At 38.1% G+C, this 72,089-nt stretch overlaps 3 protein-coding genes across 4 annotated transcripts; 2 read left to right on the plus strand and 1 right to left on the minus strand.

The window, feature by feature from the left end:
• The first annotated feature begins 38,790 nt into the window (after positions 1 to 38,790).
• On the plus strand, positions 38,791 to 39,858 carry LOC110910589. The gene is made up of 2 exons (XM_022155213.2): positions 38,791 to 39,189; positions 39,304 to 39,858. Exons 1-2 carry the CDS (start codon positions 39,073 to 39,075, stop codon positions 39,856 to 39,858), a joined length of 672 nt encoding a protein of 223 aa, XP_022010905.1. The 5' UTR covers positions 38,791 to 39,072.
• Positions 39,859 to 48,852: 8,994 nt separating this feature from the next.
• LOC110912635 (DNA-binding protein RHL1) lies at positions 48,853 to 55,146 on the plus strand. Of its 2 annotated transcripts, none has more exons than XM_022157402.2 (12): positions 48,853 to 49,280; positions 50,369 to 50,479; positions 50,636 to 50,722; positions 51,296 to 51,486; positions 51,568 to 51,666; positions 52,445 to 52,583; positions 52,715 to 52,754; positions 52,832 to 52,887; positions 53,134 to 53,182; positions 53,302 to 53,336; positions 53,485 to 53,529; positions 54,890 to 55,146. In XM_022157402.2, exons 1-12 carry the CDS (start codon positions 48,954 to 48,956, stop codon positions 54,917 to 54,919), a joined length of 1,209 nt encoding a protein of 402 aa, XP_022013094.1. In that variant the 5' UTR covers positions 48,853 to 48,953; the 3' UTR covers positions 54,920 to 55,146. The 2 variants fall into 2 exon arrangements, with proteins under 2 accessions (XP_022013094.1, XP_022013095.1); XM_022157403.2 differs by having other exon boundaries at positions 53,134 to 53,173; positions 54,890 to 55,135.
• A 15,974-nt stretch (positions 55,147 to 71,120) lies between these two features.
• On the minus strand, positions 71,121 to 71,789 carry LOC110914331. The gene has a single exon (XM_022159131.1). It carries the CDS (start codon positions 71,787 to 71,789, stop codon positions 71,121 to 71,123), a length of 669 nt encoding a protein of 222 aa, XP_022014823.1.
• Between the last annotated feature and the right edge of the window lie 300 nt (positions 71,790 to 72,089).

Consider the following 72,089-nt stretch of genomic DNA (forward strand, 5'->3'; position numbering starts at 1 on the left):
ACGTCAGCTATCAGCAAGAGACCGCCAGTAGGTAGAGGAGCTACGTCAGGATCCTCGTCCTCAAATGGCTCGTCCTCGTAAAGCTCGATGTCGCCGTCGGCATCGGCGTCTGGCATAAGCTCATAAGCTGGGTAAGAAGCAAGAGGAATCGGTGCCGGAATCGCAACAATAGGGAGGTACTCAGCAGGATCGCCATCAATAGGCTCATAGGCACCCTCGGGTAAAGCGAAGGGTAAAGAGTCATCAGTGTGCTCATCGGCGCCGTCAGGTAACGCGAACGGCTGGAAGTCGTCATCGTCGGTGCTAGTATAGTCTGAGGTGTGCACCTCATGCTCCGAAGACATAACATCGTCTGACACTAACGGTAGGGGTCCAGTGGTATCTGATCCACCTGTAGCTGGTGAATCCATGGGTCTGTAACATAACACAGAATAAGCACAAAATCAGTGAATCAAATAGTCACATAAGTTACCAGATAATAATCACATAATCCACATAGTCTCACTAGCCTCCCAGCCTCTCAGACTGTCCTTCCTAGTCTCACTAGCCAACACTCCTAGTCCCACTAGCCTCCCAGCCTCTCAGACTGTCCTTCCTAGTCTCACTAGCCAACACTCCTAGTCCCACTAGCCAACACTCCTAGTCCCACTAGCCAACACTCCTAGTCCCACTAGCCTGAACCTCAGCCTCCCAGACTGAGCCTAGAATAATGAATAAAATGTGCTCAACATTTGTTTGTAAAAAGTTTGTGGATCTGGACTTAAGTGGTATGCAGAAAAATGTTTTCGTGAGAGCCCTAGTGATCATAGTCTAGACTCGAGAAAGAATCCTAGTTCGCTATGATCAGAGCTCTGATACCAAGCTGTCACACCCTGGCTTTGCGGAAGCGTGGTTAATTTGTGTGACTTCTTAATACCATAGCTTAATCATAACAAAGCTATATGAATTTAAGAACCATGCAAGTCATCCATTAAGTTTTTGAAAACATCATACAATACCAGTGTTTTTATCATGCAACCATAACCTTGTTCAGTAACATTACAACTTTAATCAAAACATAAACGTGATTTAGGGATTGTGTCTTGTCCAGGTAAGAGACACAACCCTAAACCCTGATGACTTCATGACCAGTGCAGCGGAAAACGTTCCATACCGTGCCAGATCCGTTTAATTTCCTGAAATACATGTGAGTTGAAAAATCAACATTAATGTTGAGCGAGTTCATGCGTAAGTGAGTATGTAAAACCTTTGTGAGTAGAAAAAATAGTTGTGGTATGTAGCAGTGTAAGAGGACTTGTGATCATCAATGGTTTGCAAGGCCACTGACATATGTGAAGTGCAAATAGGGAGACTCAAACCTAGCAGATTTATGCCACGGCAAAGTATGTGGACAAAGTCACCCCACGGTCCGTTTCTAGTTTGGCCGGGGGCTGGGCTCGCTACACCCAGATAGATCTACCGCTCCTGTCCCTCGGTCCCTCCATGAGGACTAATGGCCCCATGTTGTTCCTATCCACTCACATGATCGTATAACACCTCCTTACGTTAAACATACCGTTGTAAAGTACTCGTAAATCATAGTAACATGTATTTCACCCCCGCAGTTAAGTAAACTGAAAACAGTTAGAGAAAAGGGGGACATGAACTCACAGTGAATGCGTATCTCTACCAAGTAATCCGAATATCCGAAGCTGTGCAACGACCTACAGGTGCTAATTCTATTAGACGGATGGCCGTGCCTTAGCTTTATAACTTATATTTTTAGGAGACGGTTAGACAACCGTTTCGTGTACATACTTGGTATTTTACTTTCCTTCCCAAGGATGGGGGATTTAAATACATGTGTATTTATACTATCTCATTAAGTCCCACTTAATATATTTTTATTTCTCATTCCAAGGTATAATTATTTTTTCTCAAAAATAATATATTTTCTCTTTACACAATACTTTCCAAAATAATACGTTGACAACATACGTGTTGGTGAATATTTCCGCGTAATGCGTAAGTTACGTTTTAATGATTAGGTGGTAATAGAAATTACCGTTGTAACTTTTATGCTTGTCGTATAAGCGTTTGTATTATTTTGGGTTTGACAAGTTAGTAAATATTATTTTTACTCTAAAAATAATATTTATACATTTTCACAAAATAATCATAAACAGTGTTGTGACAAAATATATTTACCGAATATATATTTATCACTTTTAGTTTTGTGAAAATCCCACCTCCGATTATTTATAAATAAAGTTGTGGCGAAATATATTTTTGAAAACATGTCAAAGTAGTCTAACACTTGTGAATAATTCTAAGTGTTATATTTTTAGAAAATTTCGCCAGAGTTTCCCCTGTAACTGGAGGTGGCCACGCTTTCAAGCGTATCATTTTCTTTTACAAAATCACTTCTTTTATTTCAATCAATCAATTTCCAACACTTCAAACTAGTTTCAACACTTCAAATTTGTAGACTAGTATGTAAAATCACAATATTACATGAACTTGTAGTTTTTCTAAAACTATTATGTAGAACTCGTTATATTTAGTGGATCTATGTATAAAATAGTTTATTCTTGCAAAAACCCAATTTTTGGAACAAATCACTCTTTACAACTTCCGACAATTTTTATAAAAATTGTTATTTTGTCGGATCTTTCATTTCACAAGTGTTTATACACTTGTAGATTATAAAAATCACATTTGTTAACCTGTTATACAACTTTTATAAAACATGATTTTCTCAATACCCGGTCCTACGAATATACCACTTGTACATACGTAGATCGGCTTGTTTTAAATACTATTTTTCATGTTAAAACACTTTTACACAAGTTCATGTTTCCCGTGTGGTGGAGTTTCACCTTTTAACCCTTGTACAAAAGAAACAAGTGTATGTCAAGATACGTGATCTTAACAAAGTCGGGTTAAACGATGATAAGAGCCACCACATCGTAGATCGGGTCATATTAACCAACATATTCAAATACTACGACATTTACACGCGTTATGTGCTTTTATCCAACGATCTTCACTTTTTAGAAGACTTTAAAGATTCATGAAGCGGGTTACCGATATTTAACCGATAAAAATCCTTTTAACCACTTTAGACACGACTAATAACGAGTTTTAAACAATATACCTCTAGCTTGGGGCTAGGGAAGATTCTAGTCGAAAACTGCGTGGATAAAAGCAAATGCTCGAGGTCCTTCAACTTCCGTTTGTTCCGAGCTTCGTTGTACGTGATCCTCAAGGCTTGTATGCTCTTGGAATGGATGAAGCAAAACCGAAAAACGGATGGGTGGTGGTGGGGGTTCTCGGCCGTGAGGGGGAGCACAAGGGAGAGAGGGAGTGAGTTGGGTGGTAGTGTGTGATATGTGTGAGAGAGTGTGCCTTTTATAGAGAGTTTAAGCGTTATCGTCCAACGGGTCTCGTGCTATCTAGATATTAGACAAAAGTAATAAAATAATAAAAAGAATTCGGCCTTGTCCCCCTTGGTTGGGCCGATTTGGTTAGGGTGGTGGGACCACCCGGTTTGATTCCAACTAAACAGTTAGTGTTTAGTTACGTTAAGTCGGTTACATAAAGGTCTAACCTCGTTAGTTGTTTATTGCGTTATGATACGGGTGTTAGGGTAATCAGGGACCCTAACTGGCTCAGAAAAATACTAACAATAATTCTGGCAATATTTTTATGTTCCGGGTATTGTCCGGTTGTTCGGTTGGATAGGAATCCGTTAAAGTGCTTAAGATATCCTTTAAGCGTCGTAGGTAATACTTTTAGCGACACAATTTATTCAGCAAAGTGTCGGGAATAATTCCTTGTATTTTGGCACTTTATTAATTAGCTAGAAGCTAGTGTGTAAATAAAAGTGCTGTGTTCCGTGCTTAAAGTATGTTTTAGGCACATCCAAATCTCTATATCTTATCCCTAGAGACGTAATCATACAACCCTTGTATCCTTACACACACTATGGTGTAGTAAAATAATTTTGGCTCATTCAGGCCTTTAGAGGCAGTGTCTGCCTGATGCTGGCTATATCAGCATGTTCACTGTGTATCCGTTTAGTGCTACTGTGCTTTTTGTGCATCAAGTTTGTCACTAGAGTTCAGTAAATAAATAATGTAGTGACAGGAAAAATCAAAGTATGATGCAGATATGTACAAGTACCAACAATCAAGTAGCAGTTTATCAGAAATCTCAATTAAGCACAGTAATTAGGCAACAGTTAATAGCTAATTAAGTCGTACGGATACCTGGTTTTGTGAGGGTTTTCACAGATATGATTAAGGAAGAGTATTGTCACAGGGATGACATCCACAAGCTCGAAAATGAGTACTTTGAGCTCAAGATGGTTGGATCAGAGATCGAGACATACACCAAACAGTCCAACGACTATGCTGCTCTTTGCCCAAACATGTCTCGACCTATGTATCGAAGGATCGAATTGTACATCAAGGGTTTGGCCCCAGAAATTCGGAGCCATCTCATTCTTAAAGGCCCAGAAGTGTTTATGAAAAGGGCACACCGCCATCTTAGCACTTGTCACCGACACACAGGAAAAGGAAAAGAGGATTGAAGATTTTCCAGTGGTATGTGACTACCCTGAGGTATTTCCTGAAGAACTACCTGGACTCCCTCCCCACCGTCAGGTCGAATTCCAAATCGAGCTAGCTCCCGGAGCAGCACCTATAGCTCGTGCGCCTTATCGACTAGCCCCCGCAGAACTGAAGGAACTCTCCACGCAACTACAGGAACTATTGGATAAAGGATTTATCCATCCTAGTTCGTCACCCTGGGGAGCACCAGTGCTCTTTGTCAAGAAGAAGGATGGCACATTCCGAATGTGCATCGACTATCGTGAGCTGAACAAGGTAACCATCAAGAATCGTTACCCTCTCCCACGCATCGACGGTTTATTCGACCAGTTGCAAGGATCGAGTTACTACTCTAAGATTGACCTGCGATCAGGCTATCATCAGCTGAGAGTCCGTGACGAAGACATCTCCAAAACTGCATTCAGAACTCGTTATGGTCATTACGAATTCCTCGTTATGCCCTTTGGAATGACTAACGCGCCTGCGGTTTTTGTGACAACTCGAATTTCCAAGATTTCCTACTTAGCATTTATTGCACGTTCATTTATTATTTAGTTGTTTACTTGCACAATCGATTGCTTTGGAATTGTATACGTTTTGATGCAATGAATCGTATTGTGTGATTGTGCATGGTTGTTTGTTAATTGTGAAAGAGTTGGTAAATATATGAACTTGGTGGTGAAACTATGAAATTGTTATGAGATGGTGTGCATGTGTAAAATATGATACTTAGGGAGGTAGAGGGTAATTAGTGAAATCTTAGAGATACTTAACCCTAATCCCTTTTTCCACTAATCATTCTCACAAAAATCAAAAGCACGTACCTCACATTCTCTAGCAATCATCACTATCATCATTGGCAAGACATTCATCACTTTTGTTCCCACATTCTCTCTAGAATCATTCAAGGTAATTGTTAATGGTTATTGTGATACTTGTAAACCCTAATTGATTGGTTGATCACATCAATTCTTGATTATGTGTTCATGAAAACCCTAGCTCTTGTTTGATACTTCTGTGGTTTTGATTGAGTCTGAATTATTATGAAAGGATGTTGATCATTGTGTAATCATTGCTTGATGATTAAGATACTTGATTTGTGGAATGATTGATTAAGAAATTGGATTTACCGCTATACAGATGCATAAGAATATTAGGGTTTTGGATTGTATGAATACTAAAACGTAACTGATGTTCACGTGAATGATGTTCTGCTCTCGATGATTGATTTTACTTGTGGTCTGAGTTTTGTGAATGATGCAAGTCCGAATTCTTGTGCAAAGTCATACCTTGTCCGACTTTTGTGAAACACTAGGAGTCCGATCTTTGTAATGTAGATTGTCTGAGTTTTTGTGTGCATGATACTGTCCGAATTATGTGATGATCACTCAAAGGTCCGAGTTTTTAAGGGAGTTCAGTCCGAGCTTTGCATGCTTTAGTGATATCCGAGTTTTAGCCCCACATCCTTGTCCGAATTTTACAAGCAAACACCTTGTCCGAGTTTTAGGGGGAGCCACCCCTAGTCCGACTTTGGTACATGATTGTGGAGGTCCGACCTTTTAAGGGGGGAGCCTCATGGTCCGAGTTTTACCCCCCTCACCCTTGTCCGACCTTTAATCATAATAGGGGTCCGAGTTTTGTGAAGGGGACTCCCCTGCTCGACCTTGTGAACCCTTGTTCTCTTGTCCGAGTTTGAAATGAAGTCATGTCCGAGTTCTATTGTATATTGTATGACTGACTTGTGTATAACTTAAGGGAACCCGACCTTTTGTGTTAATCTCTTGTCCGAACTTTGGTGAATCACAACATGATCTGAACATTAGTAAAGATACATGCCCTGTGTCCTGTAAATGTGTGAAAAGACTGAGTTTATCTTGATGCCAAGTTCAGAACTCTGTGTGAAAGAACAACATACTACTGCATGCTACTATCTATTACTGTATGCGATTATGTGATACTTTCTGGTATGATGCTACATGTTACTGAATGATACTGCATGCTACTGCGTAATAGAATACTGTAAGTTACTGTTTGAACATCAAGAACCTGTAAACCCTAAATGAACGTCAACACTTATTTTGGATTTATGTGCCATATACCTTAGGTTGTGAGTTACGGACTTAAACATTTATAAACCCTAGAAGCAATAACATACCGAGCAAACCAAGGTGAGTTCACACCCTTACTAAGGCATGGGATTCCCAGGGTTTGGGAATGGGATTGAAGGAATAAGGTTGAATAGATTCATACTGACATTACCACTAGACTACCATACCAGTGTCCTCGGTTGTGCAGGACACATACGTAAACCTACGTATGCTTATACTACTTACTGTCCTCGGTTGTGCAGGACACATGCGTAAAGATCACATATGCATATGCTACTTACTGTCCTCGGTTGTGCAGGACCCCTACGTAAAATCTACGTATACTTATACTTACTACTATCCTCGGTTGTGTAGGATACTCACGTAAAACCTACGTGTATTTATACTTACTACTATCCTCGGTTGTGAAGGATACTTACGTAAACCTACGTAAAGCTTGTACGTACTACTGTTCTTGGTTGTGAAGAACACTTATGGTTACGAATAGTCTAGTGGTTATACAACATGGGAAGCCCCACCAATAGAACATACTATCGGCCCAGTAGAGCCACATAGTACAAACAAACTACTATTGCACATTTACTTTCTGTGAACTCACTCAACTAGTTGTTGATCCTCTGTTACATGCCTTGTAGGTCGTTAGATACATGGAGCTTGCACAGGGAGGAGCTGGTCGTTGTGGGCTTGGATCGTGATTGTTTTTTAAACACTTTATGACATTACATACTTATTTTTGATGGGTTTTATTTATACGCTTCCGCTAAACAGTGATAACATACTTATGTTTTGGAACACCTTTCATATTGGTTATTGAATGGCATTTACTTTTATATATTAATTACATGTTCAATATGATTGGTGGCTTGATCCTGGTCAGTCACGCTCCCAAGCGGTGATACTCCGCAGGTGGATTTTGGGGGTGTGACAGATTGGTATCAGAGCCATTGGTTATAGAGAACTTGGTTTTAATATGGGAAAACGTTTTTATTAAAACCAGACTATAACCAGAACAGTGCTCTCAACGATCCACAACGACGCTTCGCTCCACGTGCAAGACTCGACATCCTAGGTAATAAGGTTTATGTTTATTGCCTACAAGCTAGAATTGCATAGAACTTTGCTCGTAGTATGCTTACATTACTTTGCTCACTACTTGTTATTGCTTGAGAACACTCATGTGTGCTTACACTCTTCTGTCATCGCACTACTCGCGAACCATTCTCACTTATTTTACCTTTACTATGAAGATCATGTCCGGACGTGTGAACATGACTCAAGCCCAGTTGGCGGCTCTCATTCAAGAACAAGTTGTTGCGGCACTTGCAGCGGCAAACGCAGGAGGTATACCCTGCAGCCGTAACTCCTCCTAGGATCTTTAGATCCTACATTCCTAATCAACTCTTATGTTTAACCTCATTCTGTTCTTACACATTAGGTCAACACGTTCAGCAACCTGTGTATACCTTCAAGAACTTCATGGATTGTCGTCCTAGCACGTTCAGTGGCACGGAGGGAGCGGTTGGACTCCTCCACTGGTTTGAAAAGCTCGAGTCTGTGTTCGAGATGTGTGAATGCCCTGAGGCTCGCAGGGTGAAATATGCCACTGGTACCTTAGAGGGGATTGCGTTAACTTGGTGGAACGCACAAGTGCAGATCCTAGGGTTGGCAGCTGCTAACGCCACCCCTTGGAATGACTTCAAGGAACTGATCAAAAGGGAATACTGCACTCGGGAAGACATTCATAAGTTGGAAGACGAGTTGTATCATTTGAAAATGGTTGGGTCAGAGATCGAAGCTTATACTAAACGGTCGAATGAGCTGGCCGTGCTATGCCCAACTATGGTGGACCCTCCAGTTAAGCGTATTGAGTTGTATCTCAAGGGTTTGGCGCCAGAAATTCAGAGCCATGTGACATCGGCTAATCTTGACAACATCCAGGCTATTCAACGCCTCGCTCATCGCATCACAGATCAGGCAGTGGATCAGAATAGGCTGCCTAAACGTATCAGCGCTACTGCTACCGCTACCACTACTACTACACTTGCTACTCCCAGTGACAACAAGAGAAAATGGGATGGGGATTCTAGCAAGGGATCAGCTTCAGTTCAGTCACAAGTTCAGCAGCGAAAGACTGACAGTTATCAGAGTCCCAGTCAGCACTCCTCAGGTAGCCACAGGCAGGGTGGATATCGAGGGAACCTCCCAAAGTGTAACAACTGCAACAGACACCACAGTGGCCAGTGTAACAAGGGTCGCTGTCAAAGATGCCTCAAGATGGGTCATGAGGCCAAAGATTGTAGAAGCCCTCGGCCTGCGAACCGGAATCAGCAGCAGCCACAAGCACAGCAGAATCAGCAAGAGGGCAACAAGGGGTGTTTTCATTGCGGTGCTGAAGGTCACTTCAAAAGGCACTGCCCTCAGCTAAACAGGAACCAGAACAACAACAACAACAACAATAACAACAATCAGGGAAATGGCAACAACAACAACAATGGTGGGAACAACAACGGCAATGAAGCAAGGGGTCGTGCATTTGTGTTGGGGCAGGGTGATGCCAGGAATGATCCCAACGTCGTTATGGGTAAGTTTCTTCTCGACGATATTCATGTTACTGTTTTGTTTGATTCGGGTGCGGATACAAGTTACATGTCTTTGAAAATGGGTAAATTGTTAAAACGTACACCAACACCCCTAAACACCAAACATGTCGTAGAACTATCAAATGGTAAGAGTGTAGAAGCCACGCATATAGTCAAGGGTTGTAACATCGTTCTAGCGGGTCAGGCCTTCTCGATTGATCTTATTCCAATAGTTCTGGGTAGTTTTGACATCGTCATCGGCATGGATTGGTTATCCAAGCAGCAGGCAGAGATTCTATGCAAGGAGAAGATCATTCGTATTCCTCGTACGGGAAAGGAACCTCTCGAAGTTCAAGGCGACAAGAGTGGTGCCGTGGTTGGCATCATCTCTTTCTTGAAGGCTCGGAAATGTTTATGAAAGGGGCATACTGCCATTTTGGCACTTGTTACTGATGCAGCGACGAAAGAGAAAAGAATAGAGGATATTCCAGTTGTACGCGAATTTCCTCAAGTGTTTCCTGAAGATTTACCTGGTCTACCGCCTCATCGTCAGGTCGAATTTCAAGTCGAGCTAGCTCCAGGAGCAGCACCTATAGCCCGCGCACCGTATCGTTTAGCTCCAACTGAACTGGAGGAACTGTCTAAGCAACTGCAAGAGCTCTTGGATAAGGGCTTTATTCGTCCAAGCTCTTCGCCTTGGGGAGCTCCAGTATTATTTGTGAAAAAGAAGGATGGCACTTTCAGGATGTGCATAGACTACCGCGAACTGAACAAGGTCACAGTGAAGAACCGCTATCCTCTTCCTCGTATTGACGACTTATTCGACCAGTTGCAAGGGTCGAGCTACTACTCCAAGATTGATCTAAGGTCAGGGTATCATCAGCTGAGAGTCCGGGATGAGGATGTCTCCAAGACAGCATTCAGAACTCGCTACGGCCATTACGAGTTCCTAGTCATGCCATTTGGGCTTACGAACGCGCCTGTAGTCTTCATGGATCTTATGAACAGGGTGTGCAAACCCTATCTTCACAAGTTTGTAATTGTCTTCATCGACGACATTCTGATCTACTCCAAGAGTCAGGAGGAACACGAGCAGCACTTACGTCTTATCTTGGAACTTCTTCGAAAGGAACAACTGTACGCCAAGTTTTCAAAATGCGACTTCTGGCTTCGAGAAGTCCACTTCTTAGGCCATGTGGTGAACAGGGATGGGATTCATGTCGATCCATCCAAGGTAGATTCGATCAGGAACTGGCCTGCACCGCGTACACCAACGGAAATACGCCAATTCTTGGGTTTGGCGGGGTATTACAGACGATTTATTAAAGACTTCTCCAAGATCGCACAGCCGCTCACTATGTTGACACAGAAAGGTGTTACCTATCGTTGGGGTAATACACAAGAAACTGCTTTTCAGTACCTAAAGGATAGACTATGCAGCGCACCTATTCTCTCATTGCCAGAGGGCACGGATGATTTTGTGGTCTATTGTGACGCATCGATACAGGGGCTTGGTTGTGTATTGATGCAGCGTGATAAAGTTATTGCTTATGCTTCTCGTCAACTCAAAGTTCATGAACGGAACTACACGACGCACGATTTAGAGCTGGGAGCTGTTGTTTTCGCTCTCAAGATATGGCGACACTACCTGTACAGTACCAAGTGCACAATTTACACCGATCACAGGAGTCTCGAGCATATCTTCAAGCAGAAGGAATTGAATATGCGTCAACGACGATGGGACGAGCTACTTAATGATTACGAATGCGCCATCAAGTACCATCCAGGCAAAGCCAATGTTGTGGCTGACGCTCTCAGTCGAAAAGACACCTTACCTAGGCGTGTACGAGCTTTACAGCTCACCATTCAGTCTGATCTTCCTGCACAAATACGAGATGCTCAGGTGGAAGCATTGAAACCAGAAAACGTAAAGGCTGAAGCTTTGCGTGGCTCAAGGCAACGAATGGAACAAAAGGAAGACGGCGCCTACTATGTAACAGGACGTATCTGGGTTCCACTATATGGAGGTTTACGAGAACTTGTGATGGATGAAGCTCATAAGTCTCGCTACTCGGTACATCCAGGTTCGGATAAAATGTACCACGATCTCAGAACTACTTACTGGTGGCCTAGCATGAAGGCCCACATTGCAACTTACGTCGGCAAATGTTTGACTTGTGCGAGAGTCAAGACAGAGTACCAGAAACCCTCAGGCCTACTACAACAGCCCAGGATACCACAGTGGAAATGGGAAGAAATTTCCATGGATTTTGTTACTGGCCTGCCTAGATCTCAGCGTGGGAATGATACTATATGGGTGATCGTGGACCGACTCACCAAGTCTGCACACTTCCTGGCTATTAAGGAAACGGATAAGTTCTCCACCCTCGCAGACGTTTATCTTAAAGAAGTTGTTTCGAGGCACGGGGTGCCCACCTCCATCATTTCGGATCGGGATGCACGATTCACCTCAGAACTTTGGCAAGCGATGCACAAAGCGTTTGGCTCTCGTTTAGACATGAGTACAGCTTATCACCCTCAGACTGATGGGCAGTCTGAGCGCACGATTCAAACTCTAGAAGACATGCTTCGGGCGTGTGTTATCGATTTCGGCAACAGCTGGGAAAAACACCTCCCTTTATTGGAGTTTTCGTACAATAACTGTTACCACACCAGCATACAAGCCGCTCCATTCGAGGCATTGTACGGACGTAAATGCCGGTCACCTCTCTGTTGGGCAGAGGTGGGGGATAGTCAGATTACAGGTCCAGAAATGGTAGTTGACGCTACTGAACGAATAGCACAGATACGACAACGCATGGCGGCAGCTCGTGATCGCCAGAAAAGCTACGCTGATTTGCGCAGAAAACCGCTCGAGTTCCAAGTTGGGGATCGAGTGCTACTCAAAGTCTCACCCTGGAAGGGTGTGGTTCGATTTGGTAAACGAGGCAAGCTCAATCCACGGTATGTTGGACCGTTCGAAGTCACTGAAAGAATAGGCAAAGCATCATCTCATTCTTAAAGGCCCAGAAGTGTTTACGAAAAGGGCACACCGCCATCTTAGCACTTGTCACCGACACACAGGAAAAGGAAAAGAGGATTGAAGATTTTCCAGTGGTACGTGACTACCCTGAGGTATTTCCTGAAGAACTACCTGGACTCCCTCCCCACCGTCAGGTCGAATTCCAAATCGAGCTAGCTCCCGGAGCAGCACCTATAGCTCGTGCGCCTTATCGACTAGCCCCCGCAGAACTGAAGGAGCTCTCCACGCAACTACAGGAACTATTGGATAAAGGATTTATCCATCCTAGTTCGTCACCCTGGGGAGCACCAGTGCTCTTTGTCAAGAAGAAGGATGGCACATTCTGAATGTGCATCGACTATCGTGAGCTGAACAAGGTAACCATCGAGAATCGTTACCCTCTCCCACGCATCGACGATTTATTCGACCAGTTGCAAGGATCGAGTTACTACTCTAAGATTGACCTGCGATCAGGCTATCATCAGCTGAGAGTCCGTGACGAAGACATCTCCAAAACTGCATTCAGAACTCGTTATGGTCATTACGAATTCCTCGTTATGCCCTTTGGAATGACTAACGCGCCTGCGATTTTTGTGACAACTCGAATCTCCAAGATTTCCTATTTAGCATTTATTGCACGTTCATTTATTATTTAGTTGTTTACTTGCACAATCGATTGCTTTGGAATTGTATACGTTTTGATGCAATGAATCGTATTGTGTGATTGTGCATGGTTGTTTGTTAATTGTGAAAGACTTGGTAAATATATGAACTTGGTGGTGAAACTATGAAATTGTTATGAGATGGTGTGCATGTGTAAAATATGATACTTAGGGAGGTAGAGGGTAATTAGTGAAATCTTAGAGATACTTAACCCTAATCCCTTTTTCCACTAATCATTCTCACAAAAATCAAAAGCACGTACGTCACATTCTCTAGCAATCATCACTATCATCATTGGCAAGACATTCATCACTTTTGTTCCCACATTCTCTCGAGAATCATTCAAGGTAATTGTTAATGGTTATTGTGATACTTGTAAACCCTAATTGATTTGTTGATCACATCAATTCTTGATTATGTGTTCATGAAAACCCTAGCTCTTGTTTGATACTTCTGTGGTTTTGATTGAGTCTGAATTATTATGAAAGGATGTTGATCATTGTGTAATCATTGCTTGATGATTAAGATACTTGATTTGTGGAATGATTGATAAAGAAATTGGATTTACCGCTATACAGATGCATAAGAATATTAGGGTTTTGGATTGTATGAATACTAAAACGTAACTGATGTTCACGTGAATGATGTTCTGCTCTCGATGATTGATTTTACTTGTGGTCTGAGTTTTGTGACTGATGCAAGTCCGAATTCTTGTGCAAAGTCATACCTTGTCCGACTTTTGTGAAACACTAGGAGTCCGATCTTTGTAATGTAGATTGTCTGAGTTTTTGTGTGCATGATACTGTCCGAATTATGTGATGATCACTCAAAGGTCCGAGTTTTTAAGGGAGTTCAGTCCGAGCTTTGCATGCTTTAGTGATATCCGAGTTTTAGCCCCACATCCTTGTCCGAATTTTACAAGCAAACACCTTGTCCGAGTTTTAGGGGGAGCCACCCCTAGTCCGACTTTGGTACATGATTGTGGAGGTCCGACCTTTTAAGGGGGGGAGCCTCATGGTCCGAGTTTTACCCCCCTCACCCTTGTCCGACCTTTAATCATAATAGGGGTCCGAGTTTTGTGAAGGGGACTCCCCTGCTCGACCTTGTGAACCCTTGTTCTCTTGTCCGAGTTTGAAATGAAGTCATGTCCGAGTTCTATTGTATATTGTATGACTGACTTGTGTATAACTTAAGGGAATCCGACCTTTTGTGTTAATCTCTTGTCCGAACTTTGGTGAATCACAACATGATCTGAACATTAGTAAAGATACATGCCCTGTGTCCTGTAAATGTGTGAAAAGACTGAGTTTATCTTGATGCCAAGTTCAGAACTCTGTGTGAAAGAACAACATACTACTGCATGCTACTGTCTATTACTGTATGCGATTATGTGATACTGTCTGGTATGATGCTACATGTTACTGAATGATATTGCATGCTACTGCGTAATAGAATACTGTAAGTTACTGTTTGAACATCAAGGACCTGTAAACCCTAAATGAACGTCAACACTTATTTTGGATTTATGTGCCATATACCTTAGGTTGTGAGTTACGGACTTAAACATTTATAAACCCTAGAAGCAATAACATACCGAGCAAACCAAGGTGAGTTCACACCCTTACTAAGGCATGGGATTCCCAGGGTTTGGGAATGGGATTGAAGGAATAAGGTTGAATAGATTCATACTGACACTACCACTAGACTAGCATACCAGTGTCCTCGGTTGTGCAGGACACATACGTAAACCTACGTATGCTTATACTACTTACTGTCCTCGGTTGTGCAGGACACATGCGTAAAGATCACATATGCATATGCTACTTACTGTCCTCGGTTGTGCAGGACCCCTACGTAAAATCTACGTATACTTATACTTACTACTATCCTCGGTTGTGTAGGATACTCACGTAAAACCTACGTGTATTTATACTTACTACTATCCTCGGTTGTGAAGGATACTTACGTAAACCTACGTAAAGCTTGTACGTACTACTGTTCTCGGTTGTGAAGAACACTTATCGTTACGAATAGTCTAGTGGTTATACAACATGGGAAGCCCCCACCAATAGAACATACTATCGGCCCAGTAGAGCCACATAGTACAAACAAACTACTATTGCACATTTACTTTCTGTGAACTCGCTCAACTAGTTGTTGATCCTCTGTTACATGCCTTGCAGGACGTTAGATACAGGGAGCTTCCACAGGGAGGAGCTGGTCGTTGTGGGCTTGGATCGTGATTGTTTGTTAAACACTTTATGACATTACATACTTATTTTTGATGGGTTTTATTTATACGCTTCCGCTAAACAGTGATAACATACTTATGTTTTGGAACACCTTTCATATTGGTGATTGAATGGCATTTACTTTTATATATTAATTACATGTTCAATATGATTGGTGGCTTGATCCTGGTCAGTCACGCTCCCAAGCGGTGATACTCCGCAGGTGGATTTTGGGGGTGTGACAGTTTTCATGGATCTCATGAACGGAGTGTGCAAGCCTTACCTCGACAAGTTCGTAATTGTGTTTATCGACGACATCCTGATCTACTCGAAAAGTCAAGAGGAGCATGAACAACACCTGCGTCTTATTCTCGAACTCCTTCGCAATGAGCAACTATACGCCAAATTCTCGAAATGTGACTTCTGGCTTCGAGACGTCCACTTCCTTGGGCACGTGGTCAATATGGACGGAATTCATGTCGATCCAACTAAGATCGACTCTATAAAGAATTGGCCTACGCCTAAAACTCCGACCGAAGTCCGCCAATTCTTGGGATTCGCAGGATATTATCGCAGATTCATCAAGGGATTTTCGAAGATTGCACAACCCCTCACGACTCTCACTCAGAAGGGTATTGCTTACAAATGGAATGAGGCTCAGGAGTCCGCTTTTCGGAAGCTAAAGGATAACCTCTGTAGTGCTCCTATTCTCTCGTTACCTGAAGGTACCGACGACTTGGTGGTTTACTGCGATGCGTCTATTCATGGGCTCGGTTGCGTGTTAATGCAACGCGAGAAAGTTATTGCTTACGCTTCTCGACAACTTAAGACTCACGAAAGGAACTACACTACGCACGACTTGGAACTGGGAGCAGTGGTTTTTGCTCTTAAGATATGGAGACATTACCTATACGGTACGAGGTGCACCATTTACACTGATCACAGGAGTCTCGAGCATATCTTCAAGCAAAAGGAATTAAACATGCGACAACGTCGATGGGTCAAACTCTTGAATGATTACGAATGCGCCATCAAGTACCATCCGAGCATAGCCAATGTCGTAGCAGACGCCCTCAGCCGAAAGGACACTGCACCTAAGCGCGTGCGAGCGCTACAACTTACCATCCAGTCTAACCTCCCTACTCAGATTCGAAATGCTCAGGGTGAAGCATTGAAATCAGAGAAAATCAGGGCTGAGTCCCTACGAGGATCGAGGCAGCGGTTAGAACAAAAAGAAGACGGCGCTTACTATGTAACAGGGCGCATATGGGTCCCCCTTTATGGAAAGTTACGCGAGCTCGTGATGGACGAAGCCCATAAGTCCCGTTACTCAGTACATCCTGGATCGGATAAGATGTACCACGACTTAAAGACTACATATTGGTGGCCTGGCATGAAAGCCCACATAGCAGCATTTGTCAGCAAATGTTTGACTTGCGCGAGAGTCAAGACTGAGTATCAGAAACCAACGGGCCTGCTCCAACAACCAGAGGTCCTGAAATGAAAATGGGAGCAAATTTCCATGGATTTCGTTACTGGCCTACCTAGATCTCAACGCGGAAACGACACCATTTGGGTGATAGTGGATCAATTGACCAAGTCCGCACACTTTTTGGCTATTAAAGAAACAGACAAGTTCTCTACCTTGGCAGACATTTACTTAAAGGAAGTGGTTTCGAGGCACGGAGTGCCAACCTCCATTATTTCCGATCGAGACGCACGTTTTACTTCTGAGTTGTGGCAAACTATGCACAAATCCTTTGGCTCATGCTTGGACATGAGCACCGCTTATCATCCACAGACGGATGGGCAGTCTGAACGCACCATCCAAACCCTGGAAGACATGCTTAGGGCATGTGTGATCGATTTTGGCAAGAGTTGGGAGAAGCATCTACCTTTGGTGGAATTCTCGTATAATAACAGCTACCACACCAGCATTCAGGCAGCACCCTTTGAGGCATTGTACGGTCGTAAATGCCGATCACCTCTTTGTTGGGCGGAAGTTGGTGACAGCCAGATCACAGGCCCAGAACTGGTGATGGACACCACAGAGAAGATTGCCCAGATCAGACAACGCATGGCGGCAGCTCGTGACCGTCAGAAAAGTTACGCTAATAAGCGTAGGAAACCACTAGAATTCCAGGTCGGTGACCGGGTTCTACTTAAAGTCTCACCTTGGAAGGGTGTGGTTCGTTTTGGTAAACGGGGCAAGCTTAATCCGCGATATGTCGGACCATTTGAAAATACCAAGAAAATCGGTAAGGTTGCTTACAGATTGAATCTGCCTGAAGAGCTGAGTGCGGTGCACAACGTATTTCACGTGTCTAATCTGAAAAAGTGTCTGTCAGACGAAACACTCGTAATTCCTTACAAGGAACTCACCTTTGACGAACGGCTACACTTTACTGAGGAACCGGTTGAGATCACTGATCGAGAAATCAAAACCCTCAAACGTAGCCAGATACCTCTCGTGCGAGTTCGTCAGAACTCGCAGCGTGGCCCAGAGTTTACCTGGGAGCGGGAAGACCAGATGAAGCGCAAGTATCCCTAGTTGTTCCCAAACGAAACCCCCAGCACTGTAGCTACAACCGAATTTCGGGACGAAATTCCAAACTAACGTGGGGATGATGTGACACCCCGTTGAAACGTTCTCACCTATACTAGCTTGACAGTGGCTGCCTTAACTTTCGGGACGAAAGTTCTTAAAACTTGGGGATAATGTGACACTCAAGGTTTTCCCGAGTAACCCTCTTGTATTAGCAGTAAGTATGAATAAACTATTAAATGAAAGGTGTGAATTATCTTGATGTGCTATGTGTTGATAATGTGTACGTAAAATGTATATATATATATATATATATATATATATATATATGTGTGTGTGTGTGTGTATGTATGTGGTGAGCCGAGACCATGAACCCGACTCGAGACCACTCGGTCTCGGGTAAACAGTAAACAGTTGGGCCGGTTGGGGGCATGCACAGCCGGGCCGGTTGGGCCGCAACCTTCCTTAGCCCACTCGGAACCCATTAGGGTGCACCAACTTGGAACAAGTATAAAACTCATGCTCCTAGCCAACCTTGCCAATTTTGGGCAACCAACATTCCCTCACACTCTCCTACACACACACACACACTCTCTCTCTCTCTCACTAAAACCCTAAAACACCACCATAATCCTCCTTCCCCACCTCCCGGACCCAAATGGCAGCGGCAAAGCTCTCGGATCAGCTTGTGTTCTTCTCTCGAGGATTATCGGACAACAAACCTACTCACTTCTACACTCAAAATCCTTAGCCGGTTAGTGTTTCTTTGCAATCACATGATAAAGGTGTTGATTGTGTGATAATGTGCATTGTGGCTATTGTTTATGTATGATGAAAGTGTTTTCTTGATCTAATGGATTCTTGTTTGTTAATGATACATGCTTGGTTCCAATATCTAAGATGAACATGACTTTTGTAGGATAATATTTTGTTAAGATGTTTTGAATGGCAAAAGAATGATAGTTTAGGATTGTTATGACCATTCGAATTATGTTAGATGTTATAAAGCAAATGTTTGTTCGATGATGGGTTGCAAGATGATCTTGGTATCTAGATTATGTGTTATGATTCTTGTCCAAAAAAAATGCATAGTTATGTAGGATGAACATGTTTGATTTAATATGAAAACTTAAAAGATGAACTACTTGAAGATCATGAAAAAAACATTGAAAAATGCTTGTTTGATCCGTTTTGTTTGAGAATTAGACAACAAAACATGTTTGTGCATTTTCATTGGATAGTATGTAGGATCATGAAATGGGAATTCTATTGGATAGTACGATTTGGGCAGACATTCTAGAAACAGCAGGTGTTGGAGTTGAAACCCTTGGTCTCGACTCAAAACCATTGAGTTACAACTCGAGACCGTAGTGATTGCGACTCGACACCTTGACCAAACAACTCAAAATGGACTTCAGGGACTCGAGACCATCAAGGCCTCGACTCGAGATCGTATAGTCTCGACTCGAGACGGGACTCGAGACCTCTGTGGTTGCGAGTTAAGCCTGCACTACTTGAGACCAGAAGTCCATGACTCGAGACCTCGTGGTTGCGACTCGAGACCTCGTGGTTGCGACTCGAGACCGCATGATCTCGAGTCGAGACCACCTTGTCTAGACCGAGTTGCTTACTTTAGTTATTGGGCCACAATGTGTTTTGTTTGGGCTGCCTGTTTAACTGAACTATGTGTTATCTGTAACTGTTTAACTGGTAGGATAGGCCCGATAACGTGATATGTATGCTATGCGTTAGTTATGTGTAAAACCTACGTGACTTAACTGTATCCGAGCCTAACCTATACTGGTAACCATGCTAGGACATGGTGACCAACGTGTTTGACCAAGTAAACTAATCTACCGAGCAACCCAAGGTGAGTTCACAACTTTCAAAGCATGCGTTCCCAGTGGTTTGGGAAAACGGAACTTAAAACAACGCTATCCCTTGTAAGGGATACAAACTTATTTCCTCCCCTTGTGTGGGACTCTTAGTTAATTACTGTTTATACGGAATGCAACGAGCAACACTAAACGAAACTCTATCACTCAAGTCCCTACTACATAATACCGATTAGTCGCCGGGGCCTGGCGAACGGGTTATTAGTTGATAGCGCTATTTAGGTCTAACCAGCCTCACACCGACCCTTGTTACTGGGAACGGGAGTAAACTAATAGACTCTGGCAAACGTCAATGATGATAGAACATTGACAAACGGGGCACTGCGGAAACGTACGGTTAAGTAAGTATTCGGTATTGGAAAAACAGTTTAGTCGCTTAATTATGGGGTAGCTCCCCATGGCATGTATAAACGAACAAATTAACTGGTGAAACAAGTTTTTGGTAATTAAAAACTGGACAACTCGTGAACTCGCCAACATTTTTGTTGATACCCTATTGCATGCTTTGCAGGTACCCAGTGACTCGGGAGCTTGCTACTTGGGGATGTGTAGTGGTCGTCTACCCCTGTGTTGGGTGCTAAAAAACTTGAACTATGAACCTTGTTTTAAAACTGTTTTGTCTATGCTTCTGCTACTTACCTAAACTACTATTTGAACTTAAAACTTTTGAACTTGATTATGATATTTGCTAACCTTGTGGTTGGTGGATATCACTTATGTTATTAATTAAATTGCTCAGTATAATTGGTGGCTGGATCCTGGTCAGTCATGCCCCCAAGCGGTGGTACTCCGCATGTGGAATTTGGGGGTGTGACAAAGGTGATGAGTTCTGGTACAGTACAGTCTGGAAATGTTAAGTTTGAAAATGTCAATCTGATAGACAATCTAAAATTCAACCTCCTTAGTGTCTCACAAATGAGTGATAAGGGTTATGGCTCATTCTTCACTAAGGATTGTTGTAGGATTGTTAGACCAGAAATGGTCAAAAAGAATGATGAAATAATAAAAAATGGAAAAACTCAACTTGTTGCTCAAAGGAGTAGTAGTCGATTTGTCAAAAGAGAGCCCTAGGACTGATGCCTGTCTCTTCTCAGCTGCCTTTAACAAAGAGACAGAACTTTGGCACAGGAGATTGGGGCACACAAATCTCAAGACAATCACTGCTTTGTCAAAACAGGGATTAGTAAGAGGTCTTCCTCAAAAACTATTCACCTGTCCTGAGCATTATATTTCTTGCCTAAAAGGAAAACAACATAAAAGCTCATTTAAGTCCATTGAAGAGTCCAAAACAACCAAGTGCTTGCAAATGCTGCACATGTATCTGTTTGGCCCAGTAAAAATCATGAGTCTTAAAAAGAAAAGATATTCTTTAGTAATTGTAGATGTCAGGAACGGGAGTTGTCAATTCCTATGGTATCATTACCTACTAATGAGCGGCGTAGCTAATGTTAATGAATGTATATTGTCCCACTTAAACAAACCAAATGTTATACCTAAAATGTAAGCATGTGATGAAATGAAGATGTACTAAGTATGATGAACATACATAGCATGAAAATGTCATGTAAAACGATGTACTAAGTATGCACACAATGGGCATACATAGCAAAAACATAATGAAATCATGTACTAATAGTGTACTAATGAACATAGCAAGTATATGATGTAAAAACATGGAAAACATGAAAGTAACAAGTAGGCACATGTGTTTCACCCCAAAACGTTTGAAAAACAGTAAAAGAGGGGACTATGTACTCACTTGAGGGTGCTTAGAAGTCTTGAACAACAACAACCAAGCAAAGCTAGAGGGATCACGGAATCAAACGGCACCCTATATAGATAACTACATAAATAACCGGACCTAAATCGGGGGATCGGATAGTATGAGGTTTCATAAACCAAATGAGTATTGGAACTCATATGATATGGTCTAGCAAAGCCTACATACTAAAATGAAACCTAACCTAAGTGCTTACGACCCATTACGACCCGTTTAGGTAGCTTACGCTACTTTAACGCGTCGTTCACGTAAAACGCGTTCGGAACGCCTAACTAGTCCTATGACAAGTAATGTATGCCTTAACATGTCTAATATTATTGTCTAATCAGTTTAGATGTCAAAACTTAGGTTACATATGCTTAAAATCAATTTATGCGTAAAAAGGGCATTTTGGTAATTTTCCTAAGGCATAAGAATTACTTATCATACAACTACTTAAACGACGTGACCATAAGGTATAACCTTAAAAGGTTATTTTATATACAACTATGGTCACCTAAAGTGTTTGGTCGGATCCTAATGATCGACCAAATGGGTCGGGTTCGAAAGTATAAGCGATTAATTAGATCGCTTACCTTTACGACCCTAAACAAGCACAAATCTAAAAGCGACGAGCTAAACATGATAGAACATGTTTAGTAAGGTTAGAAAACAGGTTTGGTATCAAAACAAACGGTTTTGATACCCTAGAGTAGTTTGGTTACAAAATACGCGAGGAAACGCATTTTGGCCGAAACTACGACTCGTCACTGAGCCTAGATAACGTGGAAATCAGTAGGTATAGTCACTAGGGACTATAACCATCGTGATTACGCTCACGTTATGAAGTTCAAACGAACTTTGCATTAACCATAAGCTGGTCAATGCAGAAAGTCAAACGCAGTTTGACTTTAACGCTAAAACGAATGAAAAACGCGAAAGAATACTTACAGAAGGTCCCCGCAAGATTTAACCCGATTCGCTTTCAGGTAGGAAGTATATACTTCCACTTAGAAAGCTTTGAATCAGATTAAATGTGGGAAATGAATGAAGTTGGGTTGGGTATTTATAGATTTCCTTGAACCGTTAAGATCGTTCGTCGAAAAACGTGATTTAATCTCAACCGTACACATGTGCCCATGGTTTTGTAATACCATGGGCACCCCTAGAATGGCCCATAGTATTTTATAAACCATTAAATACCAGCCCATGGTATTTTACAACCATAGGTTCAAACCATCATATCTCAAAAATGGACCAGGTTCAATGTATCTGCCAGAAATTTCAAAAATGGTCCCTTCACTTATAAAACTTGATTTTTTGCACTTTTAAGCCCCGTTAACCCAATTTCAAGGCTCTAAAATAAAGTTAAAGTATAGGGAACTTAAAATATGCTCAAAAACGTCTCGGATGTCGGTTTATTTGGTCGTACGGTTGCGGTGTTTGGTTAATTACGACGGAAATCGTAATGAACGCAAAAACGATCCAAATTACGCGACGAATGGAATTTTATTATGCCAATCACTAAAATAAAATATTTTAATGATTACATAAATTTTTGGATGTCCGGATAAATTCAGGATGAAAGATATGCGCGAAAATGCGAACTTATGCACTTTTGACGCTTTTAGTCTCTATTGATCAAATAAGTTTATTTTAGCATACCGAACCTCTCAAAGCCTATTTCTAAGCTATGTAAAGGATATTTAGGGTATGTGTAACTTATGATCAAGTTCTGAAATGTCTGTTACAGTACAAATTGACATACTTTCGCAGTTTGTCGAATTTAGTCCCTGTAAGCGAATAAACTTGATTTCGGCATACCAAACCATCCAAAACTTATTTCTAAGTTATGTGGAGGTTATTTGAGGTATGTTAAGCCTATGTCACTATTCCGGAGTGTTTGTTGCATTAAACTGGTTATATTTACGCATTAGTGCGCATATAACCTTCCAGAAAGCGATTTAGGGCCCGAAATCGAACAAGAATTGATATGTGCAAAAGATACACATGTTTATACAAATCCCAAGTATGAAATACAATATTTCATTGGTTTGGTATTTGTTTGATGGCTGAAGTGACACAGGTGTCACATTCTTGGCCTTTGCTGTCAACCACAACATCAAGGTGTTTCAAATGAACATCAAATGTGCATTCCTCTATGGTAAGATTCAAGAAGAGGTATATGTTTGTCAACCTCTTGGCTTTGAGGATCCTTTTTATCCAAATCATGTCTACAAGCTAAATAAGGCTTTGTATGGCTTGAAACAAGTACCTAGAGCCTGGTATGAAACTCTTTCCACCTTTCTTCTTTCCATTGGTTTCACAAGAGGTAAAATTGATAAAACATTGTTTGTAAAATGGAGAGGGAAAGATTTGATGATTGTCCAGATTTATGTGGATGACATCATTTTTGGAAGCACATGTTCTAAAATGTGTGAAGAGTTCAGACAACTCATGACAGCTGAGTTTGAGATGAGTGCAATGGGTGAACTACAGTGCTTTCTTGGTCTCCAAGTAAAGCAACTGCAAAATGGTACTTTCATTCATCAAGGCAAATATGCCAAAGAACTTTTAACAAAATTTGATATGAATGACTGTAACTCATGTAGTACACCCATAGCAACCACTAAGCTAGTCATGTCTGATGAAAAGGATGATTTGGTTGATCAAATTCTTTATAGAAGCATGATTGGGTCTTTATTGTACCTAACTACATCTAGGCAGACATCATGTTTGCAACATGTGTTTATGCAAGATCCCAATCAGCCCCTAGAAAGTCAAACCTTATTGCTGTAAAAAGGATATTCAGATACCTCAAAGGTGCTCCCACACTTGGTATCTGGTATCCAGCTGATGGAAATATCAAGCTTTCAGGTTTCTCAGATAGTGACTTTGTTGGATGTAATACAACAAGGAAGTCCACTTCAGGAGGGTGCCAATTCCTAGGCAATTGCTTAGTGTCTTGGCAAAGCAAAAAGCAAGCAGCTGTTTCAACATCCATTGCTGAGGCAGAGTATATTGCTGCTGCAAGCTATACAGCCCAACTGCTATGGCTTCAAAATCAATTGCTGGATTTTGGTATCACTGCCTTAAAGACACCTCTCATGTTGGATAGTCAGGCAGCAGAAAATATCATCAAAAATCCAGTTTCACACTCTACCCCCAAGCACATTGATATCAGACATCACTATGTGAGGGATTGCTATGAAAAAGGTTTGATTTCTCTGCACCATGTTCCAACTAAAGATCAGCTGGCAGATGTGTTAACAAAGGCTTTAGACACATCCACCTTTGAAAGCTTGATCTCTAGGATTGGCATGCTGAACATGGAATAACAGGCAAAATCCATGTTTTTCTATGAATAAAAGCATTAAAATGTTTTTCAGAAAATCAAAAATTCATCCTTAAAAATAGCTAAAAATGAAAATTTTCAATAATCCTTAAACGTCTGCCATAACCACTGTTTTGTTTCAAACATCTGTTCTTCTAAATGTTGTCCACTGCTGAAAGTCAACCTTTATTCTATCATTCCCTTTGTTAATCACTGTTGTTAAACCTTGGTGTTTTAATCCACTGCTAGGCTATCCACTGATAGTTAAAAGTCAGCCACTGTTTCATTTTAAACCGTTGTAAACCAACTGATATTGCTCCATCAGTGGTTTCCTAAAACAACTGTCTTCCATTACTCATCAGAGGTTGGCACGTGGACAGTACTAAGCGGTCAGAACTTTTGTAACCACTACCACGTCAGCATACACTTTTTCCACCTATAAACCCTGATCAAAACCCAAACAGGGTTTTCACTGTCGAATCGAATTCAAAATTCCTTAAAAGGTAGTTTCTCTCAAATTCTCTCAACTCACTCATCTTCTACATTTGTTCTTAACCACCTTCATTTCATCATGGCTCTTCCATTCAAAACCCCTCATAACTACCTGTGTACGCTTGCAAAAACAAGTTAAAACATAGAATTTCACTCCGTAATTGATGCACTTTCGTCTTCAAAGTACAAAACTTTGTTGATTTGCAATGAAACCATCTACTTGGATACCCAAAGAGAGTTCTGGAAAAATGCAAAACTGGAAACTAAGGACAAAAAGCCCTTAGCCATTACTTCATCAATAAGGGGGATTCCAGTTACCATCACACCTCAATCCACTTCAGAGGTATTTGAAATCAATGATGTTACAGGTAAAAGCTCTTTTCCGAAAACAGAGTATCAAACTGATTTCATTGAGAGAGGGTATGAAGAAAAAATGAAAAGGGACACTGTACAAAAAGGCAGTTTTCCACCTGCCATGAGGTTTTTATTCCATACCCTCCTCATGTGTGTCTCAAATAAAACAACACCCATTGAAAATCCAATACCTGGGTTATGCTATCATGAATGAAGAAAATTTCAACTACTCCCAGGGGATTTTCAATGATCTTGTTGAAAATGTTAATAAAAAATCCTTTTTATTGTTTCCAAGATTTCTAAGTTTTTACTTACAAAAGAAATTTTCAAAGGATAATGCACATGTGCTTATCCAAGGAAACCCTCTTCAAATAAACAGCCTATCATCTGAAACATTTACAAGGCTGTCAAAACCTTCAAAAACACAAACAGAGATTCCTGAGCAGAATTTAGCAGCAACCACTGCTCCTCAGGCTCTTGCTGTTGAGCCCACTACTCAAGGTGATCACAGCAGCACAACCACTGTTGTGAAACCCACACCTAAAATCACCAAAAGGCCTAAAAAGAAAAATATCCAAAAGCCCCCCAAACCCACTAAAAAGGTAACTCTGGAAGATGAGATCCCAGAGATTATACCTGTGACAACACAAAAGTCACCAATAACCACTGCTGCTACTTCCTCACAGCAGATGGAAGAAAGATCTCAACCTGAGCCTCAAACTCCTCCTGCATCCTCTCAAAAGGATCAGGTTGTATCAACAGGGACACCACAATATGAAACATTAGATTCACTTGAGTTTATTTTCAACAGCCCAGCTCCCGGAGAAAATTCTCTTTCTACCCTTATCCTCACTGCACAAATTCCACCATCAATAATACCTCTATTGGATGCACTTGATATAGCCCAGACACAAATCCGTTCTTCTCAATCACCTGTCAATGAGAATATACCACAACAAGTGACTGAGTCTGGTGTCTCTATCTCTGCTAACCCACCAATAGTTGAGGAGGCTACACTGCAGGAATTACAAGTAATTCCTGTCAGTAGTTCAAGTGGAGCAGCTACTACAGGTGTTGAACCCACTGGTTTATACCTGGACAGTAGTTTCATTAGTCAGACTCCCTTGAAGACAATTTCTTCTTTGGGAACCATCATGTCTACTGGTGTATATCCTTTATACACTGGTTCACTTAAAATGGTAACCCCTACTTGTGACAACTGCCAAATTTGCATGCATCCGTACAATTAATTAATCTTGATTAATGTTTAATGACTGTGCTGAATTACAATTAATGACTTGAACTGCTTTCTAATTATTGCTTTATACACACATGTGCATCACATATTGCAAATGACATATCATTGACTGCATGCAAACCTTATTTATTCAAAAGATGCACGAATACAGTTAGTACAGTTATCCGACAAATCAGAAAAATGCTGACAAAGTTCAGTAGATATACAGACATCGTATTGAGACTCATAATGAGCCAGAAACCAAGTATGACACTAGTATAGTGTGTAGAAAAGTAAGGGTCATAAAATTGCCTTCCTAGAGATAGTTTAAGTGCCGGAAAGTGCCTAAAACTCAATTAAAGTGCTGAATTCAGCATAATTCAGCAAAATTCAGCTATTTAACACTCTTATATCATGCAGAAAAATGATTAACTGGCCTAGAATGCTTTCCTAAGTGTCGGAAATTAAAAGTGTCACAAAAGGGTACATAAAGAACACTAAACGGTATAGTTTAGCACTTTAACGAACCGGTAGCTAACCGAACAACCAGACACTACCCGAAACATTAAATATTCACTAAAAGCATTGTTTTAACATTACCAAGCTAGTTATGGTCCCCAAACATCATAACACCATAAAAATATCTAATAACTAATACATATGACAAACACTTGGAAATGAACTAGATGATAACCAACTAGTTAAAACCTATGCTAGACCCCCCCCCCCCTAGTCTACAGCCAACACATGGTCTATTTAATAGATTTTATTCCAATATTAAATAAGATCTTGTGTCCTACTACATGAAATATTACACAATGTATAAAAGGATTAAATGGGTTATAAGTATACTTGGAAGATTAGAGCTCATTTGTGCACACACTTAAACACACACTTGATCATCTTCCTCTCCCCTTGGGAGCTTTCGACCGTAACCCCATCACCACACACCACCATCATTCAACCTTCATCCATCCATTCCATTACTATACAAAGGTGTAAGGAGCTAAATTAGGGAGCTTGGAGCTTTCGGAAGTTGAAGGACCTTCACCGTTTGCTTTTATCCACTTCATTTCTTCACTTGATCATCCCTAGCCTTGAGCTAGTAGTAAGATCTTCTACTCTTCATTTTACATCTATTTCAAGTGGTTAAAGAATGATACATGTTGAAAATCATGAAGAACACTAAGAAACTTGAAGATGAAACATGAACATAAGCATAAAACTATAAGAAATCTTAAAGAAATCATGTTGTTTAGTGTTGTTATGATGCTTGATGATTGTTGGTTTGTGTAAATGATGTAGATCATTATATGATCTTGCTAGATCATGATTAAAAACATAATCTAGCAAGATGAGAGGATGAAAATGTTAGATATTTATAAACCATCCTCATGCAAGACATGAACTTGAAAGAATATAATGTTTCTTGAAAAATAATGATTAATGTGAGTAATAATACTTATAGATCTAAAGATTTATGGAGGATTTCTAAAGAAACCAAGCTAAAAATTATAAGTTTTGCTAAAACTTGGTTCTTACATAAACAAATCTTATTTTTAGTGGTTAAACAAGTGTAGAACACTTGTGTAACAAGAAGGTTATATAAAGAAGCATTTTTAGAAAATGTGTTTTGAAGTTGTAAACACCCAACTTCTTTAAGAACCAACTGGGGTGTCCCAGTTGGCCAGTCCCACCTCTACTCTTCACAGAGACCCGGGTTCGAGTCCAGGCAGGGGGTATTCTGCCACCTTCTTCCCAGCGGGAAACGGACTAAGCTCGGGATGGGGTATTCACCGCCAGGCAGCATTGGGACGTTGCTAGCTTGTGGAGTGGGATCACTCCAGCGGCCGGGAGGTCCGTGCAATAACCCCCCCCCCCCCACCCAACTTCTTTAAGAATGAAGTTTCTAAAGAAGTGAATACACTTTAAAGGGTAACTAAACCTACTAAACACACTACCAAGTTACTACAAATTGTTACAAACTTTCAAGTTCATGAAGTAGTAGAATATGCATGATTTTGGCAAGATTGGTAAGTGAATGTTGTTTGTTGATGATTGTAAATTGTTTGTGATGATTTTTACAAAAGAAAATGATATGCTTGAAAGCATGGAAACCTCCATTTTTAGGGGAAACTATGGCAAAATTTTCTAAAAATGTAAACACTTAGAAAAATATTTTCAAACAAATATTTACAAGAGTATTTTAACCATGAGTTTTCCATATAAACTTTGCCATAATTTTTGTTACAAAAATACAAATATTGGAGGTTGTTTTTTTTTATAAATAAAAGTGGCTAAATATATATTTAGAATATATATACATTGAAGACACACATGTGTGATTATTTGTATATTATGTGTATTAGTTATATTATTTTAGGATTTGAAATAATATAACTTATCAAACGCCAAGAAATTACGATCCAAAATATTACCAAAAATCTCCAGGAATAAAAATACAAGTTACACACATAATATTGTAAAACTGAACAAAAGAATGTAACTTACGATATATTCCGGAAAATACCCTTATAAATATGTTTTTGGTAAATAATATTTTGGACGCAGAAAAATGAAAATATGATTTTTACAATTATTACAAGGTTATATCATATTTTTGACAAGGAGAAAATATATTATTTTTGGGAAATAAAAAAATATATTTTCTTGGAATTTTTAGAAGATATATAATTTTTGGGAAAGATATATATTTTCTAGAGTACACTTGAAATACATTATTTTTTTTTGGATAAAAATAAGTTTATATATATTTTCTAAGTGAGACTTGAAAATATATTGTTATTGGAACTTATATGACAATACGAATATTTTTGCCAAAGGAAAAATTATAAATAATTTTTCTAGGTAATATTCCTTAGAATATATATTTTGAAAATGTATAGGAATTTTTATTAGAAATAATATTCCGGAAGATTAATACGAAATAAAGTATAAGAATACTTAATGAATACGATAAAATACGTATTCTCATACGTATAAACACACACCGGAGTACGACCCCGAAACATGGCAAAAGTACACAAGATACCCCATCCTTGGGAAGGAAATACAAGTATCAATACTTGGGAAGTATTAAGTTAATATATATTGTTTAACAATTATTCCAAGATTTAATAAATATAATTTAAGTTAAAATATTGTTTTGACAATAATTATATACCTGGAATATTAATGAAGAAACTTTGAAACGTAACTCAAAGACACTAATCAATACCAAGTCAAGGCACGACCCACGCGTTTAATAAGACCATAGTACATTGTAGGTAGTCGTGTACGCCAGAGGAAACTTCAAGTTACATCGGATACAAGGAACGCAAAACTGTGAGTTCATGTCCCCTTTTTCTTTAAACTATTTTGTTTATTAACTTCGGGGGTGAAATGCATGTTACATACTGCTTACAAACAATTACAAATGGTATGATTAGCTAAGGAAGGTACTGCTAGATCATGTGAATGGGTAGGCGATTAACTTAAGACCATTAATCCTTGTATAAGGACCGAGGGGCATGAGTGATAGATCTATTGGGTGTTGCGAGCCCCACCCATGGGCCTACGAGTTGGCCGCATGTGGTGACTATGTCGTTCCGCCGGAAGGGCCGGTACGAAATACGCTTACAGGGTTGAGTGCTTCCTATACCATGTCACTTATATTAATGTATTAGCTACACATTAATTGATCTGTTTTTACTTGTTGCTTCATACCAGTTTACAAGTACATACATACATACTTACAAAGGTTTTCAAGGGTTATTCGTGCACACCTGCTAAACACATGAATTCGCTCAACTTTTGTTGATGTTTTCAAACTACATGTATTTCAGGAAATTAAGTATGGATCTGGCGGGCGTTGGAGTTTCAAGTCATGTTGAGAATAAAAGATGTCATCCGTGTCTTAAGGTTTGGTTAGTGTGTCTTATCCTGGACGAGACTCATCTTTCAAAACCTGGTTTTAGCTAAAGTCTTTTGATGAGTCCTTATGGAACTCTAAACAATATGTATGGTTTGTAACTCGGATTCTAAGTCTATGTTTCAAGACAATAATGATGTAATGTTTTTTTTAAACTTAATCAAAGGATGAACATCTTGGATTTATCATATAGTTGTTTGTTATGGTTGAATGCAATGATATTAAGCAAGTCACACGAAATCACGCTTCCGCAAAAGTCAGGGTGTGACACTACTGAAGAAAGAAGTCCCCAGTACCAAGAAAAAGGGGGCATCAGTGGATGATTTTTGGGAATCTTTTCCTAAGTCAACCACTGATACAACCACCACTGGTGGGAAATCAGATGATCCCATTAACTAGGGTGATGGTTTAAAATACAAAGAATTGATGGAGAGGGTTGATAAACTTGACACATCTGTTGCTGAAATCAAATCTATGTTGCAACAGTTGTTACAAGCTCAAAAGGCTACACCCACTGCTATAACCTCTGCAACATCTGCTCCATCATTTGCTCCTACTCCCACTGAGCTTTGGGAAATGTTTCAACCTTTGCTTCACAAACAGAGACAATATGCTGATCAGTAACATGAAGTTCAGATTCAAATGATCAGAAATGTCATGGAAGCTAGGTACAAGGATACACAAGCAGATATCAAGGCAATTAAGGCCCATTTGCTTCAAACCACTGGCACTGCTCCTCCATCAATCATCTATGTTGAAAATCCTGATGATGCCAAAAAGGGGGAGAAAGTAAAGAAAGGAGGACAAGAAAAGCTACAAATGCCACCAGATCGAATGTCTAAACAGGTGGTAGAAATTCCAAGGCCAGATGGTTCCAAAAAGGTTGATGTGGCTCAAAATGTAATTGCTGGTCTAAAAGCAAACATGAAAGAGACAATGGAAATAAAAGGGTCAAAAAGATTTGAGGAAGAGAAGAAAGTCTTGATGGAAAAGGAAGAGCGGGGTACTTCTAAGCCAAAAAGAAGATAGCCTACTAGAAAAGTAAGCCAACCTAAAACCACACCTTCCGAAACCACCAAACAAACTCCTCAAATCCCCAAAAGTTCCTTACATCAAACCTCCAAACCAATAGATGTTAAGACACCTGTTGTATCAACAGTTGTTGGTACTTCAGTGGTTTCAACAGATGTTACCCCAACAACTGCCATCACTACTACATCAATACACACTCAATCCACTGCCATATCAAAACCAATATCACCACCACAAAAACCACCTGCAAAAAAGCAGAAGACAACAGTTGACACATCAACTGTTGTAGTGACAATAGTGGTTGAAACACCAGTTGTTTCAACAACTATTAGTCAGACACCTACCACTTCAATCACCACCACTAAACTCACAAACACTCCACCAACTTCTCCAAAACACAAAAGGAGAAGAGTAACAAACATTGTACGGAAGATGACACTTCCCCAACTCCAACATCTACACAACCATTGTCCCTTGTCCCCATTCCAAACCATGTTCCATTATCTTCAGCTCAAGTTCTGAATTCAAACACTGCTATTGTTCCTGTGGGATTACAATATCCATTGGATCTTCCAGCAGTTAGGGAGGAGATAAAATCATTTTACTCTGAAAATGACCCTGCAAAAAGGATACTCCCATCCATTCAAGGTTATCCTTTCCCAAGAAATATAGAAGAGTATCTCAAGATAAAGGCCCAACAAGCAGAGGATATATCTAAAAGAGATACAGAGGGAAAGTCTGACAAAGAGATTCAGAGAAATCTGCAATACCTGCTCACCAAGGTCAGAACTTTAGAACATTTCTCAAAAGATCTTTGCTAAAAATTGTCTGAAAAATATGATGAAAGCATGAGGCAAGACTACCTTGAATACATCATGGCATACATTAAGTACAAAGTAGAAAAGCATCAATACAAAGAATGGACTATCACTGAACTACAAGAAGAGATAGCCAGAATTCAAAAGATGCTTAAAGAAAAGGTAAAACAAAATCCTCCAATCTGGGCCAAGTACAAGAAAAATGTACCTGAAAGGGCCTTAAAGCTGAAAAGAATGAAAGAAGAGTTGATTGCTGCGGATTATGGGTCAAGGAACCAGGTCACAAGGTGGTCAGAGGATAAAGTGTTAGCCACTTACAAAAAGTTGGAAGAGTTGAGGAAAAGAGATCCCATTGTTCCTCAAAAGCGCGATTATCCAGAGGCAGTGGTTCCAGTTAGACAACAAAAGTTACCAATCAGGAAATACATTGTTCCAACTACTACCTTCCTTTATCAAAGAAGGAAACAAAAGCAGATGGATACACTAACAAAAAAAGACAAGGTACAAGAAGAATACATCATGAAAATGGTTCTTCAGACACTTACGGCAGAGAAACAAGGATTAACACAATCTCAAGATCCTGCCAAAGTTGTCATGACCAGGCCTCAATCTCCAAACTCATCAGCAATAAAAACTCTCCCAAGAAACCCATTGGATTCAAAGATACTAAAGTGGAAGTCTGATCAAAAGACCCACGTATTGACTCTGCTCAAATCCAATGGTGAAGTGAAGCATATATCAAGGGAAGAAGCACTTGGCCTGGGTGTTGAAGATCTGCAGGATCTCCTTGAACTTCCACTGTGTAGGGATGAGGATGATACAGATTCCATGGACTTTGAATTTCAATTCAAAGGACAAGTCAGGGAATTATTGATGAGGCAATAAAAATCCAGAATAATAAAGAGTTTTGGCATCATCTGTTCCAGGGGGAGATTGTTGGGATTGAACCCTACCAAAGGAACAATTGATAAAGCCAAAACTAGATCAGATCAGTGGATTCACAATAAGTGAGCAATGTAATCTAAGCATACTACGAGCAAAGTTCTATGCAATTCTAGCATGTAGGCAATAAACATAAACCTTATTACCTAGGAGGTTGAGTCTTGCACGTGGAGCGAAGCGTCGTTGTGGATCGTTGAGAGCACTGTTCTGGTTATAGTCTGGTTTTAATAAAAACGTTTTTCCCATACTAAAACCAAGTTCTCTATAACCAATGGCTCTGATACCAATCTGTCACACCCCTAAAATCCACACGCGGAGTACTACCGCTTGGAGGCGTGACATGACCAGGATCAAGCCACCAATCATATAGAACAATGTATAAAGTAAAAGTAAATGCAATTAAACCAAACCAATCCATATGAAAGGTGTTCCAAAACATAAGTATGTTATCACTGTTTAGCGGAAGCGTATAAGTAAAACCTAACACAATAAAGTATGAAATGTCATAAAGTGTTTAACGAAACATCACGATCCAAGCCCACAACGACCAGCTCCTCCCTGTGCAAGCTCAATATATCTAACGACCTGCAAGGCATGTAACAGAGGAGCAACAACTAGTTGAGCGAGTTCACAGTTTATAGTTCAGTAATTGTAATAGTACAGTAAGCCTTGTGTTCGTTCATTATGTCATGTATCGTATTAGTTCGTATCGCCGCCCTCTAGGCATGTATGCGAAGATTAGGGAAAGTTTCCAAGTATTCTAGACTAGGTATATTTGTATCGCGGCCACCCGGCACCTGTGCGAAGTTTTGTGTATAGTTCGCAGCCTTCCTAGGCATGTGTGCGAAGATTAGTCATATTATCGCAGCCAACCCCGGCGTGTATGCGAAGATCAGTTCTATTAGTATCACTAGTCTAGTAGTATCTTATCAATAACCTTCCTCACCCGAGGATCATATCACCAATTTCCATTATCTAGGTAAGTACAAGTAAATAATCAAATCCCATTCCTACCCTGGGAACCCCATGCCTTGGCTGTGTGAACTCACCTTGGTTTGCTCGGTATGTTATTGCTTCTAGGGTTTATTAAATGTCTAAGTCCGTTACACACGACCTAGGATACATTGCACATAAACTCGATGTAGGTATTTATACTCAATTAGGGTTTGCAAGTCTTTGATATCCAAGCAATTGGGTTATGTGCGTTCATTGTGTACGGAATGATATGATAAAGGTTGTTCGTGCATACGGTATCATTCAGTAAAGTACAGTATCATATAATCACATACAGGTAAGGTATAGTAGCATGTTGTTTCTCATACTGGTTTCTGAACTTGACATCACAAACACACAGTCTTTTCAAGTATAAACAGAACTCAGAGCATGTAACATCACTATAATTCAGATCAGACATTCAAACATGTATAAGCATAAGTATTCAGAAAATCGGACATGTGCAAGCATTTAAGAACTCATACATGTATAAGCATTCAAGGTCGGACCCTATACTAACCACAAAGGTCGGACTTCACATGCTCAAAAGAACTCAGACCTCACTCAACAAGCATAAACTCAGATGGCAGCAATTTACATAAAATTCGGATATGATGATACACCTAAAAGTCGGACCTTTGATCCTTTATGAAATTCGGACAGGATCCATTCTCATAAAACTCGGATCTTTTACTCATGCTAGTGAAACTCGGACAAGAAGTGGGGGGGTTCCCTGTTCAAAAAAAGTCGGACAATGGGTTGGGATCACAAAACTCGGACCCCTTTCAAATGTTTAAAGATAGGACACATTAATCAAGTGAAAGTCGGACATACATCCCCTTTAAAAAAATTCGGACAAGGCACTATAACACAAAAGTTGGACTATCTAATACAATTTAAAAGTCGGACCCTTGTTGTTTATCTAAGAAAATTCGGACATCATATGTATCTTTCAAAAGTCTGACTAGGTTACAAAGCTTAAAACTCTGACAAACATTTATACAAACTACGGACCTTGTATATCATTCTAAAACCCAGACAACAATCAATCATACATACGAACATTCCATTTCATTGCGATTGTATCAGTTACGTTTTCATGTTATCACAACTAAGAACCCTAATTACATTGCATCTGTCTAGCAACAATTCCAATTATCAAATCAATCATGTATCTTAATCATCGGGCTATCGATTAAACGACTATTCAACATCATTATCACCATAATCGGAATCCAATCAATAATCACAGAGAATATCATATGAAGAACTAGGGTTTTAACAAGAATCAAGAATTGATATAATCAAGCAAACAATAAACAATTACCTTGGATTGATTCTAGAGAAAGTGTGGATTCAAGAGTGATGAAGAACTTGTGCCAATGATGAAGGTGATGATTGCCAGAGAAGATCAGAGAAGTGAAAGTACGTGTTTTGGTTTTTGTGTAGTGATTAGTGAAGAGATTAGGGTTAAGAATGATTAGAGTTTCACTAATTACTCTATACATTCCTAAGTATCATAATTTACAATAGTACACCATCTCAAAGTAGTTCACAGTTTCACCACCAAATTCATACATTTGACAAATCTTTCATAATCAACACATAACCATGCTCAATATACAATATACTTAACTGAATCAAAACGTTACAGTTTCACAGCAAACTAATTGTGAAAGCCAACAATTAAACAATCAATGATCGTGCAATAAATGCGAAATTGGAATCTTGGAAACTCGAGTTGTCACAATTGTAACCAAATACAATCATTCAATTCTATGTTAAACATGTTTGCTTAAAATTGTTCTCTCTTTGATTGTGTTGAAAGTTTATTCATCTAATTCCACTGCAATTATTTATCATTCATCTTCACCTAATTAAGCAAACACAATCTTATCAAACTCAGATCCTAACAATAACCAATATGCGAGAATAAGAAATTTGTTTATTCAAAGTTGAAACAACCATTGACTAAACGAGCGGTGAGTTAATTGATAGGAGAAGCATTTCCCTCTACTCACCTCACAGAAGCAAGCTATGGCGAGAGGCGGGAACCAGAAAACGCCCGATCAACAACGGCGGAGCAAGCAAGGCTTAACCAACTCGCATTTTCAAAAAAAAACTACTCTCTCGGGCTCCAGCCAAAGCTTCTTCACTCGTTCTCAATCCTTCCAAAACAATCACTAAACACCACGACAGAGTAAATTACAAGTTTTGTCCTTTATGTTTACATCAAATTACAGGTGCTGTCCTTTTGGCGAAAAGTTTACAGGCAGTGTCCTTAACCTTTCAAAATCTTGCACGTTTTGTACTTTAGGCCAAACCTGGTTAGAAATCTCAGTTAAAAACTGTCATGTGTAATACACATGAGGGTAAAATGGTAATTTCCCTCTCAACCCTTTCAATTCCTCCATTTATAACAACCACCAACCCCTCACCAACCCTCTCAACCCTTCAAAACCATTAATCAACTGTTGATCATTCTCACCACCCAACATGTTATCATCCAACCACCCAAACCACCACCTATTCTCTTCTGTTCAATTTGCAAATTCCAAATCCAATGAAATTTCTCGGGCCGATCATTGCTTAAACAACCACTTATTGTCGAGTTTCATGAAATCTTGTCTTTCATTTCTGTTTCAAGAAACATTCTCTCCGAGGAGCCCAAGTCACCACATTTAGCCTATGAACTGATCAGAGCATTTTGTAGATCACAATCTGAAAGCAAACCATTTTATACACTTAAACTATGAACAAGTTTTAAATATCCTAATCTCTTTGCAACTCTCAAAAACGCTGAAACGACAATCAAAAGAGTTAAAGAATCAATCTTGATTCCATCCTCCAACATTTGAACAAATACACTTATTGCGAGAACACCAACTTTCATTGCTAAAGCATGGACATTTACCACACTTTGAGGATCATGTCTTACTTTACAACACTCAACAAGATTAAGAACATCAAAAAACCCATTGTATAAACCTTGTGTTCTCTGAGGCATTTTGTCGAATAGTTGGCAGGTCCCATTGTAAAATCTTTGTGAAGCATGAGAGCTAAGAATAATCCGGCAAGTCCGACACAAACATTTAAATGCCAAACTTCCTAATTAGAATTCAATCATCAAATATTGAACAAAATTGCTAGGTGAGGGGTTGGGAAGGTTATAAATGGGGGAACTAAAAGGGTTAAGAGGGAAATTATTATTTTACCCTCATGTGCATTGCACATGACAATCTTTAACTGAGATTTCTAACCTGATTTGGCCTACAGGACAAAACGTGCAAGATTTTGAAAGGTTAAGGACACCGTCTATAAACTTTTGCTCAAAAGGACAACGTCTGCAATTTGATATAAACATAAAGGACAAAACTTGTAATTTACTCAAACATTAAGGGGTGTTTAGCCTAGCTTTTTTATCTAAGCTTATAGCTCATTTAGCTTATTTTTACAAAATAAGCACTAATGGGTGTTTGGTTTAGCTTTTTAAGCTTATGCTTATTAGCTTATATAAGCTAATTCCAAGAAGCTTATGGGAATATGGTTTTTTAGCTTATTTGAATAAACTTATTTGAAGAAAATGTTTTTTTACTCATTTGCCCTCAAATGGTGGATTAACTCATTTGAATCTGATACACACAATGGTATTATACCCTTCCCATAATACAAAATAACTTAACAAATAACTAAAGATTAATTATTAATTATTTTGACTCACATGATCAGCATGGGTTTTGAATAACCCACCGATTAGTCAACTTGAGTGATTTTTTTTTTCAAATAAAAGGAATATGAGTGAATTTAATATTGCATTTAATATTGCACCACTGTTTTGTATAACCCACCGATTAGTTTGTCACCACTGTTTGCATTTAATATTGCACCTACCTCATATGGATTTGTATTAAACATATAGTATAACTTCATTCCACTCAAAATTGTAGCAAACTTCTCTCGTGAAAACTGCAGCCAACTACCTCACATTCATATTTGCATTTATACAGTGTAATAAGCCACATTGAAGTTTTATTAAAAGAAGCCAGCTTCATTCTTGTGAAAACTGCAGAAAGTTAAGCAAATATGGAGAAAAGATCAACTCTTATAATCCATCTACCATCTCTCAAACCATTAACTCTTGCCTTAAAAAAATCCTATTTATCAAACGCCCATCTACCATTTATCAAGCATTCAAAAAATTTGCTTGAAGTGGAGTAATACCAACCTGTTTTCATATACTGAGGTCATTTGTTCTCTCCATTTTTTACTTATTGAATTGTTTTCTCTTTGCTTTAATTTTCAAGTCATGGACCTGAACCATGATAATGATGTTGTTGTCATGAAAACTAAGAAAAAGAAAATAAGATCATTATGGACGGATGATACTCATATGATATTTCTTGAGTTATGCTTGAATGAGGTTAGAGTTGGGAACAAGCCAACTGGTTACTTTAATAAATTTGGATATGAAAAATTGAAAAAGTACATGAAAGAGCGTACTAGGAAAACTTTCGACCACAAGCAAATTAAAAATCATTGGAAACTATGAAGAAAGAATGGAAGTTGTATGATCGTTTAATGAGACTTGAATCTGGAATTGGGTGGGATCCCGTGAGAAAGACGATTGATGCAACGGATGAATGGTGGGATGAAAAAATAAAGGTAATATTTTGTTTTTTTTAGTTTTTTTTCTATAGTTCATTAAAATCAGTTTTGGTTAAATGTAGTATATAAACTATTTTTTAGCTTACAAATTATATATTTTTATTTGTACAGGGAGATAAGGACCTTTCCAAGCTAAGAGGGCACAATTTAGAGATGTATAAGATGTATTACGAGCCTTTATTTCGAGATTGTGTTGCAGTTGGAGATAACACTAAGACTCCTTCTAATTTTATAAACATGATCGATAAAGATGAAGAGTTGATTGAAGGGAAAGGTGATAGTGACAAGATAAATGTGTCCAGCGATGACCAAGAACCTATTTTCTCCGAAAATAGTTCAACCAAAAGGAAGAAGTCTAAGAATGTTTCCTCTTCTCGTTCAACTAAGAGAAAGACTTCAATAACTTCTGCATTTGAGGACAAACTTGATAATGTTATGCAGGCACTATCATCGAGAAGCTCACAATCGTTTCCACCGCAAAACCCGTCACCTTCCACAAAAGAGTGCATGGATATTGTGTTAACCTTTCCTGGTTTTGAAGAAGGTTCAAGGAATTATTATCACGCACTAGACATTTTCTTGAAAAAGCAAGCTCGTGAAAATGTCATGGTTCCAACAAGTGATATGGCAAATATGGAGTTTTTAAAATATCTAATGGAAAAATGATTATGTGTGTTTCCTTAGTGGTTAAAATTTCTATTGGAAAAGTGACTTCTCATTTATGGTGTTTTTAGGCTTATATAGTTTTTAAAACATCTAATAGATAAATAATTATGTTTTAATCTTAGTTGTGTTTATCTATATGTGTGTTTTTTTAATAAGATGGATGCGGATAGTGACGAAACCGATTGTGATAGAGATGAAGAAAACGAGGCGAAGGAAGAGAAAATTTGGCTCGTATTATGTGGTTTAGCCATTACAGGCAATGTCTTTATTCAAGAAATACTTAATGGTCATCCAAGACGTTGTTATGAAAATTTTAGGCTTCACGTACCGGTATTAAAAATGTTATGTTTGGATCTTTCAACGCATTATGGGTTGAAACAAACACGCAATATTTTTGTTTACGAGTCAGTTGGGATTTTCTTGATGACTTTAGTACATGGACTTGGAAATAGATTGGTCCAAGAAACATTTAATCATTCGGGAGAAACTATTCGTAGGCATTTTCGTCTTGTTTTAAACGCGATACTTAAGTTAAGTAAAGACATTATAAAGCCTAGTGCAAATTACAATGAAGAAGTACCATCAAAAATTATAAATTCTCACTATTACCCGATGTTCAAGGTAGTCCATATCATATGTTACATATTTAAAGTATACCTTGAAATAATGAACCATCTATGTTTCTCTATGTAGGATTGCATTGGAGCTATCGATGGGACACATGTGAGGGCATCTGTTCGAGAACACGAGCAAACAAAATATATTGGTAGAAAAGGATACGTGACACAAAACATAATGGTGGCATGTGATTTTAACATGTGTTTTACGTTTGTAAGGGCTGAATGGGAGGGGGCAGCACATGATACTAGAATTTTCAATGAAGCATTGTGTAGGTCCGAAGTTAATTTTCCACGTCCAATAGGTGGTTAGTACCATTCCATGTTTGCTTAAACCTTATGTTTTGCTTAACTTTTTATATAAGTAATACTATTTATTTTATTCATTATAGATAAATATTACGTTGTTGATGCTGGACATCCAAATACTAGAGGTTATCTTGCTCCATATAAAGGAACCAACATTCGTTATTGTTAGTGCATGCATCTGTCGACTTCGTCTTGTATCGAGTCTTAGCTTTAAATTGTTAGATTAGGACACGTTTTACGAGAAAACTGGGAAATGTATGTGTTTAGTGATGAGGTTTCGCTCATAGGGACATTAGCTTAGGGTTTCGCTTATGTGTACAAGGGGTTTCGCCTTTATGGACATCATGTCCATATGAACGAAACCTAGTCCCTATATATACCCTAGGAGCGAAATCATTTGTAACGTGTTCTTGTTTTCCATACCGAGGTGCTGCCGGTGTGAGTTTTGGTTGTAAACGCTGTTATATCAATCAAAAGTGTGATTTAAGTGAAAATCTAGCTGTTTCTACGTTGGTTACTTGTATTCCGCACCTGTAACTGATCGAGACTCCTCTGATAGACTCGTTCGGGTCGAAACACGATCCTACAAGTGGTATCAGAGCTTTAGGAGGAGGAGTTCTACAGAGATTTGCTGGATTTCATCATAAATTCTTACTTCTACACCTTCTTTCTTCATCAGAACGAGATTTTACGGTCGAAACGTGTTCAAATTTTCACAGACTGAACGAAATTGACCATAGACAAATCCCTGAAAGTTTGAGCTTAAAATTCACACAAAAAATGGTCCAAATTACCCTTCGAACATGTTTCGCTCATACGGACAACCAGTGATTTCGCTTATAGAGTCTTTCAGGTTTCGCTCCAAAGTTCACTTAAGTGACTATTTCGCTTTTGTGACCACTCAAGAAACACTATTTCGCTTTTGTGACCATCCATAAAACCTATTTCGCTTTTGTGACCACTCAAGAAACACTATTTCGCTTTTGTGACCACCCATAAGACCTGATTTCGCTCTTAAGTACATACCAGTCACTGATTTCGCTCATACGTACCTGTGTTTGAAAAACGTGCATTGAAAAATGGATACTGAGTTCTACAACGCTTTTGCTACAACCCCGGCTAGTCCATCCGACATTACTAAGACCATGACAATGGAAAATGAAACCGGAACAATGCAAAAACCCCCGAAACTTATGGGAATTGAGGATTATCACGGATGGAAGAAACGGTTTGAGAATTGGGTTTAGGCGAATCATCTAAAATCTTGGGAGAGTATCGAAACTGAATATGAGAGGCCAAAGAATTCAGTGGGAATCGGTAAAATCATTTCAGAATTCACGGAGCAAGAAAGAGAGAGTTATAAAGCAGAAAAGATGATGATCAATTTGTTACAACAAGCTATTAAAGAAGATATATTTGTGTTGCTTCAACATGATGAAAATGCTTATTCTATCTGGGAAGCTCTTAGAAAGAAATTTGAAGGAAGTACTAAAATGCTACAAAGTAAAGCAGCTTTGTTGAAAAAGGAGTTTGAACTATTTACATGCATGCCGGGTGAAACAACAAAGACACTTATTGAAAGATATTGTCATCTTGTACGCACTATGTTACAGTTGAAGATTATAAAAACTCCAGCAGAATGGGTTGAAAAGCTTGCTGACGCGTTACCGCAAAAGGAATGGGGTACATATTTGATGATATTGAAGAATTCCGGACAGTTTAGCAGGCTATCTATTGCACATTTTATCGAGAAGCTGGAGGCACAGGATCTGGAGCAGCAGAAAATTGCTAGAATGAACAGTTCAACTCATCAACAAGATATTAAATTGTACTATAAAGGAAATGTTCAATCTGCTGAAGCTAGTCCAAAGATACAAACTGCATTTAGTGCTGGAAATCAGTCTACACCAAGCAGTCAAGGATTAGTTAACACTAGTGGGTTCTCAACGGTGAATCCTCCAAGTGTTCAAAGTACATCTGCTGGGAATGGGCATTCAATTCAGTGTAATGTAGCTCTACATCTTCAAAATGGTCAAAATTATTCTGAAGAAGTTGTAAAGCATCATATGGGATTATTGGTCACTGCATTAGAGTCTTATGAAGGGTTGATTGCCGGAAGAATTGGTAATCCGATGCTCACAAAGGAAGATTATGACCAAATCGATGCAGAGGAGCTGGAACTGATGGATATTAAATGGGCCTTAGCTAGTGTTTTGAGGAGAGCAGAAAAGTTTAGATTGATTACAGGGAGAAATGATTTCTTGGATGCAAACCTTTCTAATTTAGGATTTGATAAATCTAAAGTTTTATGTTTTCGTTGCAGGGAGAAAGGTCATTTTAAAAGAGAGTGCAAGAATCAGGAGCCGAGAGGAGCAAAGGAATCATCCGGGAAAGATGATTATTATAGGAAATCCATTTATCAGCAAATTACTCTTCAACCGCATCAACAAAAAGAACCTCAAACGGCACATGGAAGAATGATCGAAGATGCAAACAAGAAAGCTTATTATGGCATTGTTGATCAAGTTGATGAGAAATTGGCTGAAGGTTTTAGCTAGGACAAATTTATTCCAGCTGATTCAAATGTTCAAGCGTTTATTGCACATATTATTCGAAAGCCAGAAATGCTGAAGGAATGGATGGAAGTGTTATCTGATGAAGAGAAAAGTGAAGATGAAGGATCTATTTCATCTGAAAACAATTCATCAGAAACAAGTGATAGTGATGAAGAAATGGAACAGATAAATCTTGGAAAAACGCATTTATCTTCTGACACTTTTGAATTTTATTTTGCAGAAAAATTGAAGAAACTGAAAGAGAAGAAAGCTGCAAAAGAATTGAAAGAAGTCAAAGTGATTGAGAAGATTGTGGAAGTTGAAAAGATAGTTGAAGTCGAGAAGATCGTTGAAATCACAAAACCCTGTCTTACATGTTTAGAGTCTTGTAAACAATGTATAGAAAAAGATGAGAGGTTTAGTGAGTTAGAAAAGTTGAAAGAACAATTGTTGTTTGATGTAAAGAATTTGAAAAAGTCGTATGATGTATCGAACAGACATGTGAATAGTCTGGAAAAGACTAACTCTGAAAGAGAGAAAGCTTTGAAGATGATGAATGCTACCATGATGTCAAAGCAGAAAGAGATCAACTTGTACATAGAAGAATGTGCAAAGTGGAAGAAAGAGTTGGATAGTGAAGCAGCTGAGAATGAAAGAATCAGAAGATTGCTGCGAAGTTACACAAGTTGTGACTACATAATTGATAGAATTTATCCAACAGTTGAAGGATTTGAAGTGTTTAAAAGTGAAGAAACAAAGTCAAAGAAGAAAAAGGATACTGGTAAGAAACAGGGTGTCTGTTATAATAAGTGTCCGCCTCCAATTTGGGAAGGGTACTCACCTAGAAAACCTAACGAGGAAGAACTAAAACAGGCGGTCAATATTAAGCTAGAATCCGAGATAACCGATGTTTTGCCAGACAATATTGATGTCACGTTCACAACGTCCGACACAGATCATGAGTCCGAACTGATAAAACGAGTGGTCGATCAGGTGTTGGATAAGGATGAGGAGTCAGAGTCAAAGTCCGAGTCCGAAAGTTCGTGTCAGTCAGTCGGGAGTTCAAATTCGTCTGAAAAGATTTCAAAATCATCGGGAAACGGGTTTATAGTAAAGAATTTTTGTTGTCAAAATCTAATTTGAATGATGAAACGTTTGAAGTAGTATATACTTTGAATGATTCTGACAAATTATATTTTGATAAAGAGTTTCCAATAAGAGGTGTTAAACCAGAAATGATCAAAAAGGTTTTTAAACTAACGGAAATTAATATTTCTGAAATAAAAGATGAAAATCTTACAAGAAAACCAAAACCTTACACCTCAAGAGCACAACAACGTTTAAACAAGAAAAAGGGTTACAATTCTGGTTCTGGTTTTCAAAAGAAACCTAACCAAAATCGTAGCTACAAAAAGAAAGGCTTAGGTTTTATTCCACCAGAAAACAATAAAAATGAAAAATTTTCTAAAACAAATACAAAATTTGTTTCAGGACCATCTGCTGAAGAGGAAAAGAAGAGCTCATTATGGAAACAATCAAATCAAGAATTCCTTGCTGAGAAAAAACAGAATGAAGTTCAGAGAAAAGAAACCAGAACCTGTTTTAGATGCAATGAAGTTGGACACATTGCATGGAATTGTCCTAAATCAACCAAGACAAAACAGGGAGTTTCTGGAAAACTGAAAAAAGTTATTATTGATAAAACCGAATCACCAACTGAACAATTTAAAGTTTTCAAAAATTCAACATTTGAAGTTGGTGAATGTTCGAAGAGATTTTACAGGCGAAGTGTGAAACTTGATAGCCAAAAATGGGTTATTAAGAAATCTGATGTAAAATCTGGTGATGAATCTGATTCCACAAAATCAGAGGAGCCACAATTTGATGAGAGTGATGAAAACTCAGTTCCTTCAATGGATGATGAGAACTTTCCACCATTGAGGACTGAAAATTTTAAAAGGAAAGTTGAAAAGACTGAAAACTCAAATCAAGTTTATTCTGAAAAGGATAATTTTGATGTTGAAAAAGCATTTAATGGGAAAGTTAAGAAGATTTTCGGAAAAATGGTTGATGGGAAGGTGAAAGGGGTAAAAGATTTTTATGCTAAAAAGAAAGCAACTTACTCTCCAACAAAATCTGAATTGAAATCACCCAAGGCTGGTCAGGCTTGGGTGGACATTTTGTTCGCTTGAAAAACCTGACTTGCCGGAGATCCCAAGTTTGTAATAGTGGATCAAGAATCGGCATCATTCATGTTTAATAAGGTTGTTTTAAAAATGCTTGAAAATTGTTAAAATTTTACAGGTTGAATGACTACGCCGGAGCTTCCTGGTTGGTAAGTGCGAAGCAGGAATCGGCACTTTGATGGGTAAAATGTAGATGACTCATTCCTACAATTGGTATTGATTGGTTATATCTACAAGTGGTTTAGAGGTTGCTTGATTGCAAACAGTGAATCAAGGACATTAAGTTGTACTTGATTTACTACATTGGATAAAACTGACAAGATGATGAACCATATCCCCGTACTTAAACAAGTGGTAAAAACAAATTCATTTTCCGGAAAAATCATTTTGATTAAAACAAACTTAAGTGTTTTGAAATCTAAATGAGAAAGTGGTTTGTGAAAGGGGGAGTTCAGATTGTTTATGCCTAGTGAATGGCGAATTGAGGCGATTTGATATCGGTTGTCATGTTTCTGTATAGTTTATTTTGAATTTTCTTCAAGTGGGTCAAGAGCTTAGATAGTTTTCAAATTTTCTTTAATGTGTTTGCATTTTAGGGGGAGTAGAAAATTTCAGAAAATCCAAAAACATTAGAAAATTTAAAAAAGCCAAAAACATGATAAAATTCAAAAATGAGTTTCGTTGTGAAAAGAGGAAATGATAGTACATCAGTGGACTGTCACAACATGCTAAAGAATTGGAAAGTTAAAATGTGATAAACAATCTCACTGCGGATATGCCAGTAGGTTTTTACACATTTAGTAGATTGTGACGAGATATAAACCTAAAAATCAAACTTGCTTATTCTGTGGGTTAACAAAACTGCCTGAATATATAGGTAACCCCTGAAATCTTGTTTGAAAGGTCCCTTATTCTGAGATACTAAGTCTTTGTGCTCAGTGATATCTGGGGTATTATCCCGGGACTTCTGCTGTATGGAAATACTGACCTAGTCCCCGGATAATGCTTTCCGCAAATGCTTGAAACATAGCATCGCCCTCAGCATGCTGATGAAACAATAAAATTGATAGTCGCTGCTGTTGAAATCAAAAAGATCCTCTAAAGGGGACACACCGAAAAGTCGAAGCCGTCATCTCTCTGCGTATACGGAAGTATCGACCTGAGCTCTCACGGCCCTCGCATTTAACCCCTGAACAGATATCATCTGTGGTATACTCACCTGTAAGACTGAATATTGGGATCTGGATACGGGAGTATATTCAAGTAGTGGGACACACGGATAAGTTCAAGAGCTTAAAACATTAACATCGTATCTCGGATCAGTTGAAATTTGTGTGAAAATTTAAAAGGACCAGTATACTGACAAGCTAAGTGAATTGTTTAAAACTTAAGATGAAATATAGCTTAACGGTGTTGGTGACTTGTCTCAAAAACTGATATGATCCTCTTACACGAACTCACAAAAATATTGTTTGTAAATATTTCTTTACTGCATTACATTTTCTTTATTACAAAATTCAAAAAGGTTTTCAGTGTGTTTTAGCATAAAGTTTAAAAAATCCAAAAAAGATTTTTGACAACTGATATTAAAAAGCTGATTTTCAAAATTGTGAGTGCTAAACATGATGAGTATAATTTGAGGGGGAGTTAGCTTTAACACTGATTATTTTTATCAAACCTTCAAATGGTTCATCAGATTGAAAAATCATTTTGTTTGGGTTTTGAGAGTGAGTATGAGTTAGTGCATGTGTTTATTTTAATATATGTTAGTGAGAGAAATTTACTTTGAGGTAGAGTTTTTGCAGGATAAGATGAGCCAGGTTATTCGTTCCTGAGATCCGAGCTAGATGAGAGACAGGTTCCAGTACCTGAGGACTCTGATTGGAGGTAGCCAGGCAACGATCTTGGAACATAAAGAGTCAGGCTGATTGATATTGAGAAGCTATTAGATGGAAAGCCAGACAACGATCCTAAAGCTGATGATGCTGATGAACTGAGAAAATGCTAGCATGTCGCAAGGGGGAGTCTGAAGTCCTGCAAGAAAAGATTGAGAGAGTGAAGTCCAGAGACAGATCAAGACTGAAGATGTGAAGACTCGACACATAAGACTCGTCAACATCTGAGGGGGAGTCTGTTAGTGCATGCATCTGTCGACTTCGTCTTGTATCGAGTCTTAGTTTTAAATTGTTAGATTAGGGCACGTTTTACGAGAAAACTGGGAAATGTATGTGTTTAGTGATGAGGTTTCGCTCATAGGGACATTAGCTTAGGGTTTCGCTTATGTGTACAAGGGGTTTCGCCTTTATGAACATCATGTCCATATAAACGAAACCTAGTCCCTATATATACCCTAGGAGCGAAATCATTTGTAACGTGTTCTTGTTTTCCATACCGAGGTGCTGCCGGTGTGAGTTTTGGTTGTAAACGCTGTTATATCAATCAAAAGTGTGATTTAAGTGAAAATCTAGCTGTTTCTACGTTGGTTACTTGTATTCCGCACCTGTAACTGATCGAGACTCCTCTGATAGACTCGTTCGGGTCGAAACACGATCCTACAGTTATCATCTACCAGATTTTCGTCGTGGAAAAACGGTTGCTATTCGTGCTCCTAGAGGACCTAAAGAGATATTTAACTACCATCATTCATCATTGAGAAATGTCATTGAACGAACTTTTGCAGTATGGAAGGCTAGATGGCAGATATTACAACATATGCATGTCAATTACACCTACGAGACACAAGTGAAGATCGTGCTAGCATCTATGGCAATTCCTAATTATATAGAAAATAAGATACATGTGATGAAGGATTTACCAGAGCGCAACAAGAATCTTACACTCCAAATAATGGTGGAGGATCTAATGACATTAATGAAGTAAATGAAGACACAAGTACACAACGTAGAATAGATGATATATACATGAGTACAGTTAGAGATATGATTGTAGAAGATCTAACCAAACCAAGATGAATGTTTATTGAATATTAATGTATTTTTGTAGAACTTTTACGTTATCCTCGACATAAATTTATCCAAAAATGATGGTATAATTCATAAAAACAAAATAGATACATATAAAATATAAGTTATGTGATAATATGTAACCATACCCTTTTTGGTTATTTTACTAATATAAGCTAAATAAGAAAAGCTAACACAAACACTTAAAAAAGAGCTTATCAACTTGTAGAATATAAGCTAATCCAAACACTTATCAAATGAAAAAAAAGAATAATAATGAGCATAAGGGAAAAAAATAAAAGCTAGGCCAAACAACCCCTAAATATAGACTATTCATAGGTGATAACCAATATGCGAAAATAAGAAATTTGTTTATTCAAAGTTGAAACAACCATTTGACTAAACGAGCGGTGAGTCAATTGACCGGAGAAGCATTTCCCTCTACTCACCTCACAGAAGCGAGCTATGGCGAGAGGCGGGAACCAGAAAAACGCCCGATCAACAACGGCGGAGCAACCAAATCCTGAAGCAGAAGAACGCCGAAGGCTCAGCCAACTCGCATTTTCAGAAAAACTACTCTCTCAGGCTCCAGCCAAAGCTTCTTCACTCGCTCTCAACCCTTCCAAAACAGTCACCAAACACCACGGCAGAGACATACTTCGCAAATCTAACCGCAAGAACCGCTTTCTCTTTTCCTTTCCCGGTTTAATTGCTCCGGTTTCCGGTGGTAAGATCGGCGACCTCAAAAACCTCGGCTCCAAAAACCCTATCCTCTACCTTGATTTCCCCCAGGTCTGTTTTAATTTTCTGATTTGCTTGTTGAGTATCACTTAGGTTGATCATGTCATGTGAGAAATGTAATTTGCTTGACTGGAATTTAACGTTGTTAGGGTTTTTTTCTTTTTATATTTAGGGCATGATAGTGTAGTATATATAAGTATAAGCATTAGAGATAGTATGGATATATAGGGGCTGGTTTTGGTACACAATGTCCTGAACCTAAGAAATGTAGGAAACCGTGTCAAAAGAACTCTAATTGAACTCATTCGCTTCGCTGGCACCAGCTCGTCGAACCCTAACCCCTAATATATTTGATTAGGGTTCAACGAGTCAGTTCCAACGCCGCTGAATGGGTTCAATCGGAATGGGCTCTCACCAACAGTGAGTTAAAGTCTCCATGAATGGTGAGTTATTGGCATCTTGAAAGTGGGGATTATCTTTTACTACATGACTTTGTCTGGTGCGGGTCTATAAATAGGTATACTCTACAATGCAGGCTTGGTTTTAAAAGGCGAGAGGCACACAAAAGCAATGAGGTCTAAAACCGAGGCGCGAAGCACGAAGCGCAAAAGCGGTGGGCTTTTCGTACCCGAGGCGCAAGCTAATTATATATATTTTTATGTATATCCCATATATATCCCATAGGTTCTTAGCTTTCCCTACCCAAAATATAGCTATAAGTAAGGTTTTTGTATGATTTTAGTTGCATGTACAGGCCAAAAAAACCCAAGGTACAACAGTTAGATGCATAAAAACGCATTGGGTACGAGAGGCGCGCGCCTCAGGCCAAAAAAGCCCAAAAAAATCCCAAAAAAGCACGCTTTGTTGGCGCTGAGCGAAAAAGCCCCAGAGTGTGCGCCTTGCGCTTAAGCGCACGTCAGGCGCGCTTTTTAAAACCAAGAATGCAGGATTTTCTTTGACCACCCCATAGGAGTTCAGCTGGCGCGGGTTTGAACCCGTTGGGTCAAGTCTAGAACTAGGTTGCTCTTTATAGAATTGTTGAGAGAGCAGTACATGTTTCTTCGTGTAGTTGTTTGTGGTTTCTTTTATATAGTTGGTTAATATGCTTGAATTATGAACTCATGATCTTGTGAGTGTAGGGTAGGATGAAGTTGTTTGGGACAATTGTTTATCCCAAGAACAGGTACTTGACTTTGCAGTTCTCGAAAGGCGGGAAGAACGTAATGTGTGAAGATTACTTTGATAACATGGTTAGTACTTAGTAGCTGTGTATTTCTTGATTTTACTACATTATTGATTTGAATGTTCAATAATTTTTTACCTTGAAATGTGTATAATTGTTTTACACATCCTTTTGAAGCTGCTTATTATATCAGTTGTATGATTTTTGTAGTTTAATTTGACAGATTGTATTTTCGGATGCATGGTGGATTGGAAGCAAGGAAGAGAATCCCGAAGAACTTCAACTCAGCTTTCCAGAAAACATGAATACGGTCAGTGCTCCTGTAACAGTTACATTTATTTGATTGTCATATTGTTAACATTAATTGTTTTTTTCTTGTTTTTAATTATACTTTCTGCTTTAATCTTTTTACAAGAGCTGTCATACAGTCATAGTTTAAGTTATCTTCATGATATAATTTATCTTGTTTATGTACATCTTGTTAGGTTTTTCTTTATATTCACGCATTTTCTTGTACCTATTTCAACTAGTTCGGGTCAAGTGGGTAACTTATAAAAACATGGTTTAAATTGGATGGATCTAATGGGTTTAGCGGGCCAAAGTGTATTTAGATGCTTTGTATATCTTGAACAGATTTATTAAAAAGGATCACCTTAGTATTTCAATAATATAGTATTATAGTTGTTATCATATTTAATATGTTAGTTGTCTATAAAATTTAGGAAAAGGGACATTTTTTACAGGTTAACCTAGCTTAACCCATTTGACCCATATTGTAAATTATGCATTCTGAACTGTACCCAACTCGCTCTAGCCATCCACTTTTTCTCCCTTTACTATTTACAGTTTAGTTTCTTTACGCATAATGCTCATCTGTCTACAGGGGCAGCAAAGCGAACCTGATTTTCAAGGTGGTGCAGGTTCAACGAGTGAAAGAGTTCAAGATGTAAACCAAACTGCAGTCAAACATCAGTCTCCTATACGTGAGTTTTCGGACAGTGAAAGTGATCCGAAAGATTTGATTCAAACAACTGCAACTAGGCAGTCCGCAAGAACTTCTAGAAAATCATACAAGTAATTGTCTTCATTTATGTTTTGAATAGTTTTGTGTTTGTGTATAATAATATTACTAAGAATCAATCTTACTTGATATAGGTTTGCAGAATCTTCTTCTGCAGATGATGCTTTTGATTTGGATGCTAACACTGAATCCTCTGATGGGGAAGATAAGGAAATTGGTGCTAGTTTAATCAGGTTTTTTTTTGTGAAAAACATTTTGATATGCTATTGATTTGAAAAGCTTAGAGGAATTGCATTGTTTTTAACTTAAATAACCTTTAGCGTATACGTGATAACTGATATATAAGGTAATAGTCACAATAAGATAATTAGCCGTAAAACATGCCACATGAGATGGCGTCTTGATGTGCTTCTACTTTTTGAAGCTTAAGATAAATTAAGAGTATGGTCAAACAAAATGCTAATTTTTTTTTTTGTTTTTAAATTTTTTACATTTAAATCGCTACTTTTTATTAATAAAAAAAATTCAAAAAAAAAAAAATATTAATAAAAAGTTGCGAATTTAATGGAAGAGGTAAAAAAATTGTGTCTTTTTTAAAGCCTTTTTAAATAGTTTTGGTTGTGTTCACACTAGTTCTCGTGGTTCTCGCCATAAATGGTGGTTCTTAAATGATCTTCACCCTATATATATATATATAGGGAGGGGCTCATGCGAGAACCACCCTTATTGTGAGAACCTTGAGCACCAATGTGAACACAACCTAAAATAGCTAAAAAAACCTAACCCCCCCCCCCCCCCCCACCCCCCCAGCTAAAATGCTAAAAACTAAACCCCCAAAAAACCTAAAAAAATGTAAAAAAATCTGCCCTGGTTGCAATTTTTTACACACATCCAAACATCCTCCCGTAGTTATTTATTTTATGCAGACTTTTAACAACTCAATATTTCTGCCCTGGTTGCAATTTTTTATCTTTTATGTGGCATCAGCTGATTTGTTTTTTTCAATATCAGTGGCAATAAGGATGAAACAGAAATAGAAGTGACTAAAGTTTCTGAAATGAACAAATCAGCAACAAAAGCGAAAGAGGGTTCTCAAAGTTCTCTTGTTCAGGCCACTATATCCACATTATTTAAGAAAAAGGAGGAAAAGGTCAGGCTTTAAATTTCCAATTCTTATTAATTTATCTTTTTTTTCACTGCAGCGTTTAGTATTATAGCGTATTATTATACATACCCCTTGATCAAATGTTATTTATCTTAATGAACTTATGATGTTTACAGATGGCAATAAACACAGCACCTCCTCCATCCTCATCAAAAGGTTTAATATGTTTTGCTTAATATTACCCTACAACTATTAAAGTAGTGGTCATCACTAAAATGTTATGTTTGTTCTAGTTTCTAGAAAAAGATTGCAGGTGCCATCTTTAGAAGATAAGGTTGACCAAAGCAAAGTGAGAACCACCTCTTTCTCTCCACATCTTATGTAACTCTTATTGCCGGTGGCTGTTTCAACTCGCTTATGACTGTGTTGATTACGCTCAACGGGCCAAATGAGTTGAATAGAAAATGGTTAGCTAAAAAGGGAATGGGTTAAAAGATTTATATTAGATAGTCGAAAGAATAGTTAAAACTTTTAACTTAAAAGATTGATAGCAGGCCATTTTACGGTCTCTACTCAATATTGTTTGTTTTTGCAGGTAAAAACACCAAGGCAAAAGGGAAAAACAGTTAAAGAAGGAAAACCTGGTATCTCCCTCCCTGATCCTCATAAGATATAAAGTTTATATTGACTGTTAGTTGTTCAATAATCATGAATTTAGTCATTACTCATTAGTCTTAATATCTTTTCTCGATATCACCTGCAGGTACAAAATCTACCCCAAGGAAGAAAAAGCCCAAGGTAACTACTGTCTGTATATGTCTTTACTTAATTTTCTCGTTATTTACTTGCAGTATTTTGACTTCTTTCCCAAAAAACTAGTATCTCTTGCTTAGTTGGCAATGTTCATAGATATTTGTTTGACCAAGTGAAGTGTCCATTTTCTCAGGTTTCTGATGATGAAATTGAAGAGATATCAGATGACTCATCACAGGTACGATTTACTGTTAATAATAAGTAGCACTATGTAGATTTTCCACAACCGTTAACACCTAGAATTTTTCCCACTCCCTTATTTTTGAACTTTATAAATAAATAATGTTCAGACATATGATTATGTAAAGAAATAGTTTTGGAGACGGGGGATTTAGGAAGTGACCCGACCCGGATTCAATTCCCAATGGTGGAATCTGATTCATCAGAAAAGTTTCTTGTGCTGAGTTTTGTTGGACCACAGTGAACTTGATTTACCTCTCGCTTGGTGGTCCCGTTGGGGTTGCCAAGAGCAGGGCCAGACCTATAGTATAAGTAACCCATCTTTGGGCCTAGGGCCTCCAATTAAAAGAAAATTTATATGCTAACTATTAATATTAGTGCAAATTTATTGTTTTAGATTTGTTTGATTTCTTATACAAGCAAACCACTCTACCATAGCGGTCGCTATAGCGCGCTTTATGGCGATGCGACTATGTGTCGCTATGTTGGTTATGGCGATGAATAGCGAGCTTAGCGACAACTGGTTTTTTTTTTTTTTAAGTGTCGTCTGGGCCATTTTATTTTTAAATACAAAAAAATGCATAAAAAAGCAGAAGGAAATTGTGCAAAAACTACGCGGGCATGCACGAGTTCAATTAAATTCCAGTGCAGAAACTCATTTTTTGCACCCCCCCCCCTGCGCGCGGGTAGGACTTGTGGTAAAATATGTCATAAAGCTACAATGGAGTAGTAAAGACTTTACCTTATAAACAACCACTAACTTTGTTCAAACACCAATGTGGGACAAAGTATTTACCACCTTTTGAGACTTTCATTCACACACCCAACATATAAGTCCTTTGCTACTAACTATTAGTTTTTGTTAAATATACATGTAAAATAACATATATATACAAGGGTATTTTGATGTAATATACATATAAAAATTTTCAAAATTCTTTTTCTAGTGTAATCGCTATTTATAAAATAGCCGTCGCTATTTGTCGCTATTCGCTACGTAGCCTACAGGTGCCTTGTCGCTATTCGCTATCGACAACTATGCACTCTACGTTATAGTTGTGTTAGATTTTTGCTTGGTTCCAAACACAGATAAAGGAGTACCGTTTATCATAATCGAAAAATGAAAAAGGGCCTTTGCTTTGGGCCTCCAAAAAGGTTGAAACGGCCCTGACCAAGAGTCAATTTTTTGAGATTAAAATAGTCCCAACTTTTTTAAGTCTAACACTTCATGACTATGTACCCCTTCTGATGTTTTTGTTTTCTAGCTTAACCCATTAAAGATAAAAACATAACCTAAATCAACTCATATATCTGTCAAAATTGCCAACAAAGTTTTCATAATCAAATGATATGTGCAGGATTCGAGTGATGAAGATTGGGGTGCTTAATCCGCTTCAAGGAGAGATCTCGATGTACTTTTTAAATCTTTAGTTCCTGTATGTTTTTGGTTTAATTAACATAATTTGAATTTAATTTTTACATGGCTGTTATAATTTTTTTACAAAAAAAACATGTTAATCTTTACTAAAGCAAAAAAATGTGTTAAGACGTATTTGTAACCTGATTTTTATGACAAATAATATATGTGTACGTCATAAATCAAACGTTTGGCTGATACGACATACTTGATATCGACTTATATCCTTTCGTATGTGATTTCTTTTACTAGTTCTAGACGTAAGATCTAAATCTATGATATCCAAAAATGAGTCTAGTAAGCATAATGATTCTTATTAACACGGTTCAATTCATGTGCCATATTGAGGTCTTTTATCATTTTATTATGTAAAATTTAGTAAGACAATTACATATATTTTAAATTCTAGCGTTTAACTATGAAAGCTATGTAAGATGATAAAAATACTGGGATTATTCCGCGCTACGCGTGCAGGAATTTGGCCAGTATTGATTCAACAAAAACAGGAGAATCGAAAACCATAAAACAAATTTCGTTACCGCTTCTGATGATGCTAGAACCGGTTAATGTTGAAACAGTTTTAAGTAAAATTATATCAAGACATGCATAAAAATAAGTACGTAGAAAAACAAAATATGCTCAAAGGTAACTATAATAATAAAATAATACGCTTGTTATTCAATCACTTGTACGTTATTAATAGAAACTTATTTTTCAATAAAATTTCTATTACGTAAATAAATATAAATATGTCGCAAAAGAATATTCAGAAATTTATAAAACATCATATTCCGTCATACTATATTAATGTATGATAAGATTGACAGTGTTAAAAATGATTTTTATAAAACGAAGACTTTTGAATTTCAAAATAAATTTAAAAAAAGTAAGAAAATAGAAATTGGAATTTTGTTGATCCATGATCTGTATTTTGTAGTCAACTACTGGTTAAACCCGCGCTCTGCGGCAGGGACGACCTGATTTTTAAGAATTTTTTTATGGAAATGTCGACGTAATGGTAGAAATAATGTTAATAGGAAGAATGCGGTCGATATTGGTTCGATTCGTTAACTATCATCGATATGATATCGACACTTGATATAGCAACCAAAAGATAAAACTTAAAAAACAAGTTTGTGATGTAACCAGAAAGATATCAATACATGTTTTACATCGGTCGAAAACAATAAAAGCGAATACTAATATCAATACCAACACTTGGTCAATATTAGTCCGGTTCAGCATCAATATAAAGTATTAATGTATGATTAAAACTTAAAAAAGAAACAAAAAACAAAAAGAAAACCTAAAATAGATGGAAAAAAAGACCAGGAAAAGACAAAGAAATACTGTAGCAAACATGCAATTTCATGTAGCAAACATGCAATGTCATGTCATTTGATGTATATAATATCAATAATGTGAGGACAAAAAGGGCACATGTTACTGTAATTGTAAAAGAAGATAGGTTTAGTTGAAATCTGGCATGCTATCGAAGGTACACATGTCGCTGTGATTGAAATGGGAAAATAAAAGTTCAGTGATCAATGTAAATGTAGAGTAAGGCAAAAGTTCACCGTTGGTAACTGTATAGTGTATGCATATACAATTCACTATTTTTGTTAGAACAGATAAAATTAATACTCTTGTTGTTCTAGAAAATTCATATAAATGATAGAACTAAAAACTAAAAGGGAATTCACCTATAATAATTCTAACCAGATGTTATTGGTCATTGACAGTTTCATCTCCTCATCAGTTTCACCTATTTTTCCTACACTGGTCCCCGGTTAAAAAAAACTTAGCAGAGTTATGTTTTTTTTTCCAAATTACAAACAGTTTTTTACGGCTTTTGATTAGAACGACGATACGAATCCATTAATATAAAACTTACCTCGAAACGGTGCTCCAAACGATGGAAACAACGCTTCAATTCGGGTGTTAAGTTTCCAATTAACAAAAATCAAGTCATTTGGGGTACCATTTTGACGTAAGTTTTACATCAATGGACTTGTGTCGTCATTCTGATCAAAAGCCCTAAAAAACTTGTTTGTAATTTGGAAAAAAACTTAACTACGTTAAGTTTTTCTTTTTAACGGAAGACCGGTGTAAGAAAAATAGGTGAAATGTGAGACTGATGGGGGAATATTCAAATGTGGGACTGTCAATGGCCAATAACCTCCAATTGGGATTATTACATGTCAAATCTCCAAAACTAAAAGCTTATTTAATAGTCTTTTATTTAGGGTCCTAATATTAACACATGGAAAAAACTTATTTTCACATGTGTATACAGGCCGTATAATGTTATACGGCCCGTATAAAATTTAAAAAACTAACAAAGTCTGTGTCAGCAGATTTTGTCAGTTTTTTTAATTCTATACGGGCTGTATAACATTACACGGCCCGTATACACCATGTGAAAATAAGTTACCTGGTCGTATATAATGTATACGAACATTGTATACGGGCCGTATAATATTATACGACCGTCGTGAGGTGGTCAAACCTTTCTAAAAGTAGAAAAAATATAAAACATTAACAAGTAACAAAGATCGAAGAACAAAAAGCCGTGTCGTATGATTGTAATAAAACGGAAGCTATCAACGCAGGGATGGGTACGGAAGCCGACATGTCTTCCTGAATCTGATTAGCAACGTTAACTTTGACTTATAAAACCCACTAGCAAAATAAGCGGTTTTATCATACAGTCGTGAGGTTGTCAAACCTTTCTAAAAGTAGAAAAAAATAAAACATTAACAAGTAACAAAGATTGAAGAACAAAAAGCTGCGTCGTATGACTGTAATAAAACAGAAGCTATCAACGCGGGGATGGGTACGGAAAAATGGTTGCTGATGTTTTTCGGTATTCGGATTTTGTTGGTTTGTTTCCAGCTAGGGTTTAGAATGGGTTTAGAATAGTTGAAGGAATGTCGGTTTTTCAGTATTTGGATTTTGTTGGTTCAATACCAACTCATCTTTAGTAGGAAGGGTACGTACGGTTACGGGCATGGTGTTATTCTTTATTTAATATTTACAGAATAAAAGGAAGGGTACGTAGTGTTTGTTTGAGAACCTGATTCAGATACACAACGGTTCTCCAATTCCAGATCAGTAAGCAAATACACAACAGTTTTCCAATTCCAGACTAGTAATGTAAGGAGAAGCGTTGAGATAACGGACATCCATCAAGCTCAAAAAGAAAACTTGTGTTTCCCATAGTCACAAACGATTTCGTTTCAAATCAAGGGTCACGTCATTACAACCACTTGTTTTCAACGGGGATGTAATGCAATGATTCCTCTCAATTGAATAGACAGACACTTGCTTCATAGAACTCACTTGAATCGTCTCGGAAGTACTAAACAACCGAAATAACAGCTTCGGTTTCATCAGCTGCATCGTTTACTGTGAAATGCATCCTTACAGAAACCACTAAAGATGAGGTGGAAAATTGCATCAACTCTCCTATATCAACATACTCTTCTCCGGATGGTTGATCAGCCTGTACCGAAGAAACCAAATTCGCAACAATGAGTCTGAGTCCATTGTGGTTTGTGAATGTTTCGAATCATCATAGAAGACGTGTCGGGTTCTTCTGCTAGTGGTCGGGCTTCCAATGCTCACACAGGGTGATAAACAACGTTGATATGAACACAAACCAACTGCTTTATCTTGAGTCGTCGGGAAAACTTTTCCTCGGGGGGGGGGGGGGGTGAGTAGTATGAGTTTGAGTCCATTGTGGTTCGTGAATGTTTCGAATCATCATAGAAGACGTGTCGGGTTCTTCTGCTAGTTATTCGGAATGTTTCGAATCATCATTAAAATTAACAATGCGGTCTCGATTGAAGACGTAATTGCAAGACTGTTTGTCAGGCTTCCAATGCACACACGGTGTGAAAAACAACCCTTGATGTTGAAACCGGTTTTACCTCATGAAAAGGAAAGAAACAATTTTTTTAGAAAAAGCATTGGGATTCAAGGGTTTATGAGTCAAAGTTAACTTTCAGATTCAGATTCAGAAAGCAGATGATTTATACGTGGTTTATTCTCTTTAATCTATTAGAACGATCCTTGTTTTGTCACGTACATGCGTTTAATTCCCAAACATCCTTGTTTTGTCACGTACATTTCGTAAGAAACTTTTCGTGCACTGAACCTTCAGTTGTGTACGCAAATTCACCACCGGTTTCTATAGCACAAGCACATACACAGGGAGAATGTTCTCGAAATTGAAGGAAAAGAAAAAATGGTTGCTGATGTTTTTCAGTATTCGGATTTTGTTGGTTTGTTTCCAGGTAGGGTTTAGAATGTTTGAAGTAATGTTGGTTCAATACCAACTCATCTTTAGTAGTGTTTGTTTGAGAACCTGATTCAGATACACAACGGTTCTCCAATTCCAGAGTAAGCAAATACACAACGGTTCTCCAATTCCAGATTAGTAATGAACGTTCAGTTGTGTACACAAATTCATCACCAGTTTCTACAGTACAAGCACATACACAGGGAGAATGTTCTCGAAATTGAAGGAAAAGAAAAAATGGTTGCTGATGTTTTTCAGTATACGGATTTTGTTGGTGTGTTTCTAGGTAGGGTTTAGAATATTTAAAGGAATGTTGGTTCAATACCAACTCTTCTTTAGTAGTGTTTGTTTGAGAACCTGATTCAAATACACAACTGTCACACCCCGGCCGCGTCAAAACAACAAAACCGCGGTGGAAACGCCGGGGAGTGAGGTGACAGAATTATTGTTTCAACAACCATGGCAATAAAAGTTTTGTATTATTAAGATTAATGTTACATTGTCTTTAAGTTCAAACTAAAATAACATAATACCTGTCTTTTAAGTCACTAAGGCCCGAGTCCGCCTAAGTGAAGCACACACATCATGCATTAGCACCTGAAAACACATGTAAAAATAGATACGTCAGCATAAAAATGCCTGTGAGATACATAGGTTTTGTTTATGCAGATTCATGACTTGTATTTGAAGAAGTGTTTAATAAAAATGTAGTCATCAATCTTGTAAAATGTTTTCCTTTGTAAAACCATGTGTAAATCGATATGAAAATCAAATGATAATGAAAGGAAAATGCATGTTTAAATGAATAACCAAGTGAAAATGAATTTGTGTAAAACGTGTACTTTGTAAAATAATGTCTTGTTCTTGTATAAAATGTTTCATGTCTTGCCCCAAGTGATTTAGATAACCAACAATGTATGATATGATAAAAGCACTTATATATAGGAAATACCCGCGGCGTATCCACCATGCTTTTATCATATAACACATAGCCCCGTTACATAAGTCACTTATCAATAACCAACCAAAATGTCATGTTAAATGTCAAAATGTTTATGTATAAACCATGTATAATGTCATATGTATAAGTGCATCATGTATAATTAATGCAATGCATAGCAAGTAGGAAATCATCTACTTAACTATGTACTAGTGTCAAATGTGAAAACAAATGTCATGTATGGTGAATAACTAGAAGTTACTCAACCCATAGTAAAAATGTACAAAACAAGGTATTTGAATAAACCTAAGTTTAAATCAAATGTTATGCTTTGCAGAAAAACAATGCTTTATGATTACAAACATTTATGCAGTAATGTTAATCGCATACATTCAAGCCTTGCGACTGTGGCGACAAACCCTTAAACGAATTAAAGGTTTATCTAAATTATGTAGTCGGATTCTGCCATTCCCAACTTCCAAATAAACCTAGGAAGTCGGAAACGGGAGTTGTCAATTCCTATGGTACCATTACATAAGTCCAAGCGGCGTAGCTAATGTTAATGAATGTATTATTGTCCCGATTAAACACACCAAATGTCATAACCAATGTAGCATGTGAAAACCATGTACTAGGAATGCTTAAGTAAACATGCCTAGTAGAAATGTCCATGTAAAACAATGTGCTAGCATGCTCAGTAACATACATAGCAGAAATGTCATGTAAAACAATGTGTACATATGCTAAATAAACATATGCAGCAAATGTGTAATAAATCAATGCGCTAGCATGCTTGACATACATAGCAAAACACAACTGAAAGCATGTACTATAAGTGTACTAGGTGAAACTAGCATGTTTATGTCATAAAAGCATGAAATGCATAAAAGTAACACGTATGTACAGGTGTATCACCCCAAAATATTTGAAAACGGTAAAAGAGGGGAACTATGTACTCACTTGGGATTGCTAATTAGTCTTGAGAATAAGACCAATTTAAGCTCCAAGTATCACGGAATCAACCGGCACCTAGTATAGGTAACTATGTTAATAAACGGATCCTAAATCGGGAGATAGGATAGAATGAGGTTCTATAAATCAAATGAGTAATTGAACTCATATGGTATGATTTAATAGACCCTACATTCTGATTGGAAAGTCTACCGAAGTGCTTTTGACCCGTTTCGACACATTATGGTAACATAAGCTACTATAAGGCGTTGTTAGCGTAAAACTATGTTCGGATGGTAATCTATTGCTATGTTAAGTCTTACATGCACAATTATCCCTAAATATGTTACTAAATCAGATTTCTTGTCAAAAATATGTTCACATAGGCAAAATACGGATTTTAGCTTCAAAAGGGCATTTTGGTCATTTCCTATGGGCATACAAGCTAACTAGCAAATGACTAACCAATCCTATGTGATCATAAGGTATAACCTCAGTGGTTATTCCCTATGCAACTATGATCACTAACTAAGCTTGGTCGGATCCTAAAGATCGACCAAACGGGCCGGGTTCGAAAGTGTAAGCGGTTGTTTAGACCGCTTAACTTACGACCCTAAACAAGCACAAACTAATAGTGTCGAGTTAAACATGTCAAAACATGTTTAACCTACTGATTTGGTATCAAAACAAAATGTTTTGATACCCTAAAGTAGTTCCATTGCAAAATGCGTGCTAAAACGCATTTTGACCGAAACTTTGACTCGACACTACACCTAGCTAACGTGGTAATCAGCGGTTATAATCACGAAGGATTATAACTATCGTGATTACAGTCACGTTTCAAAGTTCAATTGAACTTTGACTTGACCAATTGATGGTCAAAACCAAAAGTCAAGCTGTTGGCCAAATTGTTTGACTTTCTGCACTAACATAAAGAAAAGTAATAAAAGAAATGAAAGAAGCTCACTAAGGGTCCTTGCTATCTTTTCAACAAAGAAGACAAAGTCCCAATCAGCTTAGGAGAGCTCCAAAGCAGGTTGTAGAGAAGAGAAATGAGAAATTAGCAAGGAACGAGTGAATTGGTCTTGCTATTTATACTTGTGGTGATGCACTAGGATCATTACAAGTGGTTTGTTTGGTCATTAAGCAATAAATCCCAGCCATACACTTGTTACAAGCAGGTTAGAAGCCTCGGGGAAGAGATAAACTTGCTCAACATTCCAAAAAAATGCATAAACAGCCCCTGAAGTTGCAACAGATTGCTGAAACTGAGTTTCTGGAACTGGGCACACTGACACGGTCCGCGTAAGATATGGGAGGGGGCTTACGCGGCCCGCCTGGCCCTCCCAGATCAGCAGAAGTTTGCAAAAATGGCAGTTTAGGTCCCTACATGTGTTTTGAGCTCATTTCAGGCCCTTTTGACCCCCGTTAAGCCATTTTCAAGGCTCTACAAGGTCAATAAGGTTTAGGGGACTCAAAATATGCTTGGAACACTCTCGGATGTCGGCTCGTTTGGTCGTACGGTCGCGTTGTTCGTTAAATTACGACGAAACTCAAACGGACGTGAAAACGAACCAAATTAAGCGACGAATGGTATTTTTGCATGCCGATCACTAAAATAAAAATATTTTAGTGTGTACAAAAATTTTGGATGTCCAGATGTGGCCAGAACGTAAGATATGCGCGAAAATGAAAACTTACACCGTTTTTAACACTTTTAGTCCCTGTAAGATCATATAAGCATGTTTTCGCACACCGAACCTATCAGAGCTTATTTCTAAGCCATGTTTAGGTTATATATGGTATGTTTAACTTATGATCAAGTTCCGGACTGTACGTTGTCTTATGAAACGGCAGACTTTTGCAAGTTGACGCAAATAGTCCCTGAGAGCGAATAAACTTGTTTTTTTGCCATACCAAAGCCTTCAAAACTTATTTCTAAGTTATGTAAAGGTTATTTAAGGTATGTTAAGTTTATGATGATGTTCCGGAGTGTTTGTCGCATTAAACTAATTATGTTTACGCACCAGTTCACGTATAACTTCCCAGAAAGCGATATAGAGTTCAAAATCGATCAAAAATCAACACGGGCACAAAACCAAACATAAATAACAAACATTGGGATCAAAACACACTGTTTTATTAATATTGTATTGTTCAGAGTTTGTATAATGATATCACAAGCACAGATGTCACAACAACGGTTCTCCAATTCCAGAGTAAGCAAATACACAACGGTTCTCCAATTCCAGATCAGTAATGAACGTTCAGTTGTGTACACAAATTCATCACCGGTTTTTACAGCATAAGCACATACACAGTTAGGGTTTAGAATGTTTGAAGTATTCAGATTTTGTTGGTTTGTCGGGTTCTATAACTACAATCCTTCCAACATTATTGAAAATTACTATATCACCCCCACCAGATTTTGTTGGTTTCTACAGCACAAGCACATTCCAAATAACTAAACAAAGATTTGTTGAAAACCCAACTCTCTCTATAGATAGGACTGAGAGTGAGGGTTACTTTGTTATATATATCAACAAATGATTGGTTCAATACCAGTTCATCTTTATTGATCTTCATATTCTTGGTTCAATACCAATTCATCTTTATTGATCTTCATATTCTTGGTTCAATACCAACTCATCTTTATAGGAGAGTATGTTGATATAGGAGGGGAGATGCAATTTTCCAATTGGTTATAGAAACCACTAGTAGAAGAACCAGACACGTCTTCTACCAACTGCTCGAAATCCCTTTCGTTTCTTGGATTTCCCTTCGGTTGAGATCGAGAAGGATGATGTAAATGATAAAAGCTGTGCCAGCAGACTTTTGTCAGTTTATTTAATTATATACGGACCGTATAAACTTATACGGCCCATATACACCATGTGAAAAAAAATTACCAGATCGTATACAATGTATACGATGATTGTATACGGCCGTATAATAGTATACGACCTGTATTCCTATGGTAAAAAATGGTAAAAAAATATTATATTTAGGATGTGGTTTATTCTCTTTAATCTATTAGAACGATCCTTGTTTTGTCTAGTTGTGTTTGTTTGAGAACCTGATTCAGATTTAAACAATGCACGACATGTCATCCTGAATCTAAAAGTTAACTATGTTTAAGAAACAAATCTGTAAAAATACAACTGATTACTCGGTCGAATAATGGCCAATAAGAAACAAATCTGTAAAAATATAACTGATTACTCGCCATTCTCTTGCACCTTTTGCAGACATGCACCTTCAACTATGTTGGTTCGGTTTAGTTTTTTTTTCCGACTGTTTCAGTTATGATTCAATAAATAATATCTGATTGAGAAGCACTAGAATGGTTGCGGTTGTCCAATTCCAGATCAGTAATGTAAGGAGAAGCGTTGAGATAACGGACATCCATCAAGCTCAATCCTTCCTACATTATTGAAAATTACCATATCACCCCCACTAGATACATCTTCCAACTTTCAAAATTCAAATCAAACTAACACGAAGTATCTCGAAGGTATCTTATTCATATATTACAAATTAATCATTGAAGGAAAAGGAGAACTAGAATATCGATATGGTTGGTGTAAAAGCTTACATTTTACTACATTGACTATGTGTTATACCTGCGAGAAATAGATGCATTCGGGAATTAAAAGTGGAATCTGTAATGATGTTTGGGAATTAAATGCATGTACGTGACAAAAAAAGGATCGTTCTAATAGATTAAAGATATTAAACTACGTACAAGACTGTTTGTCGGGCTTCCACTAGCAGAAGAGCCCGACACGTCTTCTGCCAACTGCTCGAAATCCCTTTCAACAAATCATAACCTGACATAACTTGCACCTGTCAGTCTGCCATGTCTTTTGATAAATCATCTACTTCTTGAATCTGAATCTAAAAGTTAACTAGACCCCTCAAGTTGTCATTCATAACAACTAAGCGTCTGGAGAAGAGTATGTTGATATAGGAGAGTTGATGCAATTTTCCAAGTCATCTTTAGTGGTGTTTATTTGAGAACCTGATTCAGATACACAACGGTTCTCCAATTCTAGATCAGTAAGCATTCATAGCCACCGTTTCCATGGTCAAAGACGGTTGCGGTTTGCACATTCAATCTTCATTGCTTCATTAAAATTAACAAGGCGGTCTCGGTTGCATATTTTAGAGAGACCTTTAAGTACGGATCCTACAGCTGCATTTGGAACAAGAAGTCCAACAATCCGTTCATTATCTGTTGTTGTCTAAACAATATGAATGCACGCAACGAATTTGACAACTGGTCAAATCCACACTATAAAGTGTAAACTTATTGTGTGTTGTAGTTTGGAAAGATGACCGAATAGAGATCTGAATCAGGTTGTGTATTTGCTTACTGATTGTTGAAAAGATTTGTTGAAATCGAAGAAATGAGTAAAAAAGACTAAATGAGGCGTGCATTGTTTAAATCTGAATCAGGTTGTCAAACAAACACTACTAATGATGATCTGAATCAGGTTGTTAATTTTAATGAAGCAATGAAGATTGAATGTGCAAACCGCATCCGTTTTTTACTACGGAAACGGTGGCTATGGGAAATACAAACCTGACACGTCTTCTGTGATGATTTGAAACATTCCGAATAACTAGCAGAAGAACCCGACACGTCTTCTGCTAGTTACTCTTTTCTTCGATTTCAACAAATCTTTCAAGACCATTCACCTCTTTCAACCTACCAAAACACCGTAAACCCCTTCTTTTCTTCCCAAAACCAACCCGCAACGAATTTGACAACTGTTTAATATCTTTAATCTATTAGAACGATCCTTGTTTTGTCACGTACATGCGTTTAATTCTCAAACATCCGTAACATCTAGTTATATTCCTAAATCTATATCTTTTGTCATGACAAACTATGTGACATGTGTCTGGTCTAGTGGTCCCGGTACTACAGCTGCATTTAGAACAAGAACTCCAACAATCCGTTCATTATCTGTTGTTGGCTCAACAAATATGACTTCACGGATTGTTGGACTTCTTGTTCCAATGCTCACAAAGGGTGATAAACAACGCTGATACGAACACATACCAACTGATTCAGATTTAAACAATGCACGCATCAACTGAGATAACGGACATCCATCAAGCTCAAAAAGAAAACTTGTGTTTCCCAAAGTCACAAACGATTGCGGTTTGTATTTCGCGTAGCCACCGTTTTCGTAGTAAAAAAACGGTTGCGGTTTGCACAATCAATCTTTAATACTTCATTAAAATACCACTAGTAGAAGAACCCGACACGTCTTCATGTTTCGGAGAATGTTCTCGAAATTGAAGGAAAAGGAAAAAATTTGTTGAAATCGAAGAAAATAGTAAAAAAGATGATTTGAGGCGTGCATTTGGAACAAGAAGTCCAACAATCCGTTTATTATTTATTATTGTCTAAACAATATGAATGCACGCAACGAATTTGACAACTGTGGCAACTTATTAAAAGTAGAAATCACCTCCAATCATTTCCTGGTCAAATCACACAATATAAAATTTAAAGTTATCGTGTGTTGTAGTTTGGAAAGATGACCGAATAGAGATCTGAATAACAAACTGTGGAGAACTTGTTTGTGTGGGGTTCTTCTGCTAGTTATTCGGAATGTTTTGGATCATCATAGAAGACGTGTCGGGTGCTTCTGCTAGTGGTTTCTGTAACTAATCCATTATCACCCTCTGTACCCATCCCTGCCGATAACTAGCAGAATCGATAAATAACCAACACGAAGATCTCTGCGATCGCTAAGGTTTCCATCAACGGACTGATCGGTAACGTTACTCAACTTGTGCTCCGATTTAAGCGGCGTGTTCCGATCAACGTTTATCGACATTGTTAAAGGTGATGAAGAGTTTAGAAACCCTAGAATGATTGTGTTTTTACTAGAAAAAACGTGATACTTGAAAAAACATCCTTATATACTGGCCGTATACAGTTATACGGCCCGTATACATTTGGTAACATCAAAAACCTCACAAAAAAAATCCATTGAGTCGTATACGTTTTAGAAATTGTATACACATGTATACGACTCGTATAACTGTATACGGCCCGTATATAAGGATGTTTTCTCAAGTATCACGTTTTTTCCAGTAAAAACACAATCATTCTAGGGTTTCTAAACTCTTCATCACCTTTAACAATGTCGATAAACGTTGATCGGAACATGCCACTTAAATCGGAGCACAAGTAGAGTAACGTTACCGATCAGTCCGTTGATGGAAACCTTAGCGATCGCAGAGATCTTCGTGTTGGTTATTTATCGATTCTGCTAGTTATCGGCGGGGATGGGTACAGAGGGTGATAATGGATTGGTTACAGAAACCACTAGCAGAAGCACCCGACACGTCTTCTATGATGATCTAAAACATTCCGAATAACTAGCAGAAGAACCCAACACAAACAAGTTCTCCACAGTTTGTTATTCAGATCTCTATTCGGTATACATATATACGGGTCGTATATAGTAAAATCAAAAAAACATTCTCTGCGCTTTTTCCTATTCAAAAACATTCTATACGGGCCGTATAATGTTATACGGCCCGTATAGAATAGGGGGTGTGAAAATAAGATATAGTGTATGTGTAAATAAAGGGGGACTTTATTTATCCATAATCTTTTCGGATATTATCTTTCAATACATAAAACAATAACTAAGTTTTAATATTGTTCTAATAAAGTCCGTGTTTTCTAACTGTAACAAGCACTCAAGTCTTCATTGTTTCATTTAGGGCTGGTAATTTTAGACATGTACACAAATACAGGACACGAATCTACATGAAGTTAACAGGTATCGTGTATGGCCTTAACATGTAACAGGTACTAAACAGGTAGACATGAAAATACCTGTTAATTTTCGTGTCTAAACAGGTAAAATACCTTTTTACCGGTTTAGTACATGTTAATACATGTTAACAATTTTAACATAATAAAAAATATAATTTAGTGGGACCGTGTGATTTGAAAACCTGATGTTATTACTTATCTCTGTAGTTTCCCTAACCCTCCTGACACGTTCCCATTCCAATGGACATATTAAAAAAAACCCTAATTCTTCCCTTCTCCAGCCCCACTCCCAGCGACACCACCCCAACCGCTGGCCTTCGAGAAGAAAAATCCATGTGAACTTTGAATTGAAGATTTGAAAAGAAAGACCCATGTGAACTTGCGTTTATGCATCATTTAAGCATATTGTGAACTTTTGGAAACTTTTGATTCACTAAACAGGTTTCTAGATATGTAATTATTGAAACATTTGTAAACAAGTATTAACAGGTAATTATCATGAATACTATTAAAAAATATTTCATGTTCGTGTATGGAAAACTGGACACGAAACCTTATTGTGTCGTGTTCGTATATGGGATTTCGTGTATCGTGTATTATCGTGTTCGTGTACTATCGTGTACAGACATACACGATATGCCAGACCTAGTTTCATTGTTGTGCAAATCTTTATAAATGTTATTTTCTAAAAAATAAAAGTAAATGACTTTAATAAAAGATATATGAACTTCGATGAGTGTTATGTTCTTGCATTTCTGGCTGCGCTGTACTGAAGGCGAATTCCTTTCTCTTCACAGAAGGATATGAACGTTTGATTCTTGAATTTTGATCCGTTATCACTTCTGATCGATTTGACCTTCAGTTTGGTGACATTCTCGATCAGGGGAATGAAAGAATTGAGGATGAAAGTTGTCTCGCTTTTAGCTTCAAGAAAATAAACCCATGAAAAACGAGAGAAATCATCTGTAATCACCAAGCAATAAGAACTTTTAGTAAGACTTTTAACACAAATAGGACCAAAAAGATCCATGTGCAACAATTGCAAAGGCGTATTTATCGTATTCACTGCTTTGGACTTATGCGGCTTTTTGTGTTGCTTTGTCTTGAGCGCATGCGATAAATTTTTCTGAAAATGGAAACTCTTTTATCGGTAAACCTCTTACTAAGTTTAACTTAGAAGGTTTATTCATGTTTTTTAAGTTCACATGCCCCAATCGCCTGTACCAAAGCAGTGACTCCGATTCTGACGCCTTGGAGATCAAACATGTCATTTGCTCATTGGTTTTGGCATTTTTCATGTTGAGGACATAAGTGTTGTTTTGACGAGGAGCTGTAAGTAATCATCTCGACAAGAACCGAGTATTCGGGCTTGAGAAAGAGACATTCTACGTCGTTGAATACCACAGAAATTCCTTTGTCACAGACTTGTGATACATCATAAGATTGTAACACAATTCTAGTACATAGTTAACGGTTTCCAACGTAAGTGCTTCAGAAACAACATCTTCAACTCCAACTATCTTCCCTTCCTTTTCATCTCCGGCGAAAGACACGAAGTCGCCATCGATAAATCCGAAGTTCTTCAACAGTTCCTTTAAACTGGCCATATGCCTTGAGCATCCACTGTCCACATACCAGATGTATTCCATGAGCATTCGAAGCCATTTATGGAGTTATTCTATTAAACAACAACAAACAAGAAATATATACAAGTTAGTTAGATTTCGGAACCTAGACTTGCTTCATTTTTTATCTATCGTGATTTTGGATGACAATATCTTCTTTTCTTTTCCAAAACATGTTGAATTAACTAGGTTTTTGACTGATTTCATAAAATTATCAAATTGCTCTGTGAAGTTTTGGACAAAATTTTGTTCAGGTTCAGAAAATTTCTTGCTTGTGCATTGTTCGCCGTATGTCCTAAATGACCACAGCGAAAACATCGTATGCAATTTTCCCTTTTCTTTTTGGAGGTTGACACATTAGAAGATGATGTATGTGATGAGAGTCTTGAGCTGCTTGAAGCGTTGTCTGGTGGTGCAGTGCAACTTGAACTTTCAACTTTCTTCATTTTCTTGTCAATGCAGCTTTCATCTTCTGAGCAATCTTCGTCATTGTCGGTATCTGATGAAACATCTAATTCTTGATCTTCACTTGAATCATCTGAACCTTGATCCTCACTTGAACTTGAATTTTCTTCACCATCTTCTGAAGTTGTGGTGTTTGAGTCTTCGCTACTGCTTTCTTCACTTAGCTCTTTTTCTGACTTTGATTTACCTGTGTGAGATGGAACAAATTCTGGAATTTCCTCGGTGAGGAATCTCCCAAATCTGTTTTGTTTCAATTCAGGAACAAACACAGGAGGTTCACACACAACTTTTTCATCACAAAAAGTAGAATTTAAATCATTACATCCAACCACTACATTTTCGTGGCTGCGAGTCTTAAATATAGGCACATGGCCATTACAGTCATCATGAATGTTAAATTTAGGCACATGGCCATTACAGTCATCCATACTAGTTAAATTATTACAATAATCCCGAATAAAAGTACTGTTTTTCTTATCACAATTCCTGGCGAACCAGTTAACGGTGGAATAACTGTCGCCTGAATATCCTATCCCTATTTTCGTCCCTCCACAGCCATCATCCTCATCGCACACATCTTCTTTACGCTCAAATATATCTGCATTACTTTCAGAAATGTTCGAAACTTTTTTCATTTTCACAAGAAACATTTTGAGCAATAAGATCATTTTCATCAATCAAATCATTATCAGGAGGAAAGAGTTTTCTTTCGTTTCCGAGCTTGTCCTTGTACACGATCCCATACTTCACATACGTCGGTCGTTGGCAATTTTTAATGTCAACCAGTGCCTTTTTACTGACGTTCCATTTATCTATCATGATTTGCAATCTATTGTTTTCCTTTTGAGATTTTTCCAATCTTTCAGTTAAATCGTTTATAACAAAATCTTTTCTGAAAACAAATTCTTTCAAAGTCTGCATTTCAGCTAAAGTTGAATTCAACTCTTTGTTAAATTGCAAAACCTTTTCTTTGTCTCTAATCAGGTCACGTTGAGGGATTTATAATGTGCCACAACGTTCACACATGGTTGGGAGCACGGTTTAACTTTAAATTCATAGGGTATGCTATTTACCAAATCCTTATCCTCTTTCTTTTTTTGCGGATTCGGCTTTCATGGCGGCTGTGGGAGCTTCAGCTTTCTCCTTCTTGGTGCCACTAGCTACTTCTTGGGCATTCTTCTTCAGCTCAGGCTTCTCATCTTCTTCTTTTCCTTTATCTGCTACACGTTCAGTAGGAGTGAGAATGCTCTTCAAACCTTTATCAGTTGCTTTGTCACCTTTAGGAGTTCCTCCATCTTGTTTCTCAACAAAGCTTGATGAAGATGAAGCAGAATTGCTAGAGATTTTAGCCATAAGAGCCTTATTGACTTGCTCCGTTGCTTCAGCAATCTCCTCCTCCCAATCGTAGTCTTCTACAACCAAAGCCTTTGGCGTGTTAGGAGTGGAGTTGTCATTACCTTCAATGGCAATTGGCCTTTTTTCTGGAGCAGTTTCAGCATTCTCGTTCTTCAGCAGGGGACAATCCCTTTTGAAGTGGCCCAAATTTTTGCAGTTGTAGCACCTGAGTTTAGACTTGTCAAAACCAGCTTTCCCGAGCGACAAACGCTTTTCAGTTTTATCTTGAAATTTCTTCAGCCTCAGGGTGATCATAGCCATTTGCCACTTTAGATCCATTTCTTCCATGTCATCGGGATCAACTTGATACATATCTTCGGTTGTGAAAATGTCTCTTTTAAGCTCGCCCGACATGAGAGCTTCATAACTACTCAGGAACATGTTAAACAGAGCCACGTTCTCGGTAGAGATCTTTAGGGCTTGAGTGTCGCCGACCACAGTTGTCTTCTCATTTGACTATGGAGCCTTTGTTGCGCTTGCGGAAGCGTGGAAATATGAGACACTTGAGGCTTGTTGATTCGGACCCTCAGACGCAAGAAATGACACATTCTTCAAACCAGCGGTTGATTGAACAAACTTTAGAGGATAACCAGTTTGATTCATCTCACGCTTGTTCACATCCATTTCAAAAGACTTTAAAGTGTTGATCAGATC

The sequence above is a fragment of the Helianthus annuus genome, chromosome 15 (genome assembly GCF_002127325.2).
Source record: "Helianthus annuus cultivar XRQ/B chromosome 15, HanXRQr2.0-SUNRISE, whole genome shotgun sequence".
In the NCBI taxonomy this organism is placed as follows: Eukaryota; Viridiplantae; Streptophyta; class Magnoliopsida; order Asterales; family Asteraceae; genus Helianthus; species Helianthus annuus.

What these genes read in the sequence shown, in the direction of transcription:
- LOC110910589 (XM_022155213.2), top strand. Translation starts at nt 39,073, where the DNA reads ATGAAGAAAGAATGGAAGTTGTATGATCGTTTAATGAGACTTGAATCT. An exon ending in GGTGGGATGAAAAAATAAAG is followed by an intron (nt 39,190 to 39,303) that starts GTAATATTTTGT and finishes TTATTTGTACAG; the next exon opens with GGAGATAAGGACCTTTCCAA.
- LOC110912635 (XM_022157402.2), top strand. Translation starts at nt 48,954, where the DNA reads ATGGCGAGAGGCGGGAACCAGAAAAACGCCCGATCAACAACGGCGGAG. An exon ending in AAGATTACTTTGATAACATG is followed by an intron (nt 50,480 to 50,635) that starts GTTAGTACTTAG and finishes TTAATTTGACAG; the next exon opens with ATTGTATTTTCGGATGCATG. An exon ending in TTAAGAAAAAGGAGGAAAAG is followed by an intron (nt 52,584 to 52,714) that starts GTCAGGCTTTAA and finishes TGATGTTTACAG; the next exon opens with ATGGCAATAAACACAGCACC.
- LOC110914331 (XM_022159131.1), bottom strand. Translation starts at nt 71,789, where the DNA reads ATGTCGGGCGAGCTTAAAAGAGACATTTTCACAACCGAAGATATGTAT.